The sequence below is a fragment of the Phyllostomus discolor genome, chromosome 7 (genome assembly GCF_004126475.2).
Source record: "Phyllostomus discolor isolate MPI-MPIP mPhyDis1 chromosome 7, mPhyDis1.pri.v3, whole genome shotgun sequence".
Lineage (NCBI taxonomy): Eukaryota > Metazoa > Chordata > Mammalia > Chiroptera > Phyllostomidae > Phyllostomus > Phyllostomus discolor.
Genome location: NC_040909.2, coordinates 95090462 through 95162550, shown reverse-complemented (window position 1 = coordinate 95162550; position 72089 = coordinate 95090462).

The window sequence follows — 72089 nt, the reverse complement described above, 5'->3', positions numbered from 1 at the left end:
TCAATGCTTAACCTTCAACCATATCCTGGAAAGAACAGAATATGGTTGAAGGTTATATATGTCAAATTTTTAATTACAAAATACATTAAGATAGAGATGTGATAGAAGTAAGGCATTTCTATGTAAGTTGAATTTTTAAATACAAAAATTAAAGATACAAATGGGATAGAAGTAAGGCATTGTACCATGAACTGAATGATAATTCTTTTCTTCTTTATTATATTTTCTGCATTATGACCAGTGTAAAATGACAGGATTAGTGGTAGCTCTTGCTTTGGTGGGGGTAGGGAGGATACCAACCTTGGAAGATCAAATTAGGAGTCTGTGCAGACCTCAGAGCTGGGCTAGAGGATACTGTATTCCTTGATGAACCAGAAGCAAAATAAAAATGCTTTCAAAATATCATAGATGTTGAAGTCATGTCTCTACTTTTTAGCTCTTCAGCTAGCCCTCAGATACGAATCTTCAAAAGTGAAAAATAAAAGCAATGCAGCATGGCTGTGTGTCTGAGAAAAATCATTCTTTCCTGGTAGTCAGAATAAAAACCTTGTAAGGTATCAAGTGGTGACAAGAGTAGATAATTCTGTGGCAAATACTTAATTAGAAACAAAAATGACCCTCAAGCATGTAAGTCCTTCAATTCTCAACCAGTCTTAGTCACATTGATAAAGAAGGGCTGGCTACTTTTTCACAAGCTAAAATTCTTACAATTAATATTATAAATTTGACAATTGTGTTTCCTCAGTGTTCAAGTACAAAATCTAAGACTGCTTTGTAGAGATGCACATGTCTAAACTGATTATGTCATCCAAATATTGATCTGAGACCAAAACAGCAATCCCACAGCTTAAGAGTGCTGACAGCTTTGTTGCCAGATCAACAATAAAATGGCAGAACTGGTTAATTATGCTCCTCCTTCATTTCAATTTGAGCAAGTATCTAAATTTAGCAAATCAGCTGAATACAGGAATATCCAAGCTTGTCAAAATATAATGGCAATTAAATTGACATCTTTTCTGCACCTCGTTTTTAAAGGAATACATTTTTCAAGGCCTTGACAGTCAAAAACTATTTAGATTATTTATGGCATTTCCAATGAGTTAGTAACATTTTTTATGGCATTACATTTTGCATAATATAATTTGTCACTATTTCTTTATTAAGCTTGTTTTATATTCATAGTTGTCCCACAACACTATATTTTCCTCTTTGTCAACCCAGAACTTCATTATGAAAGATGAGGTTTTATCATTTCCCAGTGATGCAAATGTCTACAGTGAGTAAGTGTCATTATGCAGGAACAGGAATTTAGTTTTCCTCCATTAACCAGGCAGGCTAATGACTCAACAAGTTTATAGCTTGCCACAAAATTTGATAGCTCAATGTGAGTTAGAACAAATGAGAGTTGTGTGGATGTAAAGACTAGAGAGTTGCACTCTTCTTTGGCAAGTTTTCTATCTTTCCTATAATATGGTCCAGGTTTTATGAGTAGGAACACCTCTTGATCTTTGCTCCTGAGAAAGGGTAACTTTGGTTCCCTGCTGCCAGCAGTTCAGCAGGTCACATATTTATTTCTCCTGATCCAATTCAGCCTGAGAGCACATTCAAATAGGGAGCCTCTGCCCATACCTCCAAATCACAACCTTGTCGATACTTCAACTCCTACAGAAGAAAACAAGAACATTTAATTCTGGAGGGTGTCAGAAAGTTCCCCATAGTGAATTTCCAAAATCTCTTATTTCTAAGTCCAGGGAACCCAGGAGACGTTTAAGCAGAGAAAGTGCTTAGACCAAATAGGCACTACCTCCTGAATGCACACTCGTCCAGTTGTCTATCCTTTCTCCCTTGAATGCTTTGCTCCTTCATTAAAGGCCAGTTAACTAATTTATGTGGATCAGTCCTGGGCTTTCTATTTTGTTCCGTTCATCTGTGTCTGTATTCATTTTATGCTGTCTTGTTCACCACAGCTTTATTGTAAGACTTGAATTTGAGAGCTGGCCCCCACTTTATTCTTCTTCTTAATTATCATGGTTTCTATTCTGAATCTTTTTCCTTTCCATATAAACTTTAAATTTAGTTTGTCACTATCCAAAAACACCTTGCTGAGATATTGATTGAGATTGTATTAAACCTATAGACTAAGGTGGGAGGAATTTACATCTTGACAATAGCAAGGCTTTTAAAGCACTAACATGGACCTATTCTTCATTTTTAATCTTCTTTCATTTCTTTCATCAGAGTTGTGTTATTTCTGCATATAAATCCTGTGCATATTTTGTGAGATAACCTAAATATACAATGTTTTTGTCATTACTGAAAGTGGGATTTTGTTTTTAATTTCAATTTTGATTCATTAATTGCTGAAAGAAAGGAAAACAATTAACATTGGTACGTTAACATGTTATCCTGCAACCTTGCTATAATTGCTTCTTAGTTCCAGGAGTTTCAGTTGACTATTTATGATTTTCTACACAGATAAGCATATCATTTGTGAACAAAAAGAGTTTTATTTCTTCCTTCCAAAACTGTGTGCCTTTTATTTTATTTTCTAGTCTTCTTGTACTAGCTAGGACTTTTAGTATGATGTTTAAGAGTAGTAGTGAGAGACAACATCTTTGCCTTCTTCCTGCTCTTTGGAGAAAAGCATTCGGTATCTCACTATTAAGTATGATGTTAGGTGAAGGATTGTTGTAAATGTTCTTAGTCAAGTTGAGGAAGTTCCCCTCCATGCCTAATTTGCTGAGGATTTTTATCATGAATGGGTGTTTGGTTTTATCCCTTGCTATTTCTTCATCAACTGATGTGATCATATGTCTTTTTTCTTATGTAGCTAATTGACATGTCAGATTATTTTCAAATGTTGATCTAGCCTTACATGCATGGAATAAATCCCTCTTTTATGGTATATATAATTTTATACAGTGTTTTATTTTATTTGCTAGTATTTTGTTGAGGAATTTTGCACCTGTTTTCCTAAAACATGTTTATGTACAGTTTCCTTTTCCTATAACATCTTTATTTGGTTTATTATTAGGGTAATTCTGGCTTCACAGAATGTATTCCTCTTGTTTGAACTTTATGGAAGACCTTGTAGATAATTGGTATCATTCTTTTTTTTTAAAGCATTAATCTGTTGAATCTAAACATTTCAAATATGCCTCAGTTTTTCATTTTTTAAAGATTTTTAAAAAATATTTTATTTATTTATTTTTTTAGAGAGGGAAGGGAGGAAGAAAGAGAGAAAGAGAGAGAAACATCAATGTGCGGTTGCTGGGGGCCATAGCCTGCAACCCAGGCATGTGCCTTGACTGGGAATCAAACCTGCGATGCTTTGGTTCGCAGCCCACGCTCAATCCACTGAGCTATGCCAGCCAGGGTCAGAATTGGTATCATTCTTAAATATTTCGTAGAATTTACCAGAGAACTCATTTAACCCAATAATTCTTTTTTGGGCAATATTATTGATTTTAATTTACTTTTAAAATGTTACAGTACAGTTTAAATATCAAGTTCTTCCATAAATTTTTGTAGTTAATCTCTTTTAAGGAATTGGTCCATTTCATCTCAATTATCAAATTTAGGGCCATAGAGTTGTTCATAATGTTTCTTTATTATCAATTTAACATCCATGGAGTCAGTAATGATCAAACCTCTCTTATTTTTGATATTAGTAATTTGTGCTTTCTTTTTTGGTTGGTATGTATGGCTAGAAATATATCATTTTGTTGATTTTTCAAAGAAACAACTTATGGTTTCATTGATTCTTCTCTATTGATTCCCTATTTTTAATTTGATTGATGTCTGCTCTAATTATTATCATTTATTTCATCCATTTACTTTAGACTTAATTTGCTCTTCTTTCCCGAGATCCCTGAGTTACAAGCTTAGATTATTAAGGTCTTATTTTTTTAATATAGGCATTCAGTTATAGACAAAATATCCGTGTCTATATTTAAATTCTATCCCTTGAGGCAACATAGTTGTTTTTTATCTAAATTTTAAAAAACCTTGCCCTGGCAGGTGTAGCTCAGTGGATTGAGCATGGGCTGCGAACCAGGCATTGCAGGTTCGATTCCCAGTCAGGGCACATGCCTAGGTTGCAGGCCATAGCCCCTAGCAACCGCACATTGATGTCTGTCTGTCTCTCTCTCTCTCTCTCTCTCTCTCTCTCTCTCTCCCTCCTTTCCCTTCCCTCTCTAAAAATAAATAAATAAAATCTTTAAAAAAAAACTCTGTCTTTTTTATTGAGGCAATTAACATTTAAAGTAGTTATTGATGTATTTGGATAAATATCTAATTTGAGTAACTATTTTATATTTGCTGTGCTTGTTCTTTTTTTTCTCCTGCTCTTTTTCTGTCTTCTTTAGTTTCAATTAAACATTTAATATGACTCCACTTTTTTTCTCCTTTCTTAGGATATCAATTATACTTCTTTTGGAAAAAATTTACTGGTTTCCTAGAGGTTGTAATACACAGTTACCATTAACTTAAGTCCACTTTCAAATAACACTATACCATTTCATGGGTAATGCAGGTGACATTATAACATTACAATGTTATAATGTGAATCTTATAACATTATATTCACAATTTTTTCTCTTCATCCCTTAGACATTCCTGTCATTCATTTCCCTTAGCTATATACTATAATATCCAATGCATTTTTATCATTGTTTACTTGGCACAAAACAATTATCTATTAGATCAATTAAGAATAAGAAAAATACAAGATTTATTACCTGATTTTACCTTCATTCATTCCTCATTCGATACTTTCTTTTATAGCTGTAAGATTCTGACATATGTATTTTCTTTTTTGCAAAATAGATAAATTTTTGGCAATGAATTCCCTCAGCTTTTGTTTGTCTGAGAAAGTTCTTATTTCTCCTACACATTTGAAGGATAACTTCACTTTATATAGAATTCTAGATTTTTTCTTTTTTATGAAAAAATAGAGATGATTATTGAAGAAGATATAAGAAACAAGAAACATATGTAGGAAAATGACTCCTCAGTCCCCTTCAAAGTAGGCACCTGGGGACCTCACACATTCTCTCAATTGCCATCAGCTACTCTGTCATATATTCCTGAATGGCATTGATGGTCTGAAATCTTCCCTTTCAAAGGTGATTTTAGTTTTGGGAAAAGCCAGAAGTCACAGGGCAACAAATCTGGACTGTAGTTGGACTGAGTTCCCTGGGTGATTAGATGTTTCACCAAAAATCTCTGCATGAGGCTTGATGCATGAGCGTGCACATTGTTGTGATGAAGCTGCTCATCAACAGTTGCCCATAGCTGCAGCCTTCTGAATCATCCAAATAGTTTCTGCAGAGGGATGTTCAAGTTTAACAAAAGATTTGATGCAGATCTGTTTCTCTACTGACTCAGTCTTACATAAGAAAATAAAAAGAATATATATACATATCTTTGTATATGCCTAGATTTTTTTCAAGTCCTTAAAATTTTTACTTAACTTGTTTATATGGTTTCTGAAGGGAAATCCAATGTAATTCTTATTCTATTACTTTATAGGTAAAATGTTTGGTTTTTTCTCTGCTTCTTTTCATGTTTTCCCTTTGTCTTGGTTTTCTGCAGTTTGATTATGATAGACCAGCTGTATTTGGGTATTTATTATATTTATCCTGCTTGGTGTTCTTTGAATTCCTGCATCTACAGTTTCATGTCTGTTATTAATATGGAAAACTTCAATATATTATTTCAATGACATCTTTTCTCCTTTCTCTCTTTCTTCACCTCTGACATTCTAATTACATGTATAGTAAATCTTTTGTAATTATTCCTTTTAGCCTTTGCCTTTTAATTTGGCAGTTTTCTATTGTCATAGCCTCAAGTTTACTGATTCTTTCCACAGCTGGGTCCAATCTATTAATGAGCCCATCAAAGGCAATCTTTATTTATTTTACAGTGCTTTTGTTTTCTAGCATTTCTTTTTGATTATTTCTTAGCATTTCCATCTTGCTTACATTAGCCATCTGTTCTTGCATGTGGCTAACTTTTTCCATTAGAATTCTTAATGTTTTAATCATGTTTAATATGATTAATACATTTTCTATCTGATAATTTCAAAATCTATGGCATATCTGAGTCTAATTTTAATGCATACTTTATGTATTTAGACCATGTTTTCCCTTCCCTTTTAGTATGCTTTGTAACTTTTTGTTTAAAGAGGATCATGATATGATATATTAATTATTTTTTTTCTAATTCACTTTGAGATTTTTTCTGTAATCCATGGATTATATAGTAATGTGTTGCTTAACTTTCAACTCTTGACTATTTTATAATATTCTGTTGGTTTCTTCACTAATTCTTTTATGGTCAAAATTCTTATTTCTATTATTTCAATCCTCTCAAATTTATTAAGACTCTTCTTATAGTTCAGAATATGGTCTTTGCTGCTGAATGGATGTAATCTGTGATCATTATAAAAATTCTTTATTATCTATAAATATGTTTATTTGAAATCCATTTTGTATGACATTACTAGAGGTACTGCAGCTCTCATAAAGTTATTACTTATATGGTACATATTTTTTCATTCTTTTACTTCACCTTATTTATATTTTTGAACCTAAATCATGCTTTATATAGAGATAATGTAGTTAGATATTGTTTTTATCCAGTCTGACAAACTCTGCCTTTTCATGGAATCCATTCATATTTTGTGTTATTAGTGATATTGCTGAATTTGCATTGCTCATTTGACATTTTCCTATGTCTCTTATGATAGCTTAGCTACTCTAGTCCTCTTTTACTGCATTCTTTTGTAGTAAGTGAACGTTGTCTATTTTACAATTTTAATTCCTTCAATTATTGTTTTACTAAGTTGAAAAGAAACTGTTTCCTTAGTGGTTGCTCTAGAACTTACCATGTACATATTAAGTTATCAGAATCTGCTTCAGATTTATACTAATTTCAGTGTGATCTATAAATGTTACTTTTGTATAACTCTATCCCTCTTTCTCCTTTCTGTGGTACTGCTATTATACATGTTATCTCTTATGATGTTACAAACCCCCAAATTGCATTGTTATAATTACTTTACATTAAAGAGGTTTAGGAACAACAGATGTTGTTTTTAAATATTTTGAAACCTAACAGCTCATTATTTCCCAAGTTCTGTCCTCTGTTATCTATACTCTTGTTGGTGGCATCACTGACAGCAGGAAAAGGCCAGACATCACCTCTGACTCTTCCTTTTTCATTTCTTTCTGTAATTCATCAGCCAGGAAACCCAGGTGATGCTGTCACTGCTACATTTCCACTGCTGAGAGCTGAGTTCAAATGCAGCCTTAGCTAAACAATTCCTTCAGCCTTATTACACTCATCACTAGTTTCTCCTTCCCATTGCCTCATCAATTATTTATTTAATGCACAAATCTCATTAAATCAGTTTCTGCTTATAAACCTAAACACTACAGCATGGCACATAAGATCCTACGTAATACATAACTACCCACTTATCCATGGTCATACCCTGCATCTCACTCTCTAGGCTTCTGCCCTGGTCGTTACCTTCCCCTTGTCCCCCATAACTAAAACATGACATAGTTTGTGAAGAATCTTAGCTCACACAGCACTGTTCTCAGGCCCATGATGATCTGACCCCAGTTCTCTACTAGTGAACTCTTCCCAGCGTGTCTGCTCTCTTTGGAAAGCTTTGTTTATAATGGACTCAGACATTCATTCTACTCTACTTATTTTGATAGTCATGTGTAAGTGTATTCATTACAGTATTTATTATTTTGAATTACAATTATATATTTGTAAATTTCTCTTCTCTCTTCCCAATCCCACCTAATGCTCTGAGCTCACCTAGGTCTGAAACAATATTATTTATATTGAAATCCCAAGAAGTTGTTGTTCAATAAAGATTCCTTTAAGCCCTGGCTGGTGTGGCTCAGTGGATTGAGCACTGGACTGTGAACCAAAGAGTCACGGGTTTGATTCCCAGTCAGAGTACATGCCTGGTTGCAGACCAGGTCCTCAGTGTGGGGTGCATGAGAAACAACTACATATTGATGTTTCTCTCTCTCTTTCTCCTCTTCCCCTCTCTCTAAAAAATGTAAATAAATAAATAAAATCTTAAGAAAGATTTCTTTAAATGGATAAGTTAATTAGTTAATTTAAAGATAATATAAATAAATGTTGTTTTCCTAATATTACCATGTCATGGTGGTACACTAAGGATATTTGTACTTCTTTGAGAAAGATTATATCCTGTCTGGATATTTATTAAAAGTCTTCTTTACAAATGCTTCTCAGGTCTTATGGTTCCATCTTTATAGTCTGTCTGTGTGCTAAGTTAATCACTGATTCACCTAAGATTGTAATAACTTCAATCAGCAACCTTAAATAAAATGGCATTACAGAAAGCAACACATGGGTTTAGATTTTCTATAATCGTGTATAACCATTTCATAATTGGGCTGTGCTAATAAAAACTAGATTGAGATTGGTTTCTAGCACAATTTGCAACAAAAGAAATAAGGTTCTCAATGAGGATATAAGATGCTAAATTCTACAAAATCAAGAAAAAGCATTTACTAGCCATGAATTGGAGGCAGAAAGTTGTACATATTAACATAAGCAAAATGAGGTTTCTGGCCTTAGGCATCAAATTCAATCATTTCATCTCTCCAAGTAGCTCTTTCTCTATTTTAATATCCCCACAGGCACACACTCACAAGGATAGAAATGATGGAAGTGATTTTGAATTTTAAATCCAAATCAAAGTCCAAATGGAGTACAGAATGCAATATTTAGCATAACAGGTTTAGCATCCTAGCTCTTAAGTCTCAGAAAATGAAAGGATCTATTCCAAACTTATGATAGAGTAATGTTTGCTTATCGAAGTTCCAAATATAATTTGCCTTTGAATTTTAGGCAACAGCTGGAAAATATTCAATGTACATTCAAACATAATTATTATTACAGTGCTTCAATTATTACAATACTGTTAGTCTAGCCCTTTGTGCAAGCTAACTGCTTAAATATACAAAGTAATCTGCATAGCAATATTAATTTAGTAACAAAAAAATAAAGACACTAACAGAACTAAAAAATGTACAGACACAGTCTGGCAGCAGTAAGGCCTGCTTGAGTGTGGTTGGTAGAGTAATAATATGGGTCTAATAGTTTATAGTTTAAATTTGAAAATTTCACCTAAAATGTCATATGGAGTGCTTGAATGTGATATTATTGTGTTATAGAATTACATGATTATGATTTTGTAATAAAAGATTTTATAATAAAAAGAAGTGTTATTTGTGCCAGAGCCCGTATGTTATGTACAAAAATATATAAAAATTATGTACAACCGAAGGAACATTTAGCTAAATACTTACAGTATATTTAAATTGAGCATGACATTAGATTATATATTATGTACATTTACATCAGAAACTGAAACTAGAAGGCTTATCCCTTATGTCAAATTAGGTGATGTCTGAACTTGTAATGTTATTAAATCAACTCACCTTCAACATCTAACCTAATTAAATGTGGCTATTAAAAAGTTACTTCATTTCTGAAAAGCAGTTGGTAGTTTACCATTACATAGAGGTAAATTTCACATTCCTGAGGCTGGTATTTAAAGTTACTCAGTCATTCTAGTGGCTAGAATCTTTTTCCTTATCTACCTTCCATAACTTCATCTTCAGGGCTTTTATGTATGAGTCTAAAAATCCATATAAAGTAAAAAAGTTGAGAACTGTGCAAGCAAGAAAGTGACATCTATTTCCAAATAAAATATAAAAGACAACGGTGAAATAAAGAATCAAACCTAAACACATTTTTATCACTGGAAGCTGGGGACATATCATAAAACTATCTTTCAGGGTCAAAACAGTAAAACAGGGTCACCAAAACAGGGTCAGGCCTCTCCTCCAGCATGCCAAAACACTTTCCTACACTGCCCACATCACCATATTTTGGTGTCAGAGTCTGAAAAGCTTCCATGCTGGTAGTATATTTAGGAAGTGATCCCAAGGAGCAAGAATAAGGAAACAGGGGTGGGGTAAAACGTGGAGGAAAGGGAAGACAGTTTAAAAAGGATGTGTTATCCTGTTGGACATTGCTGAGGACCACTGGTGTTCAAGTCTTTCAGGACCTTTTGATGGACTTGTGAAATTATGTCATTAAAGTTTTCTTTAGGGGACCCAAGCCAGAAGCATTTATTCATCAGTAGGGTAGAAGTTCAGGGGTTAAGTACCCCTGCTTTTGCATTATTGATGATTGAGTGTCTAGGGAGATCCCATAAATGCCCTGTACCTTGGTTTCAGAGGAGCCCCAGTTGATCAACACTTGTGCAGGAATCGGCTGCCACAAGCAGTGACTAAAGTAAAAGGTGGGACTGAGAGGCACCAGTGCACACGCTAGAGTGAGATACAGTAGTTAACCATCACCTGTCATTATGGTACAGATGTGCCACTGAAAAGTTGGAACTATCCACACAGTCTACATTTGGGCACATAGATCCCTCCCTAGCCACTAAGAAAATGTGGCCCCAGCACCTGCTCTGATAGGCATCCTGGGAAAATTACAAACACCAACAAAAAACACTATGTTAATGAATATAAATTTTGACATTTGGGTTTGGGCCTAGCCTACCTGGTGAAAAGTTCTAAATCTATGTTTTATGTTGTGACACTGTGTAACTGTGGGTGGAGGGAGGGAGGCATTGGGCAAACTCTATTGCTATGGAGTCAATGTTTGTTGCTCCTCAAAAATTCTCCTGTTGAAGATTAATTCCTAATGTGATGGTAGTAGGAGGTGGGGACCTTGGGAGGTAATTAAGTTATGAGAGTGGAGTCTTCATGATTGGGATTCATATCCTTAAAAAAAGATATGAGTGCTAGCCTTCTCTCAGCCATGTGAGGATACAACACACAGAAAACAGCAGCTATCTACAAGCCAGGGAGAAGCTCTTCACCAGGCACAGCATCTGCTGGTGCTTTGATTCTGATTTCTAGCTCCAGGAACTGTGAGAAATAAATGTAATGTTTAAGCAGCCCAATTCATGGTATCTAGTTTTATCATCCCAAACTGATTAAGACCTCCATTTCTATTATTGTTAGCTGAAGAGGTGATTTCATCTGTAAAAGAGAGGAAATACCTTCTAGTAGTTAAAGGTTGTGTGAGGACAGCAGTATCTTGGCTTTTTTTCCTTCAGGTTTTAACAAAATAGCACCAAAACCAGACCTTGTTACTCAATACATCGCATTTTGTATAGTAGGATTATAGTTGGTTATATAATGATAAAAATACAAAGAAAATAATCTAAACAAAATATTTACTTAATCTCATTTTTTTTAATGTGCCAGAAATGCCATCTTAATGAAAGAAATCTCCTAAGAGATTGAAATTCTTTGATGGAGAAGTGACAACAAAATGAATGCAAATATTAAATTTAGTTATCTGCATGTATCTATCAGTATTCATTCTTCATTTCTTCATTCACTTATTCATTCAGCCTATGTTCATATTCACCATATTCCCCACACTGGGTAGATATTGAGAAGTAAAGAGCAAAGTGTAGATTCTGACATCCTGAGGCTTGTAGGTCAGTGGGGAAGATAGGTGCTGAACAAATAACCATATCCAAAAATATCTTATTTATGATGAAAAACAACATTAAAGGAAAGGTGTAATGCACTGTTGAGAATTGTCCAGGATATAGAGGGAGTCTCTTTGAGGAAGTGACTTAATAGCTGAGAGTAGACTGTTAACTGCATGTCACTACTAGAAATTATGTTTTTTTCACTTTGGCTAAAACTAAACATAATTTGTTTCATTTGGAATTTTCCTGTTTAATAGTGCAGTGGAGGATCTTCTTCTATACTTACGAGATAATGTCTTCTTCTAATTGCTACTTTGTTAAATTTTTTCTCATCTATTTGCCCTTTTCCCTATTATATAATATAGTTTTTACAGATATGTAAGTAATCTTTATATAGTCTTTATAATTTATATGGTTGAAATTTTTATCTTATTTTCTTCACTTTGCTTCTAAGATTATTTATGGCAAGTTTTGTCACACAAAAGTTTAATGTGTATGCAATTAACTATATTATTATTTTTTTATTTTGAATTTGTTTTGTTATTGAAGGCTTTTACTTTCCCTGATATTGTAGAATTATTTTTACAGTTTTTTTCCAATATGTTTATAATTTGAGGTCTTTATATTTATTCTTCTTTGTATTTAGACTTTATTTTATATTCAATATACAACAAGGTTCTTATTCTTTTGTTTGTTTGTTTTATATGGATAATGTTTTCCCAACCTAATTTAGGAAATTTTTGAATCTTTGCCCAGTAATTTGAATTTCATCTTCAGCATCTATATTGAGATGCATTGTCCTATCTATTCCTTCACTAATTCACATTGGTTAAATGATGTAGCTTTTGATATGTTTTTCTATATTATGAGATTTTAAAAAACCCTCCATCAATTGTTCTTCTTCTTCACAGCTTTTGGGCTATTCTCACAAAATTTTGTAATGATAAATTTTGGAACCAGCTTATGATGATCCATGAAAATCATATTGTGATGTGAAAGAGATTGCAGTTTGATTTTGGAAAAACTGATATGTTTAGCAATACTGAACATTATAATTTAAGAGTATACTATATGTTTGGATAACCTTTTGTCAAACTTCTTTTTATATGTCTGAAATTCTCAGGCACTTATCTTACTTAATGTTTATTGTTATGTATTCCATGATAAAATGAGTAACAATTTGTCACTTAAAATTTTTTTGAGTAAACCACACAGATATTTGCCCCTTTTCAAGAGATAAATTTATCATCATTGAAAGAATAGAAACATGTAATGCTTACAACTTTCTATGCAAAACCTCTAATCATGATTGTACCAGTTTGCTATTTGTTTTTGTTTTTGCTCTTGCTGCTTGTTGGTTTGGTTTTATTTTTTTGTTTGTTTTTGTTATTTAAAAATAGAGACAGATTGTGATTTTTGAAATAGCAATATGAAGATCTTAGTGACAAAAATTATTTAACTGATAAAAATTACTTAAATAGAAACAGCCCTTTAAAGTCACTGGAAATTGTCCTAAGGGCATACAGTAAATGGGAAACAGGTACAACCTGTGGCATTCAAGACCTGCTCCTGTCTTCAACCCCTCCCAGGGCAGCGAAGTGCAGACCTACTCCAAACAGGAGGGACTAAGTTGTGTTTCCCACTGCCAATCTAGGGCTACCTAGGCAGCAGACATCTTTCATTCTCCACAGCTCCATGTTGTGGAAGCTCTATTCCAAGCAGACATGGTGGAGAGGACTGATATTCCCTTTTACTTCCCAGGACCCACATGTACAGTGGATCCTCTATCTCAGGCATAGAAGGCTGAAAATACTGGGTCTTCATAGACCTTCACCCCAGCTGGATTATAGAATGTAAGGTCCACTTTAAGAAGGGCAAGCCAAGAAGATCAAGGGCTACCATTCCCACCCAGTGATCCATGCATAGACCAGGGGCTTCACTCCAGGACAAGTGGGCCACTATCTCTACCACCAGCTTTCTTGCAGTGCTGTGTAAAGATCCTACCCAGGGGAAGGCCAAGACTGTAAGTATAAAGAATTTTGTAGCTTTCTGTAAGCAGTCTAAATTTATTTGGAACAGAGAATGGGGAAGTCCATGCCAAAAGACATTGTCAATATAATAATAGAGATGTTAATGTGAGTAATTAAGAGTAGGCTGGTAGCCATGATAGTTCTGGCAACATGAGAAACAGTAGACCAACTAGAAGTCCAGCAAGAGAGAAGCAGAAAAAGGGACAGGAAGAAGAGCCCTCCTTGGACTAGAGGTGAATCAAATACTGGCACCAGCCTGCCCATGTTAAAGCCTGTGTGATATTGTGATTTATAATAAGAAATATATATTTTGTTTTCATCTCAGGTCCTGGAAGAGAGCTACCAAAACCCTTAAAATTTCATAAGTAAAAGAAGTCATAGAGGTATCTTTGTTATATTAATGAGGTGACCTTTGGAAAGCCCTAGGTCACTTAAGGACTCAGCTGGCTGCTGGGGGAAGCAACCCAGTGATTAGAAATTTAAAACTTCCAGTTCAGCACCCTTGTTCCCTCCTGGGAAGGGAGGAGATCTGGAAATTAAGTTTAATTATCAATGGCCAATGACTACATCAACTGTGTCTGTGTAATGAAGTCTCTATTAAAAATATATTTACAAAGCTTCCAGGTTGGAGAGCACATGGGATTTAGGAAGAGCAGCACATTCAGAGAACATGGCACCTCATGCCTTCTCTTCCATACCTGGCCCAATGCACTTTTCCATCAGGCTGTTTTTGAGTTGTGTCTCTTTATAATAAGCCAGTGACCTAGGAAGTAAAATGTTTCTCTGAGTTTTCAAGATTCATCCATGTTGCATCATGAATCACGATTCTATTACTATGGATATTATATGGACATACCACACTTTGTTTATTCACAAACAGCATTTGTGTATTTTTCATTAAACTCTTGTTTTCAGTTCTCTTGAATATACCTATGAGCAGAATTTCTAGGTGTTGGGGTAAATTCTATGTTTAATGTTTCCAGGAATTGTCAAACTTTTTTCCAATTTCTCAATATTTTTGTGAATTTTGTGAATTTTTAAAATTAAGAATTATTTGGATGTCTTCTAGTCTCAAACAACTGTTTCATATATACTAGTTTCTCTGTAGCCCCCTGTTTTCCGTCTGTCTTTCCATTCACCAAATTTCACCACCCAACATCTGTCTCCAGAATAGTTTCTCTGATATTCACATTAAGTGGAATGGCATATGCTCTTTCTTGTACCATTCAAGTAAGGTCAGTTTTTACTCAACTTTGTTGCTGTTTATCTAGTTGTAGCTGTCCACTTACAACTACAAAGGCCTGTTAAACAAAAAGCTAGTGGCTAAAACATTGTACATATTTTCACCTTAATTAAACTGAAGGACAGAGTCTAGATGTGTGTTTCTTAACACCTACATTAGGAATGTTGAAAAATATTTGGCAAATATACTTATTTTAATCATGTGATATTTTCACCCCTACTTAAGGTTTCTATTAATTGTGACTCACAAAATAGTTTAGGAACCTTAGTTCACCCAAAGTTACAAGTAGCCAGGAAAAACTGTTGGCTAAGATAATTAATAGCCATTAAATAAAATGTGCATCAAATAAAAATAAACATGTAATTCCTTTCCAATTTCACAATGACAATGTTATCAAACAAGTTAAACCTGAATTATAGAGAGATCAGTTTCTGCTCTGCCAAGTGGCAAAATCAGACTTTTTTAATTTCAAATACTGCATTTATTTTTAGGGAAAAATGCATATTTTAAGCCTTGTCAGTATTTTCCCTTCTTGTTTCATTTTATGAAGCTCTTGCCTACTTATGTGAGTCTATATAACTATTTCATTTGTCTTGGACTCAAAGCTTTAATGGTGATTTGACATTAAAATAAGGAATAAGAGTCAATAAATGTGATCTTCTCTCATGATTCTAACAAGTGAGATAGCCCACAGGGAATAATTTCAAAGGCATACTTGGTGGATTGAATCGCACTAGGCATACTATAAAAGAAGTCAATTCAGTCCAAGTGTGATTGAGATTGACTTTCTCTAAATACCAGAATTACCAGATGAGATACTCACTGCAGTTCAATCCCCAGACTTTGCGGGGGCAGGACATTGCTACTCTTTGACGTGTTCCACTTCCTCTGGGCAGAGCCTGTGTGTCACAGAGAGGAGTTGGGGCAGGGGGACAGGAATGAATGCCACAACCCATTAGAAATCTGCAGCCAACAGCTGGGCTACTTGACATATAGATGTTCACAGCCTGCAAACCCACCAGGGACAGTGACACACAGCTCCAGGATCTTGAGTGTTCTTCAAGAAGAACACTCTATTTAACACCTGTCCTGTCCAGACTGTCCCCATGGAGCAGGATCTGAAGGTGGAGGAGTATTTAGATGTTGCCTACAATGTCTGCAGAAGCCCCTGGGGTGACTGCTCTGTGAAACACGGCTGGGGTGCAGGCCCTACTGAATGCTGAGCTTCACTGTTCTCCCAGAGGTCCTTCAATTTTGATGAATCAATGCCTCCTATTTTGCTATAAGCCCTTAGATCAATTCCTAGAGACAACAAATGGTTCTTTTACTAAATTTAACATCTGTTTAACATCTGTTTCTCAGGGGGAGAGTTTTCACTGAGCTCCTAACCCACCTTTTCAAAAAGTCCAATCTGCCTGGGTTTTAAACCCAGTTTTGCAACACTCCAAACTTTCAAACCTTGGATAAATCACTTTGACTTAATTTCTTCACCTGTAAAGTAAAAATACCATTAGTATATACCTCATTGGGGTATTGTGAGAATAAAATGATTTTATTTTTGTAACACATTTGGAACACTGCCTAGAAGAGAGTATATGCTGCTTTGAATCTGGTGACTTTCCTGTCCCAGTATCTGTCTAAGTTTTAGACACTTGGCACCACATACCTACACATACACAAAAGCTTGTGACTTGCCAATGAATACTAGGATAAAAATTACATCAGTAAGAACCAGGGAGACACCCACCTTGGTTCATTTCCTTTTGAAGGAATGACATACCCACTATCAAACAAATTTTTAAAAAGCATTGCTCAGTGAATATCAAGTGCCAACCAATCAGAGTAATCACCGCTCTATCCTCAAGAGGAAGAAGTAAGTAAAATGGAGCAGATGCTTGAATTCTTGAATTATTCTCTTAAACTTCCTACCTTGTGGGAGAGTATGATTAGTACACATTCTATGGAAAATATGTAGAAGCTGGACTAATAATTCTTTTTCCCACCAACAGTTAATGCTCACATTAGGTACATTTTTATTTCATTCGCTTATTTTTGCCTGCATTTATTTGCAGCTCTTTCAAATGAATATGCAAAAATTCTTTGATGAATACAGTAACAGAAAATTTCAACTACTGATATACTTGTTATTTCTTTGTGCCAATCTTAAACTTGTATTATTATAGTTAAACTTGGATTCTCTTCAATAAGCCACTGACAAGGTGATTTAAAAGGTAGAGACTAACCTACATATACTGAATCATATAAACCTAGCAGGAAGGGGGAGGGAAACCTATTATAAAGAAAATAACAAATCAGAAAAGTTGAATGAAAGATTTAATGTACAGCCAAAGAAATTGTGATGACAAACTATTTAAAAATTAGAAATAGATTCTGGTTAAAAATATTTACAGAAATATTTTGAAATTGCAAATTAAAAAATGCTTATTTAGAGAATATTCCCATTATAAATGTTTTACTTTGGCTTTAAAATCACTTTCTATCCTAATTTTGTTTTGGTATAATTGCAGAATAACACTGATTTATAGTAGTTTTACATTCATTTGTTAATAATATTTTTACAGAAATGTTTTAAGATCTAGGATTCTTTATAAATTTAACATGTAGTTCAACATTCTGTGGCATATTCTGGGTCTGCTAGATTATTCTTTATGCTTTCCTAGTGTCATAAACCAAGAGTACATTTATTTATAGCATTTGTTTGAGAGTATATATATCCTGGCATTTTTTATTTTTAGCTTTGTAAGGGGTAGAACAACAGTTGAATAGAAGAGTCTACTAACCACATATCAGAGTTCCAATCTGCTAGTCCTTCGACAATTAGTTACATTGACTCTGCTAACATGGATACCAAATAGCTATCCGAAAAGCAAATTGGTGTCTAGAAAAAGCACTCCCAACAAAGAGATGCTAGTGCTACTCAGGTTCTTCCACAAATTAACTGTGTAGCTGGAGCCTGACATTTGAAGATACATGACTCAGTCTTCTCATCTGACAATATCAGGACCCAAACCTGACTGATGGTAAACATCAGAATTACCTGGGGGCTGTCTAAAGAAGACAGTCCTGGGAACCACCCAGGAGATGCTAAATCTTGTGAGATATGTTCTAGAAAACCTGTCTTATAATTTATTGATTGATTCTTGGAAAGCCAGGCTTATGGATCTAAGTTCTGAAAATTCTAGGTCAGATAATGTCTCAGCTTCCTTTACACAGAACTGCATGCAGTTCCATATCAAGTGAAAATGGTCAACTGTATTCTCTTTCACCATTCTGCCTTAATCTTTATGGTGTATCTTTGCTGCTAGTAATTCCTCCAAGAATTTTTAGAAATCTCTTTAATTTTTTTTAAATCAAAGGATAGTACGGAGTCACAAGGAAGTTAGGGCAGAAGAAATTTTAGACTTAAAGTGGTTCTTTAAATCTAGTGGATCCCTCGATTTAGACCATTAAGTTGCTCCCTACACTCTGTCCATCCACGATTCTTTCTTTTGGCTTGCACCTGGCTGACTCACTATTTTTCAGCAGGAATATCAGAAAGATGGATCCTGATTGATTCCTCTTAATATTTATACAAGGCCACATGATGGAGTGCCTTCCCTTGAGTTGGGCACACCCTGTTGGTAATCCATTGTTACTCATGTAAATGATGACCCAGTGCTGTCTGAGGATGAAACAAGTTCAACTGGCAGTTTCTTTCATTTATGGTTAATAATCTAATTACATTTTTAATAGGAAAATATTATTCATGTTATATAGATCATCTTAAAGGTCCATTATTATATGTACTATTTATCATGTATTAACCAAATTTCCATAAATATTCAGAGATACTGTGGAATAAATCCATACTAGCCAAATACTAAACTGTATAATGGCCTCGACATTTTCAGGGAACTCAAGGGATAAAGATTAACTTGTGCTACCTTGGGTCCAATTTAAATTTTATGATTCTTTGTGTAATGAGGGTGTAAATTGTCCTCAGGCTCAGATATGCTGCCGTTACAGGGTGCGGCACCCCATTCAGATATCAGATAAGCACAAGTTTACTTCCCTCTGCTCCACAGAGCTAAGAAAAAAAAGGGGCCAATTTATAAGTTTACAAGAGACTTGATAAAAGTTACTGCAGTACCTTCATGCCTACCAGCTGTTCACAGCTAAATCAGAACAATCTGCCTCCTTTTAGCCTCTGTTTTAAGTACACGTAGAAGATCACGAACACTAACTTTTTCCTTTAGACTTGGCATTCAACTATGTGACTACTTATCAAAATCACAGGCCATTCTCCATCCAGAATTAAAATTAAATTGGATATTTTAAATTCTTTCCACTGCCAACACACTTCTGGGTACCGTTTGCTATCAAGACATTATACAAGCTGTTCCCAGTTTAATGACTATTTGTGCCAGAACATAAATTTCAAGGTCAGCTCAAAGTCATGCAGCATTTCTCCTGGGGACGCGGGAGTCTGAGTGAAATTCCTTGGCAGTTCTCACCAAGTGATAGTCCCACCTTCTACGGGCTTCTGAAGAAGAGCTAAAGGGGTGCTTACTTAGATGTGTCAGTGACAAGAGCTCAGCTTCAAAGAGATCATATTATTTTTTGTAATTACACACTACTTTTTTAATTTATATAAATAATGTATGAATTTAAAGTCAAGATACTTGTTAAAATATTCATGGATAGTATCTGTGATCTGAAAATGCAGCAGAGGTTTTTTGAGCTTTCTGAAGTTGAGGTTCAGGCTATATCTATACTTAACAAAAAATGATTGAAACCCTGTCCTTTAAAATCTTTCACTGGTCCCCTTTCAGATCAATACAATTTACTGCATGATCAGTTTGCTGAAGTGATCAGTATCGACCATGATGGCACACTAAATTAATGTATCAGCAATTTCATTTCTAACTGTATGCACAACAACCGCCATCAACCAGATGCTGCCAGGGCAGAAACAGGATATTTCAGAAGGTGCAGTCACCATTTCAGGCCACAGGGGCATCATTTAGTGAAATGGAATGGCTATATTACTTTCTAGGAGAAACTTGTGTGCTGAGATAATCTGACTACTACTATATATTGGGAACAAAGTCAAGCAATCCATTATATGATAGGAGTGGATATACATCTTAGAGAATGAAAGAAAACAAGACACCATTTTAAAAAAAAAGTCAAGGTCCTTAAATGCTCAGTAACTTAAGTCAGTAACTTAAATGCTCAGTGCCTTGTATTGCGATAGTCAATAATTTGAATGCGGTTTACTCTTGAAGCAGCCCCACACTCATGAACACACATACACACGCACACCCATGCCCTGAGTCTGGACCTCCCAGAGATGGAAGACCAGCACTCACCCAGGAAAGGGGAAATACTCACCTTCCCCTTCTCTCTTTCATTGTGGACAGAGGCTATCTCTCCTTTCCTCTCTCCTCCATTCCTTGGTCCATGGAGGGAGGAAAGAGTGCAGGGAGGGAGATGAAATAGTGTCACAGGCCAGATCTAACTTGAAAGTTAAGGGACAGCTCTACCCGTATCAAGAGCTGCAGTCTTGACATTTTACCAGGTTCTTCAACATCCCTCCATGTCTGCAGACAGGATCTCTTACCTGCAGTTCTCCAGGTGCAGTTACTCATCTTCTTACATCTCCTGCCTAAGCCATCCTCACTCCCCAGGAATCCTGTAAATACCTCTAGCTTTTCTGGTGAGGTCAGTTTTGCCTCCAGTAGACCTCTTCACCTCCCAGGAACTCAGTCACTTTGCCCAGACTCTAGGAGTGCACCGAGCTGCTTCTCCTTGTCTCCCTCTGCACCTGCCGCCCCACCTGACTCTTGCCCTTCAGGTTGTTTAGGCAATTGATTTGACTGCAGCTATGCAATTCTGATTTTACACAGCATTTCATTTTAAACTAAAAACTCTCTTCAGGGACAAAAATAGGATGCCATGAGCTACTCAAGATAACTTTGCATTACATTTCCTATAACATGGAAAACCACAAACTCATTGACACATGTAGGTAATGATAGAAAAGCTCTAAGATCATACCATTTGCAGAGTAAGGGATGGTATCTTTTATCTGATTATATCCATATCCATTCTTACTTATTTATCGTCTATCTTTCCAACTGAGGGTCCCACTGCAGCTCCAGTGCCTGCCATCTCCTTGGTGAATGAATGATTGAATGAATAAATGCTATTTTGGAAAGCCTGGGGTTATACATCTTCCTTTCCAGTAGGTTGTAGGCTTCACAGAGTCAGAGAATTCTGTGGGTTTCATTCACTGAATAGTCCCTATAACAAAGAAGATGTCTTTCAATGAACATTTGTTGACTAGAGTGAGTGAATGCTTGATATAACCTGGGCAGAAGGAAATGACTGAGGCACATTGTTGCTTTTAGGTAGAGGGAGAGTGGTTATAGTTTGGAGGAAGAGGTTCAGTCCTTTTCCAAGTGACTTCGAACATTGTAAGTGAAAACAAGTACACTGATCTTTCACATTTGTGGGGAGTTGGAGGGTTTTATTATATTCAAATGAGTAGCCTCTTCAAACTAACTCCCAAGGGATAACCCACTATGTTGTAAAATATAAATATTGTTTTTTTTAATATATTTCCACAGTCATGAGTCACCTACTGATGGGGATATTTTCTGAGAAATGCATTATTACCTGATTTTGTTGTGTAAACATCATAAAGTGTACTTACACAAACCTAGAAGGTGTAGCCTACTGCACACTCAGGCTATGTGTTACAGCCTATTGATCGTAGGCTGCAATTCCAGTGTTACTGTACTGAATACTGTCCAGGGGTGTCCAAACTTTTGTTCTTCTTGGCCACACTGGAAGAAGAAGAGTTGTCTTGGGCCACACATTAAATACACAAACACTAATGAAAACTGATGAGCAAAAAAAAGTTTTTAAGTAAATTTATGATTTTGTGTTGGACCACATTCATAGCCATCTCGGCCATATGCGGCCTGTGGGCCACAGGTTGGACACCCTTGCAGTGTAGACAGTTGTAACACAATGATACACGTTTGTGTGTGTGAACATAGAAAAGGTGCAGTAAAAATACTTATGAGATAAAAATGGTACACTGTATATAGGGTGCTCAGTGTGAATGGAGCTGGCTAGCATGAGTAAACATTGCTCTGGGTGAGTCAGTGAGTAGTGACTGAAGGTGACAGCCTAGGACATTACTGTGCATCATTGCAGACTTTATAACCACTGTACACTTAAGCTACACTAAGTTCATAAAAATATCTTTCTTTCTACAATAATATATTGCCCTTAGTGTACTGTAACTATTTCACTTTATTAACTTTTAATTTTTAACTTTTTAATTCTTTTGTAATAACATTGAGCTTAGAATACAAATACAGAGTACAGCTGTAAAAATATCTTCTTTCTTTATATCCTTATTCTATAAGCGTTTTTATATTTTTAAAATTTTTATTTATTTATTTATTTATTTACTTTTAAAATTTTTTGTTAAAAACTAAGATACAAACACATTAGCCCAAGGCTACCCAATGTCAAGATCATCAGTATTATTGTTTTCCACCTCCATATCTTTTCAAATCATATATTTGCTTATAAGCAGATTATGCACCATGCGCCTTTTCCTCTATTAATGAAAAACTTTCAGTGTTAGGGTCCATGTTTTCAAATTTCAAAGAGTTTGTTAAGATCTGCAAAAATTTCTGCTGACACTTCACTGTGAGTTTTTTGGAGGTGCTTTTTCTTCTACTGCAATTTTCTTTTCTCTTGCCTCTTCTGCTATGTGTTCTTATTCCAGTTCCTACAACCCCTCATGAGTCAGTTCCTCGGGAATGACATTTGGGAGCTCCTCAACGTCATCCTCACCCACACCCAGGGTAAAGTTGTTTGCCATCTCAACCACAGCCTTGTTGAGTTTTGCAGCCTCCTTATTCTTGGCAAAATTTTTAAAGGACAAACCTCATGAGCATCTTCTTCTAGGTACTATTCACATACTCCTTGATGACATTGCCCCAAGCCTAAGCAAGGTTTGGGATGCAGTTACAGATGTTGTAATCCTAGAATTGTATTAGTGTCTCCTCAGTTGCAGCTGCCATCTGAGCAAAGGCTCTCCTCAGGTCATAGGCCTTAAAAGCTACTATGACTCCTTAATTCATTGGTTGAATTAAAGAGATGGTGTTTAGACAGAGAAACAGAACTTTGACATTGGGATGAAGATCACATAAAAAAGATGATGCCCTGGAGCACAATCAAATAATAAGCAAAATCTGGAAAGGTATATTATTGTCCAAATAGTACTCTATTTTGCTGGCATAGAAATTCAGGAGGGCATCTTGGAAGAAGGGCAGGAGCATGATGATTTCTTATTGCTCCCATAGTACAGCGGCAGGGTGTGCTTACTGAAATTCTGAAAAGTCCTGGAATTCTCATTGTACCAGATCACAAAGAGTTTCATTGTGTACCCTGTAACATTGCCCCAGGCAAGACTATTAGCCTGTCCTTCAGATCTTGAAAACCTGGCATTGCATTGTCCTTTTTAGGGATAAAGATCCTTTCAGGCCTCCATTTTCAGATTAGAGAGATTTCATCCATATTGAATATTTATTCTGGCAAGTAATTTCCTTCCATAATCAGTATGTTTATACTTTCTACACTCTCAGGCTTGTTACTTACTTTCTCATTGTATGATAAATAATGATTCTTTAATTGTTGAAACCACCCAGAGCTAGTGAGCTAGTAGTAAATTCAGTATCATAATCAGGTCTAACCTTTTCTTTCATGATCACAAACTTTTGTGTTGGCTGTGATCATAATGGTGCTGAGAGGGATGGGCTTCTGTGTCTGGTTTTAATCTGGGCCAGTAGGTGCTTCAAGATCTGACATAGGCCCTTCTCAAATGCTCGTTACTCTCATTGCCTTCAATGAAGAAGATCTGTTAAGAGCGTCCACCACTTTGTTCTTGTTCTTCAAGATCATAGGTTTGGTGGAAAGGGACATGCCTGACTGGCAAGCAATAACCATCACTGATTTCCCACCTTCATCATCTGTAAATTACTTTGACTTTTGTTTCCAGATGAATCACTCAATGTGGCCTTTTAATGGTGACATCAACAGTGGATTTTGTACCCTTAGCTTCCATAGTGAGCAAACAACATGAGATCAAATCAAGCACAGGAAAGAATGATGCTATCAAGAGACTCAATAAATACAAGATGTATGAGGCTGCTGCCTGCGTAACACAGTGTACTGTTTTACAGCAAATGTTTTTATGTATAAGGAGAAAGAGTGCACTATAAAAGAATAAAAGTGTAGTACAATAAATACAAACACTAGTAATGTAGTTGTTTGTTATCATTATCAAGTATTATGCACTCTGCATATAATTGTATGTGCTACACTTGTATAGGACCCGCAGCACAGCAGGTCTGTGCACACCCACATCACCACACACACATGCAGGTGCTATGCTATGACCTAAGAGTACCTACAGTGTCACTACATAGGAAATTTTAAGCTCCATTATAATCTTATGGGACCACCATATCGTATGCAGTCCATCATTGACCAAAATGGCATCATGCAGTGCATGACTACATATTTTTTAACATATAATCAAATAGTCACAGAACTCAGATGTTGTCTTTTGTCTCATGTATCATTGTACAAGCTTTGGGGATATCCCACTGATACCACAGTTTTCTTGACTGCATGTGTATGTGTTTGTGTTTTCTTTGTCAGATGATTTCTGGAAAGAGTTTGATTATTTTGCCTGCCAAGTCTTTCTTTGCAAACTTTAATCCCATGCAATTACTGTGAATGAAATTGCTGATATTGGCCAGTGTTACCATATTTTCCAGCTAATGTTGTTAAAATTCTACTACTTGCTATTTTACTTGTTAGGTTGTCCCAGGAAAAGCAGATTTTATTTCTATTTAGTTTCAAAAATATCTTCACAACTTTTTTGAAGAAGTTTAAAGTGCTTTGGTATATATTTTTAGTTGTGTTGTAAATCAAGTCTCACATTTGGATTTAATTTTAAGAATATATGACAGCTACAGTATAAATACAGTGATTTATTTTTGCTTCAGACTTTTTAGTTCAGCAGCTCCTAAATAAGAACACACTTTCTAATTAGTTTTCAAATTTCAATTAGAATGCTCTAATAATTCTTAGCTCCCTGACATTTCACTTGGCAAGAGGAATAAATGTAGTAAAATTCCTAAGTGGAAGGCTAGTAAGAGCAAAGTATTAAAGTCACTGAGTTAACTAATGCAAGTAAATGTAAATTTATATCCTTTGAGACTCTAATTATTTGTTAATTAGGTGCCAATTGACTGCTGAAGAATATTTACTGAAGTTGAACAACAAAGATATGTCTATTACCATATATACTTGTTTGTCAAGAACTCTGCCCTCCATAATTGTGCCATTGATTAAACATGAATAAGTTTCTCTAGAAATCAGATTTGCATATTCATCCTACCACAAAGAGGCCTTCATTCTAAGTGATATTATGTATGCTTTCTCTCTGAGTAACCAGATTCCTGTTTGTTATGAAACAGATAATAGTCCCAATGTATTGGCATGAGAAAAAGATGAAACCACATTTCCCCATTCTTATGCGGCTTTTATATGTATGACTTTACAGATTAATAATTTCTTTTATATTTTATATTAAAAATTTCAAAAGAAACATTTCCCCCCAAATCTGTACTACACTATGTACAATGTTGCAAATTACTCATTTAAAATCCTTCTTTCTCTTTAGCATTGGAATGTATAAAGGGAAAATTCAAAATAGATCAGGCACATGAGATTTCTAAGATTTTGTTGCCAGAACAATCTGTACCTCTTGAAAGCAACCTTGAGTCTGAGGGAAAAAAATAAGTTAGCCACTAAACATTCACCCTTCTTGCTTTCAAAATACCAGCATTCATGTTCATGCGAACTGAAGAATGTGTAGACCAAAGTCTTTCCAGCTTAAAGAACACAGTCAGAAATGGTGCTTCCTGAGGGAATAGAGCCTTTCTGGTAAAGAACACTTTCCAAGTTGCTGGAAGAAATGCCAATATCATAAAGACTGTAAGGTTGATACTGGAAAGGACCCAACAGTGCCACAGATGTCTTTATTTAGATGGGATAGAAATCATGGAGTTGCATTACACTACAGTAAAGTTGTAGAGAAACGTTGTTGTTTTCTACATGGCTTTTTAAAAATAGTTCGTACATACAGAGTATAACACCATGTCTTAGAAAGGTAGCCCTGGCTGGTGTAGCTTAATGGATTGAGCTTGGGTCTGTGAACCAAAGGGTTGCTGGTTCAATTACCAGTCAGAGCACATTCCTGAGTTGTGGGCCAGGTCCCCAGTAGGGGGCATGCAAGAGGTAACCACGCATTGATGTTTTTCTCCTTCTCTTTCTCCTTCTCTCCCCCCTCTCTAAAAATAAATAAATAAAATCTTTAAAAAAAGAGAAAGTGGCGGTATAAAATTTTTAAAATAGATTCTTACTTTCCATTTATTTTCTTTTCTCTTTTTTTTAGCACATATATACAAATTTATAATATATATATTTTTTAATATATTTTATTGATTATGCTATTACAGTTGTCCCATTTCCCCCCTTCTCTCCCCTCCACCCTGTACCCCCCTCCCACCCACATTTCCCCCTTTAGTTCATGTCCATGTGTCATACTTATGAGTTCTTTAGTTTCTACATTTCCTGTACTATTCTTGCCCTCCCCCTATCTATTTTCAACCTACATTCTATGCTACTTATTCTCTATACCTTTTCCCCCCTCTCCTCCTCCCACCCCCCTGCTGCTAACCCTCCATGTGCCCTCCATTTCTGTGGTTCTGTTCCTGTTCTAATTGTTTACTTAGTTTCTTTTGCTTTTGCTTTAGGTGTGATTGTTAATATTTGTGAGTTTGCTGTCCTTTTACTATACATGTCTTTTCTTTATCTTCTTTTCTTAGATAAGTCCCTTTAGCATTTCATAAAATAAGGGCTTGGTGATGATGAACTCCTTTAACTTGACCTTATCTGAGAAGCACTTTATCTGCCCTTCCATTCTAAATGAGAGTTTTGCTGGATAGAGCAATCTGGGATGTAGGTCCTTGTCTTTCATGACTTGGAATATTTCTTTCCAGCCCCTTCTTGCCTGTAAGGTCTCTTTGGAGAAATCAGCTGACAGTCTGATGGGAACTCCTTTGTAGGTGACTGTCCCCTTATCTCTTGCTGCTTCTAGGATTCTCTCCTTTGTTTTTACCTTGGCTAATGTAATTATGATTACATTAATCATAATTACATGCCTTGGTGTGCCTTGGTGTGTTCCTTCTTGGGTCCAACTTCCTTGGGGCTCTCTGAGCTTCTTGGATTTCTTGGAAGACTGTTCCCTTTGCCAGATTGGGGAAGTTCTCCTTTATTATTTGTTCAAATACGTGCTCAATCTGTTGCTTTTCCCCTTCCGATTCTGGTACCCCTATAATTCAGATATTGGAACGTTTAAAGGTGTCTTGGATGCTCTTAATCTTTTCCTCAATTTTTTGAATTCTTATTTCATCATGCTTTCCTGCTTGGTTGATTCTATCTTCCTTCTGGTCCACTGTAGTGTTTTGAGACTTATATTCCTTCCTTTCACTATTGGCTCTCCTCTGCGTGTCTTCCTGCATCTGTTTGATGGTAATCTGCATTCTTTCATCTAAATTTCGTCCAAAATCCACCAGTTCCGTGAGCTTTCTGATCACCAGTGTTTTGAACTGCGCATCTGATAGATTGGCTAATTCTTGGTCGCTCAAAAGGATGAGTCCTGGGGGACTGATCTGCTCTGTTGAAAACATATTTTTTTTCCCCCCCGTCTCTCCTTTTTTTTTTTTCCGGTCTGGTTGCTCTTGTTACGGTGCGGGGCGGAGCCTTAGGTGCTCACCGGGGCTGGGCACCCCGGTCGCTAGATTGTGACGTTATATGTGGGGGTGGGGCGGGAGCGGGAGCGGGGCGGGAGAAAACAATGGCATTAGTTCCGTTCCCCTGGACTCAGACCCTTGTCTGGGCTTTTGGGCCGCGAGTTCTGCCCTGGTCTACAATCGCTACCCCTCTGGGTCTGCCAGCTGCAGCTTGCGTACTCAGGGATCACCGCTGCCTTCTTGCGCGCCCGATGGCTTTTGCGCCGATTTCGCGCCAAACCTTCCCCGGACCTCCGCACTCCGCCAGCCCTGCGTCCACCGGCTTGTCTTCTCCTACCAGTCCGGATGAATGCGTCTACTTCAACTTCTTGGCTGCCCGACTTCCATTCAGATAAATCCTCTGCCGGATCTGGGTGTTATTCTGATAGTAAATTATTGTTGTAAATTATTGGTTTTCTAATCTTGGTTGTATGAGGAGGTACGGTGCATCCACCTATTCCTCCATCTTGCCGGAAGTCCTATAATATATTTTTACATGGCTTTTTCCCCACATCTATACCCTTTGCTTTTTGGCTCTAAGCCTTTTTTTAATATATTTTATTGATTATGCTATTACAGTTGTTCCATTTCCTCCCTTCAATCCCCTCCACCCTGTACACCCTCTCCCACCCATATCCCTCCCCTTTAGTCATGTCCATGTGTCATATATATAAGTTCTTTAGCTTCTACATTTCCCATACTATTCTTACCCTCCCCCTATCTATTTTCAACCTACATTCTATGCTACTTATTCTCTGTACTTTTCCCCCCCTCTCCTCCTCCCATTCCCCTGTTGCTAACCCTCCATGTGATTTCCATTTCTGTGGTTCTGTTCCTGTTCTAGTTATTTGCTTAGTTTCTTTTGGCTTTGCTTTAGGTGTGGTTGTTAATAATTGTGAGTTTGCTGTCCTTTTACTGTACATGTTTTTTTCTTTATCTTCTTTTCTTAGATAAGTCCCTTTAGCGTTTCATAAAATAAGGACTTGGTGATGATGAACTCCTTTAACTTGACCTTATCTGAGAAGCACTTTATCTGCCCTTCCATTCTAAATGAGAGTTTTGCTGGATAGAGCAATCTGGGATGTAGGTCCTTGTCTTTCATGACTTGGAATATTTCTTTCCAGCCCCTTCTTGCCTGTAAGGTCTCTTTGGAGAAATCAGCTGACAGTCTGATGGGAACTCCTTTGTAGGTGACTGTCCCCTTATCTCTTGCTGCTTCTAGGATTCTCTCCTTTGTTTTTACCTTGGCTAATGTAATTATGATGTGCCTTGGTGTGTTCCTTCTTGGGTCCAACTTCTTTGGGGCTCTCTGAGCTTCTTGGATTTCTTGGAAGACTATTTCCTTTGCCAGAATGGGGAAATTTTCCTTTATTTTTTGTTCACATATGTGCTCAATCTGTTGCTCTACCTCTTCCCCTTCTGGTATCCCTATAATTCGGATGTTGGAACGTTTAAAGATGTCCTGGAGGCTCCTAAGCTTCTCTTCATTTTTTTTGAATTCTTATTTCTTCATGCTTTCCCACTTGGTTGTTTCTTTTGTCCTTCTGGTCCACTCTATTGTTTTGAGACCCAGTTTCCTTCCTTTCACTATTGGCTCTCCTCCGTGTATCTTCCTTTATCTCTTTTATGGTAACCTGCATTTTTTCATGTAATTTGCGCCCAAAATCAATCAATTCCGTGAGCTTTCTGATCACCAGTGTTTTGAACTGTGCATCTGATAGATTGGCTATTTCTTGTTTGCTCAAAAGGATGAGTCCTGGGGGACTGATCTGTTCTTCTGTTGAAGACATATCTCTCCCAGTTTCTCCTATTTTTTTTTTTCCAGTCCGGTCGATCTTGTTACCGTGAGGGCGGAGCCTCAGGTGTTCACCGGCTGGGCACCCCAGTTGCTAGATTGTGATGTTATATGTGGGGGCGGTGGGGGGGGACAATGGCGGTTGTTCCATTCTCCTGGGATCTCAGTCCCTTCTCTGGGTTCCTGGGTTGCGACCTCTGCCCTGGTCCACAATTGCCACCTCACTGGGTCCGCCAGCCGCTGCTTGCATACTCAGGGTCCACCGCTTCGTTCTTTCGCGCCCCGGATGGCTTACGCGCTGAGTTCGTGCTGAGTTCTCCCCAACCTCTGCATGCCACCAACCCGCGCCACCCCTCCTATTGGTCTGGATGAATGGGTCTACTTCAAGTTCTTGGCTGTCTGACTTCCATTCAGATAGATTCTCTATCAGTTCTGGGTGTTATTCTAGCTCTAAATTGTTGTTGTTCTAATCTTGGTTGTGCGTGGAGGTACGGTGCGTCCACTTATGCCTCCATCTTGCTGGAAGTCCCATTTATTTTCTTCTTTGAAAATAAAACAACCTATGCGTCTCAGTCTCACTATAGATGATTCTGATTCCCTTCCTTCAGTCCAACTTTTTACAGTTAACCTTCAGATATAGATATGCTGGGGTAAAATATACAAATAAACAAAATACCACGTACACACTCTATGACAACACGTCTTTGATTTGCTTGTTGGATGCGTAATTTACCAATGTTTTTTGTAATGTCTGTTGTATATTTCTCACCCAACTCTACACCCATACTCAAACGTAAATTTATACTTAAATTTAAAGCTTCTTATTTAAGAAAGAATATCCTAATTAATGTCAAATAACAGAATTGCTCCCTGAATTTGAAAGAAAATCCAATATGTATCTTTGGCAAGCATATATATAAAGAAATGAGAAGTTAAATGTTTTGAGAGAATAAATGAAGACACTTTTGGAAGAAATGACAAAATTGTAATAAAGGGTTTGGGATTTGAAGGGGATCAGACCTATCAATTCATACTATATTCTTAAATAATATTATGCAAACAGATCTATCGTTTTAGAATTTCAGAATATGAATTAAATATATACTGTATTAGCTAATCACTGTGTAATATGTTGCCCCCAAAATAACAGCTTAAAACACATACATTGTTTATCTCACGGTTTCTGAGGGTCAGGAATCTGGGAATGGTTTGCATGTGTCCTCTTTCTTAGGGCTTCTCACATAGCTGCAGCCAAGGTGTTAGCTGTGACCATAGCCTCACCTGAAGGTTCAACTAGAGAAGGATCCATTTCCAAGCTTACTCACACAGCTGTTGGCAGAATTTAGCCCTTCATGGACTGCTGGCCTAAGGGTCTCTGTTCTTTACTAACTTTTGGCCAGAAGTTATTGTAAACTCCTTGCCACATGGACCTTTTCAATATGGCAGCTTCCTTCCCTGAAGAATGCTTAGGTATCTGAATCAGATCAGTTTTAGTTGCCTTTCCAGATTGATTGTATATTGGCAATTACTAGATAGAGGAACTCTAATAAATATAGAATTCAATTATACTCTTACTAAGAACAGCTTAGTTTAGCTGCTGTATTTTGTAGCTTCTCAAGGGTCTAATGACATTTGCCTGAAAACATAATCTACCTTGATCTGTGTTATAAAGATTAGAGGAGAGCAATATGTCAAGTGCCTATCGCCACTCAGTGACATCGACGCCCAGTGTATAGGTATTGAAAAAAGTTAGTTCCAATTTTCTTTCCTTTTTCTAAACATTTATGTATTTTGAGATAATACTGATAGTAGCCAATCTTTTCCAGTTGACATTTTTTTCTAATCCGTGAGCATTATCATAATTCAGAATTCTCTATTTCTGTCTGAACAACCTAGTATCCGCATCCCAAGACACTTCTTCAATTGATTCTAAAATCTAAACCATCATTTTAAACTTTTGAAAATGCAAATCTGACTATGTCACCTGTGTTGCTTCTCTGCTCACCTCTTCAGTGGCTCCCCTTTACCTACAGAATGAATGCACACTTCTTGAATATCTTGCCCTCAATAAGCTAATCCCAGCTTTCATTCTGGATTTGTCTCGTAAAGTATCCTAAAAATACCCTATGTTCCACTAAAACTCTATTTCTCATTATTGTCTGATGTGCGATATACTTTTTCATATCTCTGCTATTTTTTCCTAACTGGAATATACAACTTTTAACCTGACCTGTCAAAACCCTATCTGCTTTTCAAGCTTAGCTTGCACTATACCCCACAGAGTTCTCCATAGTCTTCAAGACAAAAAAGTCCCCTCGCACCTTAGGAACCTCAAAGCATGTTATAATACACATGTATAGTGTTCACCATAGTTATTTATAAATATGCCAGAACTTATGCATTATACTATAAGCCATTTAGAGGTAAAAGTCACATCCCATTAATTTTCTACTTCTCCTAGCACCCACTATAGTACCTTGTATAAGGTAGAAACCCAATCATTGTGTTTTGAATGAAAAAATGAACACATAGGTAAAGCTTCACACATGCCTTCATAATTTGTTTCAATATCTAGCTAACCTTTTAAATTACCTACATTTGCTATTTAAAGAATTTCTTTGATTTGACTTGGATAAAACAAGTAGTTATTTATTTATTGAGTGGTTATTTTTTAAAATACCCTTTTTTAAAAAAAGCATATTATCTCCTTTGCCTGCACTATAAGTTGATATGATATTGTTGGAATTTTTTTTTGAAATTTGGGAAAACTGAGGTGCTTAAATAATATTGTATATAATAACTTAGAAGTTGCAGAACTAAGGAAATTCAGGTCTTTTTGAGCCAAAAATACATGTTCATTACACAACGTTGTACTCTTCTACTTTCATGGCATACTTAGTATCTACTAGCATTATGTATTTTGAAACCAAAGGGTGTGTACTCTGCCTCCCTCTGGTTCTACCACTCTATTTTGCGTATGACAAGTACTCAATAAATATTGCATAGATGACTAAATAAGTATAGACAAATTGAATGATTTTAACTCTTGGCAGGTCATAGACAACAACATACATCAAGGAAAATTCAAACCCAAAGAATTCTTATCTGAATTTAGGACTCATATATTTATTCAGCAAGTATTACTTGAGTTCATATTGTTTATATACAAAAATAAATAATTTATAACCTTTGACTCTGGGAGCTCAACCATAATATTTAAGAAAACCATAAGATAATAAATAGTAAACACATAACACTGAATTATGGGTGAGGTACAGTTGTATGTGTTTTAGACTATCAAATCTTTTAAAACTGGAATGGTGAATATCTCATTTTTAGAGACAGGGAAACTAAACTTAGAGTTTTCAAATAACTTGTCCAAATTTATACAACTAAAAGTTTTTGGTTACTATTTGAGCCCTGGAAAATTGAAACAGGGTGCAAAGCAAGGGTCCACCAAAATGAGTCACAGCAGAGGTTTGGAGGTCAGAGGATAAAGGAAGTGGGTGATATGGATTAAGATCTTATGCATAACAAAAAGGCAAGCTAATAGCTGTACTACTGTCCCAAGCAGAAGGTGTATTTGTCTTTCAGCATGTGTTGGACTCCTAATATAGCCTGGGGTTCTACAGCACCTGCACAAGAGGCAGGGAGGTGGAGCCCCAGTGTTTGGGAACTCTTGCCCTGACTAAAGATGGCAGCCTAGAGCATGTAAAAGATCCAGGGAGACTGACAAACGTGGCACATTGAGAGAGGAGCTGAGTATAACGTCATGCAGGAGGTTCAGTATTTAAACTAAAGATAGGCAAAGAGAAGCAAGAGGCTGGTCTGCCGTGAGGGCTGAGAAAATAAGTAGCAGCTGTGCTGATCTGTAGTGAAGAGGGCAGCCATGAGGGATTCGGCTATGAGGTCTGAGGGAGAAAGCAGAAAGTAGCAATGCAGTTTGTAGTCAGCATTCCACCATGTAGCCTGGGATATTAAGAAAGTGGAGCAGCCATGAGGAAGGAGCCATGAGCCAGGAGAGATTCAGCAATAGCAGCCAAGAGGGAGAGAATGGTATGCTGCTGCTGTGATTGTGCCTTCTCTGGCTGACTCTGAAGCCACCAATGACTCTGCCTTTCAAGATGCTGACCTGTTGCCTCCCAGACCTGGACTCTGTCTGGACTCTTGGGACTTGGGACATACAGAGAAATCACTTTCTTGGGACTTGTGCCTTTTCTGGACTCTACCATGATCCAGTGCAGCACAGCACATATTTTCCTGAACATGGAGGCTGAGGACAACATACCCCAGATCCTGAAGGGGGGAGCTGCTGTGAGAGAATGGCAACTTTGTAGTCCTTAAGTGTCCTTTCCAGAGGAGATAGAGAAGTGTGTGCAGCTGGCTTAAGAACAGATAAGCAGACTTTGGGGCTTGGTTTTGGTTTATAGTCTAGTGGGGAGCAAGGGAAATGCTGGGTCTTATGGGAGAGCAGGCCTCTTAGCAAAAGTGCTCTCAGCTCCCCACCCCCAAGTTTTCACCCCTGTAAATAAAAACCAGTTTCTTCCAACACTAATTGTTGGGTCATACATCAAGGCACCACATGCACAGGCCCCTGTTTGCTCAGTTACACCTTGAGTCCATGCTCATATCTATGATGATAAAATGCTTCAAGTCCACACAATAACTTCAAGTGCACAAATGGTTATTACAAAAGTAGATATGAGATAGGGGATAGGAAGGAGGAAATTCTGGAGGTGCCCCAAGGCTAAGATAAAGGACATTGATACAGGACAGAGACCCTATTCTAAGACCTGTTGTTCCTACTTTCTGGAAAAGTGCTGAATCATGGTGACTCATGAATGCACCTGTGCAGAAAATGCTACATGACCCCTGCTTCATTATAATAGCATTATAACAAATTAGCATTGTGCAAACCCCTTCTCTGGTGGCTAGTTGAGAAAAATCATGGGAGACCACATTCACAGCAGCTTTAAAGTAATATAACTACTTGTACATGCACAATAAAAGCCTGCCAAAACTAGTCGGGAAATGTCTGCCCTGTAAGAATAGAATCCCTCCAGCCCCTGAGGTCAATCTCTGCTCGGAGTTGGCCTGCTCCCATGTTCTGTGGAGTGTACTATCACTTAATAAATTCGATCTCTCTCTTTCTGCTATAAACTCTGTGTGTTCAGTTCAATTCTTTGTCTGCAATCACCAAGAACCTGGTTACCTATGCCCACCTGTGACAGATATAAATATGTTGTATTGATTTACATAACTTGAGAAAAACACATATCATTTTAAGAATTCAGAAAAGAAAGTGATTATTACTTACAGGAAAGTTATGAAAAACTTAACCAGATAGAATTTCCACAGAAAGATAGCAGAGAAGGATTGGGAGAGTGACATGAGTAAAGTGAAACATGGAGAAACTGTTTTGCTTTTGTCTTTGAGCCTGGAGAACAAATCAGACTGGCTGGAGTAATAATTCTAACTATAAAATTAGTGGCAAATAGGGGCAAATGGACAGATTTCAAAGGATATAGTTTGACAAGATAATGTGGGCAACATGGAACAATTGAACATTCCATATCAGAGGAACCTTATTAATGAATGATAATTTATATAAATGTTAATGTCAGAGATAAGAAGATATCCGAATGGAGCGAGCCCTGGCAAAAAACAAATTAACTTTGACTTGAGGATATGTTTATTGATTTTAGAGAGAGAGGGAAAGAGAGAAGTATCAGTGGGTTGCCTCCAGTATGCTCCCCAAGCAGGGACTGAACCCACAACTGAGGTGTGTGCCCTGATCTGTAATCAAACCCATAAACTTTCAGTGTATGGGACGACAGTCCCATCAACTGAGCTGCCCTGCCAGGGCCCTGGAAAAATTTAACATAAGCAAAAGAAACATTTCATATTTTCAAAAGTTTAACTTAAAGCGTTTTATTCTTTATAGTCTTGGGAAAATGTTACATCTAATACCTAATATCCTCAGATAGGCACAGGAAGAGATATCCCAACCCAAACAAAATGACAGAAGAGAAGAAATGTGGTCCAGGTTAAGTTTCTAAATGGAAATGATTGGGTGAGGAGTAACATTTATACAATTTTTCAAATATTTCAACAACCATAAAATTTTAGCAGTAAGCTTAACATCTTGTGAAGTGCATTAAAATGATGCCTTAGTAGGCTATGCAGCCTCCTGCATTAGGGATTTGTCTGTTCTGTACATATTCTACAGTTGCAGATTTGGTAAATAGTGTACAGTTGGAACAAGCAGTTAATGATATCAAATGAGTCAGTGCTGTTTCCAGAACAGGTGAAATATTACATGTATAACTTTGCAGACTACTTTCTAAAATAAAGTGGTAATGAGATTAGAACCATTACTACTTCTACTGTATAAATCCAGTTGCTTGAAATGGTATTTTCTTGTTGTTATAATCCTTTTGGGAAATGGTATCTTTAACTGCAGTGATAAAGTGTATTTTTATTTTACTTATGACTTAAATCCTATGATATTTCAAAGTTGTTTTGGGGGATGGTAATATTTTAAAAGAGAACTTATCAAAGGACCACAAGATTATGAAAACTGGATACATTTACAAAATGCCTTTATTTGTCATTGTTTATATTGTTTGCATATTTTCCTTGTGGATAAATGTATACAGTGGGTTCATTTTATTTTTACATTAGGTCACTTTTATTTTATACTACCAGAGAAAATTTTTATTTCACAAAGAAGCAGAATAATTACTTTCCCCTTGACTTGCCCTTATTTCTCTTCATCTTTTCCTCTCTCTTTTTAATCCAACCTTCCTACCCAAAAGAAATCACTCCAATTGAAATTTCTAAGAAAGTTCTTTTACAAGAAAACTCCCTCTCCTTAAAATTGCTACAAAAGAAATTCACCTTATTACTCACTCTCTTCTTGGCACTTCATTAACATCAGTATTAAATCAGTCCCCATTTGGAATCTTGTATTGTGCATGAATTATTCTGCATGAATGGCCTATTGTAATTCATGTCTTTTTTTCAGTTTCATTAAAGCTGTATAGTTATATTGTTATTTAATAAGGCAGTTTTGCATTTATTTCCAAGTCTAGATAAGGCACCCAAAGACATTTTGAGTATGTCCTAAATGATTAGGCTAAAGATATTAATTTTTTGGTACAGTCCTTTCAAAACTAAAATAAAAATTTGTTTACCAGTAACTCACCAATTGTCTTCAATTTGTTCTGCATGCATATTCCCTTTATAATTGATGACACGGGTGTGTTCTTTTTCCTAAAATACATCATGGTATGCAAAATAAATTGAATAAAATTAAACTTTATGATGACCATTCAAGTGCATTAGCAATTAAAATGTTGACTTCATAATTTAGGTTTACGAATCACTGTGTATGTTGCTTAATGCAAAAAAAATGTGCAGTTCTGAGGATGTAAGTTTTGTCAGTTCAGGTATATTGGGGGAAATGCTAACTATGGTCAATGTTTAATTAGTTATATAATGGTTTGAAATCCTTCTGACTTGGTATCTGGACATGCATAAGCCAGTTGCATCAGGCTAGAGCAATGAACTGCTAATTTGGAGCATTTAACTGGAAGATTGGATTGTGAGGAGGTCTCTTAGCCATGATGCTCACAGGAAACAGATTTTGCATGTAATCTGGCTCAACAAAACAGTTCATGAAACAGTTTCCCAGCAAGACTGTATCAGAAGGCAATGAGCTCTTGTGAAAATGATTGTTAGGAAAAAAAAAATTTGGTCTAGTCTAAGCCAACTTTAAAACAATTGCCAAGTTAACTAGATTCTTTTATTTTTGCCTCAAGAAGCACCATCTTAATCCAGAGAAACAAAGTTCAAAAGCAGATTGCGGGATACTTAAAAGCTTTACCTATTAACAAGTTATAACCTAACATCTTTTTAGTAACTTGTAACTCTAAATACACTTCCCAGACTCTTGTTCTTGCTTTTCTTTCTTGCTTCAACATGCTGAACTTTGTTATGGTCTGTCTTCATTCTGAATTTATGATTCTTTTTCCCAACATTAAAGCAGCAAATTATTTTAGTTGGTTTACTCCAACTATTATCAATGCCTAAGAGATTTATTATTTAGGCAAATTTATTTGAAGAATATGTACTTTGTATTTGCTGGGGTAAAGCCTTAAAAGTTTAAATTCAGGACTGATTCTGAAAAACTGATAGGTAGCCTTATTCAAATTCATAAGAGCTTTAGTAGTAGAAATTTACATTCAAGGGCAAATCAGCTGCCCCCTGTGGTGGCTGGTCAGGAATTAACCTCACCCCTCCTAGGGCAGGGTCCCTTTTATAGGGGGTTAATAGTAAAACCATATGGTGGGTAGTCACATAGACCACCAGAAAGAACAATGCATTCCTAAGTTAACAGATAATATCAGGCACTTATCACACTCTATACATTAGTTAACTTCCTTCCTGGGGCATGACTTGTTTTTGGACAGCCTTCTGGCTTTCTGGGTAGTCAGCCAAGCCTGAGGCTACAGAGAGTTAAACAGTTACAGAGGGTTAAACAGAGAGTCCAACATTTCCAGAATCCTTTGCTGAAGGATCTGTATTGAATCTGAGTTCTCTTACAGCCTCCATTTCTAGAAACTCTAAATCCTGTCATTTAGGAAAATCAAACCAATGGAAAGTCAAATTTTGGATAAGTTAGTTGGGGAGTGCCATAAAGTAGCAAAAGTAATGATTACTGCACCAACTAGGGAAGCCCATTAATGGATAGAAAATATCCAAGTAAGAAAATGTGGCAGAACTAGAACTCTAGCACCCACAGGACAAGAAACAAAGTAGAGCAAAAGAACCCAAAATCGAAGAGCCTAAAAACAGATAATCTCCATCCTCCAAAGGAAACTTTTTTTGCCCCTTCTGAGGAATTCCATAATTCCAGGTAATTATGGATAAATGGCTCTACTATAAGAAAGAGTATAGCCAAGGAGAAGTGAAAGAAAAGGGATTTTAGTGTTAGAACAGTAGCCGACAAGTTGAGAAAGTACTTGCATGGAAGCAAAAGTAGTTGAACTGAGTATAATAAAAAACGTGTTCAGTTTCCTTGATATTGTTGAACAATTAAATCATGTTCTTATTCCACAATTATATAACTTTGGCAGTCATAAGGAGTCCTATATAAACTATCATACTATTGTTAAATAACAATAATTCAATCTAGGTAATTTTAAAGATCTAATTGGTGCTCTAAGGAGCTATACAAAATCAAAAGCTTTTATAGGCAGAAGGAGAGAAAAGTGGGGATCATTTCACAGGTTTATACCACCTCTCTATGGGGGACAAAAGGAATTGTCAGGTGGACTACCTCACTAGTGCTGACTAGGAAGGTCCAGATTGGTTGAGATTATATTCCTGGGAGAGATTAAAACTGCTATTTCATTAGGTATTAAGTCTTGGGTTGGTGACATGGGTTTAGCACAAGTGACTCCACTTTGGATTTATTGTCTCTTTTTTAGCACTATAATCCTCTTCAGATTTGAAAATAATTAATATGTATTTGAATACTATATGTTTTCTGTTTATAATATAAAAATAGTCAAATGAAATCCATTATTATACTCTGTAAAGATGTCGTTGAGGACATTGTCTACTGCAAAAAACAAACTTGAAGTCCAACATAAGATATTTAGTTTATATAATTAGTGTCAGGAAAAGCTGTGTTTAAGAACACGCATGCTTTTTCTACTCTGACAATAAGTTAATAATTGATTTACTTCATATCTGTTTAAAAATACAAACCATTTATTTTACTTAGGTACAAAATTTAAAATTCAAACCACAACTAAAGCCTGGAATTCAGAAATGAATAGGGTTTTATTTGAACAATTCCAATTTCCTTATTTATAAAATGTAAACAACTACTAGCAAACTGCCAGCATCTGAAAAATACAACTAAAGAATGTATTTGTAATAATTAAAGTAATGCCAGCAAACATTTGATGAATGCTTAGCACATCACAGTTAATGTCCTAAGCTCTTCACCTCCTTTACCTTATTTAATACCTACAATGACCCTAGGAGAAAGATGCTATAATTATGCTATTTGACATCTTAGATTATTGAGGTTTGAAGAGGCTAAGTACTTGCCCAAAGTTAAAGAGTTAAAACCACTATATTTACCTTGGGCTGATACCAATGCTTCTGCTTTTAATCTCATAAATACAATAAGCTACTTCTGCTTTAACTATGCATTAGATCAGGGAAACAGAATGATTATATTTAAGACATAGAATTGATAAAATGTTATGATTGATTGAGGAGATAAGGAATAAAGATTTACTTCAGAATCTCCGATTTAGGCAACTAATGGATGATGACATTAGAGCAAGAACAAGTTTTGATGAAGTATATGATGGGCATGTTGAATTACAAGAGCCTGTAGGACAGATGTATAGTATAGATGTCTATCAGGCAGCAGGAAAAAAAGGGCATGAACCACAGGACAGAGGTATGTATTTAGAAATCATTAGCCAATAGCTACAAGTTGAATTCATAAGCATTAGTGAGATTACCTGGTATAATGTACAGAGGAGAAAATAAGAGACCCAGAGACAGGTATGTGGAAGAGGAAACACCATACAGAACCTAAAAAGGGGCATCAGAAAGATAGGAGGACCAGGAAACATAAAACAATGAAAGAGAGAGTCTTATAAGAAAGCAGCACTGTCAAGGGCTAGAAAATTTATATGAATTTGATTGTCTAATCAAAAGACCAAAATGATTATTTGATTGTCTAATGTCCAAAGGCTTAAAGAAAATTTCTAGAATTCTATGGTGAAAGAATAATTTTTATACATATAAATGAAAAAAAATTACCTATCTTTATTCTCAAGAAGCTATTGCAAAATAGTCACCAAAACCAGGTAATAATCCAAGAAAGAGAAGAATATGGGGTCTAAGAAACTGAGTTTTAGGAAATACACTATATATATTTCAGAACAAAAACATTACCTGTTGGGAACTGTCCTGCCTGGTTTCAGAAGCTGTAACCCCCCCACCCCTGCCATGGCTAAGGCTGAGTGAGCCACCTTCAGACCATAAGCGACTAAGGAGATAAGGCTTATCTCCCTGGCAGGGGGGCCACTTCTGCTCCTTTTTCTTCATCCATAACTGGCTCCCAATGCTTGGTCGATTAGCCAATGACAGGTAAGATTCCCCAAGGGGGGAACAACCTAAGACAGGCACAATCATGTGGAGGCCCCAAGGAAGGACTTGGGGGGGGGCTGCAGGAAAAGGGGGTGATGGACCCTAGCCCCTTGGCTTTGACAAAGCCTGAGTCCTCATTCTGTCTTCAAGAAGTCTCCTAATCTCTTGGCTGCCTTACTTCCACTGCCTGACTTAAGCCTGAAACAATGACAGAGGGAGGTGCAGCTCTTTGCTGGAAAGGGCAGGTTCCCTAGGTCAATCAGGCCTAAGAAAGAATATGTAAAATCCTGTGAAACCTGCTTTGTTTAGAATGCTCTCAATGAAATAAGGGTCCAAGCAAGAAGTGAGTTTGTTCCTCAAAGTTTTATAGCTCTTTAGCTATCTGACCTTGACTCAAAATAGGCCCTCAGAATTCTTTATTCTCTGTTGTTTGGTCCTTACTGCCTGACAATGATTAATGAGTTTTAACTGTATTTCTGTGCAAAATGAACCTAATAAAAGCCCATTGAGGAAAAGGCTCTTGGTCCTTCTCCTTTGAGAGATCTGCCATCTTTCCTCCCCAAGCAGATCATGTCTTGTTAGACTTATTCTCATCCATGGCAGCTGGGGGGTGGGGCCTGTAGGTGGAGCACCCCCACAATTACTAAAGATAAAAAAGAATATTACATAATTATAGAGCAGTCTATTTATCAAGAAAACAAAATAACCTTAAACATATATGTAGCTAACAAAAACCTTTACAAATACATGAAACAGAAACTAAGAGATATAGAAGAAATGACAAAATCTCTGTTCAAGTTTAGGATTTTGACACTCTCTGTCAGTAATAAATTCAACAATTATAGAGAAAACAGTCATAAGAGACCTGAACAACAAAAAACAACAAATTATGGAAAAATTGGCATTTATAGAACACTTTACCTGATAACAGAATGCATCTTATTTTCAATTGCATATGAAATATCCAGTTTCTTGACCTAAAAGCAAGTCTTAATATTTTAAAGGTAATTGAAATCATACAAAATATGTTCTTTGGCCACAATGAAATTATATTAGAAATCGATGGTAGAAAGAAATTATAAAAATGTTTAAAAAGTAGACAAAGATGCACCAAAAAATTACTGAACAATTTCACTGTTGAACAAAGATGCCTAATTCCTAAACAAAATATTAACAAATTTAATCTGCAATATTTGAAAAGTAAAATATATCATGAGCAATTGTTTTTTTCCCCAGGACTAAAGGTTGATTCAACAGTTGAAAATAAAATATTTTAATTAACCGTATCAATAGATTGACAGAGAAAAAAATCATATGATTAACAGATGCAGAAAAGGCATCTTTAAGAAGACAATTGAAATTAAAAAAAAACTTTGCAATTTGAAAATACAAGTAAAACTCCTCACCTAATAAAAGACAGCCATGAATGACCTATTGTTGATATCACAAAAAATGGTGAAATACTAAATGTTTATCTTTTTAAAATTAGAAAAAATGCAAGCAATTCCACTCCTACCACTCCTACCCACCATTGTACTGGAGGTATTACCCCAGTGCAATAAGATAAAAAAGTCATAGATGGAACAGAAGAAATAAAATGGCCTAATTTTCAGACTACATGACTACCTAGGTAGTAGCTAATTAAAGAATTTATCTCAGTGCTACTAGATCTAATATATCAGTTTAGCAAAGTTGCAAGAAAACAGGTAGATAAATCCAAGTCAGTTGTATTTCTATACATTAGCAATAAACAGCTTCAAAATGAAATTTTAAAGGTACTAATTACAGGAACACCAAATTTAAAATACAGATCAATCTAATAAAATATGTACATGATTAGTTTGATAAATATTACAAAACTTCAATGAGAGAAATTTGAAAAGACCTATATAAGTGTTGAAATACACAATGTTCAGTGATTGATATCAGTCTCAAGGCAGTAGTAGCTAGCTGCTAGATTTGCTTTGACTTTCTGTCATAGGTTCAACTAGCAGAAGACAAAGAACTCAAATAGATTGAGACAATCTAGGGTCAAGGTAGGTGCTCTGTTGCTGAGAAACCAATTCTAGGCTGTAGTTAAATAATATTATGGCCTGCAGCTGTACCTAGGTGTGGGGTGGTAGACAGTCCATGCCTCGCCTGAACCAGGGAGGGAGATGAAAAACTGCCTTATAGCAGCCACTCTCAGGGTAGCAAATTCAAGTGAAAAATAGTCTTATAACAGCTCTTCATGAGACTGCCAATTTTGCTCTATTCATATAAGAGAGAATCCCAGGGAGTCCCAACCAATACTTAGGCCATCCTGAACTTGAGTTTTGTGTACCTGGTCAATATAGATGTGATGTTGCCTGGGTGCCCTGCCAGAGCAGTTCTCTTATCATCAGAAGACTTATATTTCTTATAAGAGGAATCTGATGAACAACATAAACTAATGAGCAAAATAGAACCAGAGACATAGAATCATGGAATAGACTGACGGTTGTAAGAGGGGAGAAGGGAGACAGGGATTGACTGAAAAAAGGTGAAGGGATTACTCAGAGAACATGTATGAAGGACCTGTGAACACATACATGTTATGGGGATTGACTATGGAAGTGAGCTGGGTGGAGTGGGCCAAGGGGGAAAACTGGGACAAGTATAATAGCATAAACAATAAAATAATATTTTTTAAGATTTTATTTATTTATTTTTAGAGGGGGAAGGGAGGGAAAAAGAGAGAGAGAAACATCAATGTGCGGTTGCTGGGGGCCATGGCCTACAACCTAGGCATGTGCCCTGATTGGGAATCAAGCCTGCGATGCCTGGTTCGAAGCCCATGCTCAATCCACTGAGCTATGTCAGGCAGGGCAAACAATAAAATATTTTTAAAATAAATTAAAAAGACATATTACTAAGAACATTTTTTCAAATATTGTCTATAGATTCAATATAATCTCAGATGGAGACAACGGTACTTGAACAACAATAAAAAAAGAGAAAAAACAAAAACAAAACAAATTTCAAAAGCAATTTTAAAAAGAGAAAACAAAGAGGATTCACATAATATGATTAATTAAAGTTCTATTATTTATAACAGTGTGGTGCTAAGGTAAGGGTAGGTACAAAGATTCATTGAACAGAACAGAAAGTCTAAAAGTAAAATGTCTGTATGTTGATTTTCAAATAAATTGCCAAAGCAAGTCAGTGGTGCAAGAAGAGTCTTTTCAACAAATGGTAGAAAACTGATCATTCATATGTAGAAAAAAGGAAAAGGGAAAATGAACTTCAACTTTGCACTAGATCCAAAAATCACACTGAATATAAAAATCAACCTGAAGTGAATCATTGGGCACTTGTAAAGTTTTCATAAGAGAACATATGAGAAAAGCTTCATGATCTTTGATTAAGCAAAGATTTCCTAAAGACACACACATAGAAGCACAAACCATAGAAGATAAAATTAATAAACTAAAACTAAATTGTATGACTTTCACTCTGCAAAAGACACTTAAATAAATGAAAAGACTAGCTGCAATCCTGGAGAAAAAAATTGTCAAAACACCCGATTAAAAAAATGGTATTCAGAGTATAATTAAATAATGTACAATTCAATAAGAAAACTAAAATCCCAATAAAAAGTCAATAAAATATTGAACAGACACTTCACTAAAAAAGAGTCACGTTTGGCAAGTAGCATATAAAAAGTCTCACCATCATTAATCTTTGGGGAAATACAAATTAAAATTACAATGAAATACTATTAAAACTTAAAACTTACCAATACCAAGTTCTGGTGAAAATGTAGAGCAAGTAGCATCCTAAAACAAAGCTGATGAAAATGTAAAATGGAAACCAATTTAGCCATTTCTCATTAAGGTAAACATATGTCTATTACATAACCCAGCAATCCTCCTCCTTAGTATTTATTGCCTCAAAATACATGTCAATGTAGGAAATGTCCAACCCTGTAGAGAATTTTTATGAGTTCATTTGAGCCAAATTGATGGCAGTGTCTGGGAAGAAAAATCTCAACAAATTCAGAAAATGCTCCAGAGAATAGCAGTTTTACCATTTATTTTATTTATTATAATCAGAGGAAGAAGCATAAGGAGGTTATGCGAAATCCACTGGTGATAGATTAAGGAGGCAGGTGAAAGCAAAGGGGAGGAATCTCTGAGACTGGATAAAAAGTAAACTGGATAGATACATACTTCTTTTAGATTTGTGGGTATAGGAGACTTAACATTTAACAATTGACATGATAATAACAATGAGGGGTTCTGTGGTCTGTGCTCTGGTGCAGAGATTATGCCCTGAAATTGTCTGCAAAAGGGAAAGTACCCTGATGTGCCAAAGGTATGTAATCCTAGATGCAAAAAGACAGCAGACAGGCTCAATTAAGGTAAAGACTGACCTTTGTCATGGAAGATACCTGTGTAGGACATAACTACCTGCCACAACTCACTTTTATTTAGGACATTTTAATGTCAGACCATCCTATGTGGTTGCTTTGGGTCTCTGAGTTTGTAAAGTCATTACGCATACCTCCCCTGAGTTTGTCAGGTTTAGTATGCGGCCAATTTTTCATCCACATGTCTAGAAATAATTATATGAAATGTATGAGGTCTGTCCATAAAAAGTCCAACTATTGTTAACATAATGAGAACTATTCGCATGACATTGGCGTAACCTGGCAGCCAAGGAGAGTGGGCTGGAATGCACATGCATGAACAATGATGACTTCACTGTACTAGTCAGTGGGAGCAGAAGACACTGTTGAGTGAGCATGTGTATTGTGTGTCTGTAGCATTCAAAAATGACTACGTACAGCAATGAATCTGCATCAAATTTTGCGTTAAGCTTGAACATTTCTCTGTGGAAACTATTCAGATGATTCAGAAGGTTACAGCTATGGGCAACTGGCAATTGGCAGCTTCATCAGAACAATGCACTTGCTCATGCATCACGTCTCATGCAGAATTTTTTGCAAAACTTCAAATCACCCAGGTGACTCAGCCCCACTGCAGCCCAAATTTGGTGCCCTGAGAGTTCTGGCTTTTTCAAAAACTAAAACCACCTTTAAGAGGGGAGAGATTTCAGACCATCAATGAGATTCAGGAAAATACATTAGGGTAGCTGATGGTGATTAGGAGAACTGTGTGAGGTCCCAACATGCCTACTTTGAAGGGGACTGAGGCATCATTGTTCTATGTACCATGTCTCTTGTATCTTGTATCTTCTTCAATAATTGTCTCTATTTCTCATATTATATGGCATGGTACTTTCTGGACAGACCTTGTATATATAGATTTATTCATAATCATTAAAATAAAATATAATACACTCATCATTTGGTGAATGAATAAGCAAATTGCAGCACATTCATACAGTGGACTGTTTTTTTTTTTCCAGCAACAAATATGAATGAATTGCTGACAGATTCAACAACATGGGTGATTCTCAAGAGCATTTTATTAAATAAAAAAAAAAAACTAAGACACAAGAAGCTACATATATATGTAATTCCATTAAGATATTTTGGAAAAGGCAGGACTACAAGGAGAGTGAATAAATTAGTGATTGCCAAGGGAGATGGGAGAAACCAACCCCAAAAGAGCATGATGGAGCCTTTGGGCTGATGGAAATATTTTATGACTTGATTTTTGGTTAATGTTATTTGACTTTGTATGTGTGTCAAAACCATCAAACTGAACACCTAAATGAAGTAAATTTATGTATGTGTATTATAGCTCAATAAAAGTTATTTTTAAAATTAGGAATAACCATGAAATAGAAGGAAAATCAACAAAATGTGGTGTCACGAAAGCCAAGCAAAGAAAGCTTTCCAAAAAAGAGGGCTTCATCAACTGCATCACATGCTGCTGAAGTGTCAAGTAAGAGAAAATGAGGAAAGTGACCTTGGGATTTGGCAGCAGAGGGTAAGAGGGCCCTTGACAAGAGCTGTCTGAGAAGGGCAGTGGGGATAGACCCTCTGTTGGAGTGTGGCAGGAAAAGAAACTTCTCTCTGTAACACTTGCAAGTTTTGTCAGGACAAAAGCTGAGTAAAAGTTATTTTTAGGTAAGGAACCAGCTAGCAGAAGTTGCTAAGTAACGATATCTCAAGGTCACTAATCTTGCCCCTGCTTCTGAATGCTTGCTTTCAGCAGCTGGTCCCCCTCCCTTTCTGCCTGTGTAACTGGTATATAAAAAGGACCCCTAACCCAGCCTTTTCAGCTCAGGATTTGGGAATTGACTCCCTTGAGCCCCAGGCGCGTAATAAAGTTTGTGCTTCGTTATCTCCCCGTGTGTGGGTGGATTTTCCACAACAGGAGCAGATTGAGAAGAGAATGTGAGATGAAGGAACTCTTCCATGGAGACTGAAAAATGAGACATGAATTAGAGGAGGGAGTGAGTTGATAAATAAGCTTGTTTTTTTAAAATATAAGATATGCAGCCCCGGCTGGCGTAGCTCAGTGGGTTGAGCAGGGGCTGTGAACCAAAGTGTCGCAGGTTCAATTCCCAGCCAGGGTACATGCCTGGGTTGCAGGCCATAACCCCCAGCAACTGCACATTGATGTTTCTCTCTCCCTTTCTATCTCCCTCCCTTCCCTCTCTAAAAATAAATAAAATAAATAAAATCTTTAAAAAAAAAGATATGCTAGAGCATAAACACATACTGATGCAAAAATTTACAATGAAAAAAACCCAATGCTGGAAAAAAAAGAAAAAAGAAACAGAATAGTTACATCTCAAATGCTGATAAATGTAATAAGTGTGGGATTCCCAGTACAAGAGAGGAACTTGTTTTCAGGAACTCTCTATCCTTGATAGCAAAATGGATTCACACTTGAACTTGACTATATAGAATTACATAATGGTTGGTACCTTACTTATTTATGAACATGTGTTTTAAGGATGAGGTAGAACACATCATTTAAAGGAAGTAAAAAAAATAGGTGTTTTTTCAGACAACTGAACTGAGCAGATTGTTAACACCTGGGCAAGTCATTAAGCACTATGATTTTTGTCAAGAGGAATAGAAAATAAAATGCTTTCTGTTACAAACTTCTTTTTTCACAATAAGTAGCAAGCAAGTTGATCTGTGGAGACAGAGTTTTTCTTCACATTAAATTCATGTAGGAATCAACTTACTATGTGTTGAACAGCCCCTGAATGAGTTCTACCACTGAAGTTTTTTATGAAAGCTATGAAGTTCTTTCCTCAGCCACATAGGAAGACAGAGAGGGAACATGAATGCATAACCCAGCAAGAGGTTTTTGCTCTGTTATGAAGAACTGAGAGGAATGCATAGTTAACATTTGTCTAGGTGGAGAATTATTAAAAAATACTTTCTTAGAATGAAGGACACTAAAGTATGGAATTCTTTCCCACATAACCCAGAAAACCTACGCCAAATATCATATTTTTATTGTTTCTTTCTTTACTCTAAGTTTTTTTACTAGTCTGCAATCTTCATAATGGATCAATCTTAGTTATAACTCTACCTCAATTTACACATATGTCTCTTGGTTATATTGACCCTCAACTATCTACAGAAGAATTATTTCCAAGTACTGGGAAAAGAAAGAGATAAACCTGCATTTCACATTAGGCTGCATTTATCTAGCTACCAAGCACCAAGGTTGTAAAGTGTGTCCCACAGAATACATGGGTAAATCAAAAATTAAATTACTTAAAATGGATTGGTTAATTGAAAGATTGTGAAAAGGAGAAAAAGTAGCTCTGGATGTATGAATTATATAGGGACAAGTCAGGTGTAACCACCAGAAAGAAGGGAAAATAATCTTTATTCCTTTTTATACTTTCATTAATTTTATCCCAAAACCATGTATTTTCCAAGTTGAGAAACAGTTTATTTTATAACACAGTGTATATCATTATTCAGAATATATATATTTTTTACATCTCTCTGATTTTCTGACATTCAGTGTTAGAGAGTCTGAAAGATGTGTTCCTCTTCAAGAGATGATTGTTAGCAATTATGAGTTTTAGGCCTGTGTGGTAGCTACCCTTGGGTACACAGACAATTACATTTCACCTTCTCTTATCACAGTAGTTCACTTTTTTCCTCCTCTGTGACCTTATATCCTTCTTCAATATAGCATCCTTTGTGGCTTTTGTACTCCTAACATTTTTATGATTGAACACAATGCCGGTTTATTCTGTCATGTCTCTTTGCTCCAAGCTTCATGTGCCTGAATTTTTGTAGTAGATGGTAAATGTGGAGTTCTTTTCATTAAAAGTAATCTTTTGTTTTTTCAAAGCAGTCTTTGAAAGCTGCTGATTTGTTATGAATGTTCAAGAAAGAATTAAACTTCTGAAAGTTCCTGCATGTTGCTCTAGCAGGAGCCCATGCACTTGTGCAGCACAAGGTATACAACACAGGAGGGCACAGTTCTTAGTTGTTACAGAAATAACAAAAGAGTAGCAGGTGTGAGAACTGACATAGATTCAAAAAGGTGTGCAATCTAGCAAATCATATGAAAACAAAGCCAATCTGAAATGCTTTAATATTACACAATTCCAAATCAGTCATGTCACTTCTTCATGAGATGAGCTTTGAGGAGCAGAGCCAAAGCAGCAAGAGCTGAAATATGTATTCTACAAGTAATTCCATTGTCACAAAAGGAAACATTGTCCGGGAAGAATAGAAACATAGAAATATGGAAAGCACCAATTCAGGAAACTATATTTGGTTTAATCTAGGACCAAGAGCTGCTGGCTACAATTAGTTTTCTTCAGAGAAATACAGGTATTTCCACAGAAGATTTTCTTTGACACAACAAATTTTTGCTACATTTTGATTATAATTTCATCACAATTGAAAGGTCATGGTACCTCTCTTGTCAATGGGAGAAAACATTTATTAACCTCTATCACAATCACTGGAGACTCGGTTACATTCTGCTTGCCTTAGCTTCACCAAGTTCCTCTCCTTGGATTCCTGTTGCACTCAACCAAATCAATTACCATCTCCAGCAAAGCCCACCAGACCTCTGGTTTTACCACTTACAAACAAGCAAAAAGCCCTTCGGTGAGACCATAAAATATTTCACTTATGAAAGTCTGATTTGCAGCCAGAACCTACTTAGTAGTTCTGTGCTATTGTATCCTGCCATTTTTTCAACTCTCAGAGACTGTTTTGTTTGAAGAAAGCTAGAATGGTTGGTAGAGCTCCACAGAAGAGCCCTGTTCTTAGATTGTTGTTGGAAGTGTCAGTTTCTAGTTCTCATTTGGCAACTTACAGAACTACTTTGGGCATATCATTTAATCTTTCTGGGTCTTGTTTTTCCGCAAGGGGATGTGCAAAATTATTTCTAAGTATCCTTCCAATTCCTGGATTTAATTATTTTGTTCTGACAGTGTTGAATACTCTGTAGAGTTTTCCTTTTATCAGAATTTTCAGAATGAATGACTTGTTGATAAAAGCTTGTTGAGAGTTTTGGCTTTCTGAGCGTTCCACATAACATTAGTCTACTTTTCTCATAAATCTCCTAAATCCCCGAAAAGACCTAACCATTGAAGAAGTCTTGATGACAGTTGGTTAGCTCAATGAAAGATAAAAAGTAATGCCCCTTTAAAAGGGTATTTTTACTTCAATAGAAAAAACTGGCAAATTCTAACCTCTAGCAGTAAACTAGTGGCAGAAGTTTTTGAAATATTCTGAAGACCACAGTCTATAACGCCCACAAAAGACACATGGATTTTATAGCCAAAATCATCAAGCTGGAATGGTGATATGATCCAAGAATCGATTAACCACAAGCATGAGGTTTAACACTTGGGGAAATGTCATCAACACTATGGAGAGAAAGTGAATCATCTATGTGCTGAGGCAAAGTTTCAAAAACAGAGTCTGAAAGTGAAGAACAGATGGTGAGATGACAAGCCAAAGTTATCTGACTTTTTCCCAACATCTCAGAGACAGTAGCTTTTGTAATGTTGTGAGTGATAAGACAAACTATTAAGTATTATTGGGGATTTTTTTATATACTCAACATGGTAGTGAATACCAGACAATGTAAAAATAAATAAAGACACGTAAATACATTTTCTTGTCTAGCAGGAGCCTGAGATTTAACTGGGGAAACAAAGAGTAAGGCCCTTCATTTTCTGTTCAGAACAGGAAAAAACTGGGATTGTTAGGTAAGAATAACAGAAGAGAATTACTCAACAGCCTACTTTACTTCTATATTCTGTTTCAAGGAGAAAAATGTTCAACCTAGGGAAGAATGCTTCAGAGTGGACTAAAACCTGAATGTTTCTATAAAGATGCTATAAGAAGTTAACTATGTGCTATAAATCAGTGGTCCCCAACCATTTTGGTACAAGGGACCAGTTTGTAGGAGACAATTTTTCCAAGGAATGTGGTGGGGGATGGTTTCAGGATGATTCAAGTGCATTACATTCAAGCTCACCTACTTCTGTGCGGCCCAGTTCCTAACAAGCCTGGACTGGTACTGGTCTGCAGCTTGGAGGTATACCTCAATACACTTCCCCAAACTCAGATGAGATTATAAGAATCACTGGCAATAATTTTAGGGATACATAGAGAATAAAAGGAGAATATTAAAGGTAGAACATTTTTCCTTAAATTTGAACAAAAAGATAAAATGGTATATCCAGGTATCAAGATTAAGTAGAGATATCTTAAAAATTAGAACAAGCAATTAGCCAGATGATTTGAGATCACTTAGGACAGCAAGAGACACTTCACTAAAGCCAGCCCAAGCAGGGTCTGTTTGCTTAAGAGACACTAAGACTTCATTGAGTGTAATATAGAAAACTCTAAGCCAGGAACTCACCTTAGTAAAAAAAAATCTGTGAAATATTTTTATCTCCTTTTTTACAATCTTGAGTACCAGAATCCTGGTTGTAATGAATAGGTAGTACTACCAGCAAAAAATATGGTTTTAAAATCATGCTCTAAATAAGAACTGCATATATTTTGCCACACAGTATAGAACAGTGACATTCTGTTGAGCCACATTTGTGTGTCTCAAAGACATCTTCCAAATGGATCTCAGAGAGATGTCATGTATTAGTTTTAGTACCATGACCACTTGATTTTAATATTTCACAAATATATTTCTCATCCCCAGTTTAGAACTGTGTCTTTATCAGTGGATTCCTGTCAGAGGCTTTGCTTATCTACAATGTGCTGTGTGAAATGCTAACTGCTGTCTTTAGCATATAATGAGAATCACTGTCAGGGTTTGGTGACCTGTCTCTCTCTCTAACCTGAGTTTGGTGTCCCTGTCCTTGATATCCTCTGTATTATCTTTGTCACTATCTACTGTTACAGGATGTGGTGGTAATGAAAGAGGTGGTTCTAAAAAGCTTTTGGCAGAAAGGATTACTTTATATTTGGAGTTAAAGATGAAAAGTGGCTCTCCATTGCAGAACATCAATGCTATTCTTCTGTTACTCTATTAAACATTGCCTAGAGAATGTGGCTTATCATGTTGCAAAAGATACACCAAGGGCAACCATGATATGGGATGACAGAATCAAGGCCCACAATTATCTTTAGATTTAGAAATGGAGCTCAGTTAAAGAGATTATTTGACTCCACAGAAGCTTAACTACTAATAAATAGCTTACTGTTTCTTTAAAAAATTCATGACATTATTTTTAAGTAATGAATGAAAACATCTTATTCTCTGGTTTGATTAAACTGATTGTACAGTAGCCCTGGCTGGTGTGTCTCAATGGCTTGAACACCAGCCTGTGAACAAAGGGGTCACTGGTTCAATTTCCAATCAGGGCACATGCCTAGGTTGTAAGCCAGGCCCCTAGTAGGGGGCATGTGAGAGGCAACCACACATTGATATTTCTCTCCCTATCTTTCTTCCTCCCTTCCCCTCTCTCTAAAAATAAATAAATAAAATATTGTTAAAAATTGATTGTACAGTAACACGTAATCATAGATTATCTAGCTTAGCTAAAGCCTGAGTGATAAAGATAGAGGGGTTTCAGTTGATCCTAAGTTCAACATGAATACAAATGACTACTAAGTATTGAATGGATAACTACAGTTTCCTTTGAGGAACAATACATCCCATCTTATACCATACTTTTCAGATATCACTTGGTGTACTGTATTTCACTTTACATGTCATATTTTAAGGAAAATTCTGTCAGTTTTGATATCTTGCAAATTATCTAATTTGTTCCTGGTTACAAGTAAAACCTTACTAAGAGGTGGGAGGAGCATATGGGGTGGAGAGATGATGATAACACCTATGAGTTATCAAATCTTGCAGCTTCTTTCAATTTCTGAAATCTTTTACATCAACCTGTGTCTCTTCTTGAAGTGATCACAACACACTTTATTTATGTCAAAAATCACTTTTTGAGGGGTCTCCATTCCTTCATGCCTGCTGTAATACAGGAGGTCAAGCCTGAGATTTTAATTGCTCATTCAGATAAACTGAAAAAAACACAAGCAGGACTACAGGGAGCAGGCACAGCCTGATTACCCACATTATAAGGAGCACCCACAGTGCTAGATCGGTGAAGCAGGACCTCACTTCCCTGAGCCCAAGGTTTGTTTTAAGAGGTCCCAGACAAAGAGGGTACATGTGCAGGACTAAAAGCTACTTTACCTCAGTGAGTACAGGCAGAGAGAAACAGTCAAGAAGCAGTCACACAACTAGATCCCACTCCCAAAGGGAGATAAGGTGGGAATTACAATCCATTTACAAAGCAGTACGCATTCCTTCTGGCCAGAAGTCCTCTGGCCAGACTTCCATTATGGGGATTGGAGAAGCCATATCCAGCACAACCTCACGCCTGTGTTTTAGTGTTAGGAAAAGAAACTATGCATTTGTGCCCTGGTCAGCATGGCTCAGTTGGTTGGGCTTCATCCTACAAAGCAAAAGGTATCTGGTTTGATTGGTGGTCAGAACATGTGCCTGGGTTGTGGGTTCAGTTCCACTTAGGAGTGCATGAGAGAGGCAAATGATCGATGTTTCTCTTTCATGTTGATGTTTCTCTCCCTCTCTTTCTCCCTCCTTTCCATTCTCTCTAAAAAATAAATAAATATATATTTAAAAGAGTGTGGATTTGTCATTCTAGGCAATGAGAAATCTTTTACCCTCATGTATCATAGTACTACATATCCATGACATTCATGATCACATTGGACTACTGCTAATAAATTCAGTTCCTAGTCACAGTTGTGAATAAGAGTTTAGAATGACACTGTGGAAATATACTTCTTTTTTTAAAATTTTATTTTAATCATTGTTCAAATACAGTTTTCACCCTTGAAATATATTTCTTTTTAAAAAATTTTATTAGATTTATTGAGGTGACAAGATATGAAAGATTTCATGGGAGTCACCAGTCAAGATGTAAGAAAAGTCACCTGTGTTACCAAATGAGGTCACCTGTATTTGTAAAGGAGGGCAACCAATATTATAAAAGCTAGCAATCAACATCAAAAAACAGTGGAGTAGCCTGAATAAAAGTGAAGGATGTATATAACTATCTTTATATACAAATTGACCCTTGAACAACATGTGTTTGAACTGTGTGGATACATACACATGTGGATTTTTCAACAAAATATTGGAAAAGTTTTTCTCTTACTACCATGAAGCAATTATATCTATTACACTAGTTTACCATAATCATATTGCTGCTTCTTTGTTTTCAATGCATACACTGTCATACCTTTAAATAAATATGAATTTTCTTTTCACATTATTTTCTTATTTTTGATATCTAGTGTTCATAATGTATATATCATCTATAATGTTTTATGTAATAAAAATTAGTATAAGTACTGACAGGAGATTTATCTTATAAATAATGATGTAAACTCAATTATTCATAAATACAAGGCAGTACTGTAAATATATTTTTTCTTCCTTATGTTTTTAATAACATTTTCTTTAGCTTACCTTATTGTAAGAATGCCATGTGTAATACATATAATCTATAAAATATGGATTAAATTACTGTTTATGTTAATAAAAAGTCTTCTGGTCATTAATAGTTATGGCTATTAATAGTGAAGTTTGGGGGAACTCCAAAGTTGCAAGTGGAATTTCATTGCTCAGAGGTTAGTGTCCTTAACTCCCACCATTGTTCAAGAATCAACTGTATTTGATATCTTGTCAAGAAGAAGGAATATAGTTCCAGAGGCATTCCTGGGGTCAATGATGGAAAGTTATTCGCATTTAGTCTGGAATAGAGAAATATAACAAGATCTATCCAAAAATGGTACAGATAGCCTTCTTATGTCAGAGTTCCCCAACATAAGTGACATGATCACTGACCGGCAGTGACCGCGGAATGCTGCAATGGCTCGTCGACACACAAAAAAAACATACACAGAGACAACCAGGTCCTGTGGGGAAGCAGGAACGGAATGGCCACTCTCTCTAGTGGGGAGCGCCCGGTTTCCTTGCTGCAGAGGCTTTTTATTGGTTTCTTTTGCATAAGAATTCAGGTAAAGCTCATTTACTCATTTTTAGGAAGTAAGAATCAAATAATAGATAACAAGGAAGTCTGAGGGCCTATTTTGAGTCAGGGTCAAAGAGCTGTAAAACTTTGAGGAACAAACTTACTTCTTCCCTGGACCCTTATCATTCAACTGAGAGCACCCTAAAGAAAGCAGGTTTCACAGGATTTTACATATTCTTTCTTAGGCCTGATCACCTGGGGAACCCACCCTTTCTAGCACAGGGCGGCACCACCCTGTCATTGTTTCAGGCTTAGGTGGAGCAAGGGAAGTAAGACAGCCAAGAGATTAGGATATTTCTCGCAGACAATGAGGACTCAGGCTATGTCAAAACTGAGGGGTGAGGGTCCATCACCCCCTTTTGCTATAGCCCCCAAAGTCCTTCCTTGGGGGCCTCCCATGTGATCCTGCCTGTCTTAGATCTTTCCCCCCTTGGGGAATCTTACCCATCATTGGCTAACTGACCAAGCATTGGTGGCCAGGCAGAGTGAAGTAAAAGGAGCAGAACCGGTGTTCCTACCAGGGAGATAAGCTTTTGTCTCCTTGCTGGCTTATGGTCCAAGGTCATTCCCTCAGCCTTAGCCTTGGTGGGAGTTACAGCTTCTGATACCAGACAGGGTGGTTCCCAACACATAAGAAATGTTCTAACTTTATAACAAAATAGGTTCAGCCAAGAGGAATTTTTATAACACTATGAAAATGTTTTGTTAAAGACTTGCTTATCTTTTTGGCTGTTTTAACATCTGCTGAACACATGAAAACATTTTTTCAATTTTTCCTGAATTATTCTAAAATCACAAGAAATTGTATATAATAGTTCTATTTTTTTTTAATTTAAGACATGGAATTAGGGTGGAAATCCCAAATGTTTTAAAGTTGTCATATTTAGAGAAATTTAAGAAAGGAATACATCCAATGATAAGTTTGGATATATCACCTTCTTTCCACTATAAAAAAATAGAAGCCCTGGGGCTCAGTGAATTGAGCATGGGCCTGTGAACTGAAGATTCACTGGTTCAATTCCCAGTCAGGGCACATACCTAGGTTGTGGGCCAGGTCCCCAGTAGGGGGCATGTGAGAGGCAACCACACATTGATGTTTCTCTCCCTCTCTTTCTCCTTTGCTTCCCCTCTATCTAAAAATAAAGAAATAAATTTTTTTTAAAAATTAGTTTTTACAAGATGATGGAAAATTTTTAATTCAATTGATCAACCCAGTTAACCACCTAACTGGTAGATTTTTTACAGTGGTAAAAAGTGGCTGAGTTGTACTTTGGAAAAAAGTATAAAGGTTCCTCAAAAAAATTGAAAATGGAACTAACTGCCTTAAAAGCCAGATATTCCACCTCTGGGTATATATCAGAAAAAAACCCAAAACACTAATTTGAAAGAATATATGCACCCCTATATTTATTGCAGTGTTATTTACAGTAGCAAAGATATGGAAGTAACCCAAGTGCCTTTCAATAAATGAGTGGATAAAAAAGGTTTGGTACATATATACAATAGAATATTATTTGGCCATAAAAAATGAAATCTTACCATTTTTGACTGTGTGGGTGAGTCTAGAGTATATTATGCTAAATGAAATCAGTCAGACAGAGAAAGACAAATACCATGTGATTTCACTTTTTCACTTGTATGTGAAATATAAAGAATAAAATAAATGAACAAACAAAATAGAAACAGACTCATTGAAACAGAAAATAGACTGATGGTTGTCAGAGGGGATGGGGGTTGGGAGGCTGTGTAAAAAAGGTGAGAAATTAATAAGTACAAAGTACTAGTTACAGAATAGTCATGAGAATGTGAAGTAAAACATAGAAAATATAGTCAATAGTATTCAAATAACTATGCATGGTGTCAGGTGGGTACTGGAAATACCAGGGGGAACACTGTAAAGTATATGCCTTTCTAACCACTATATTGTACACCCAAAACTAATACAAAATAATAGTAAATCCAAACTATAATTGAAAAATAAAATTTAAATTAAAAATGGCTGAGTTGATTGAAAACTTTTTCATTAAAGCATTTTAGTGCTATTAATACTTAGCATTGATCACTTTGTGTTAATGTTTCACCTCATTTTAAAAACATAGACATTTAAAAATATGAGGCTATTGTATTAAATTTGAGTGTGAAAGTTTTAACTCTGGAATATGTCAAATATAATGTAATAGATTAAACTGAGCAGGCACTATAAAGGCTTATTTTCTGTGCAATCACAAGAGAAGATAAAAAGAGATACATCATCCAAAGTGTGTTACACGGAAAGCACTCACAACCTGCAGGAACTTGTAATCACAATGCAAAGTTAAAATTTTCTGGATTCCTAATAAGCACAAGTAATAAGAGATTGTTAACACTCTTTAAAATTATTAAGTAAATATTTCCAAGTATTGCAATGGATTAGTAAAAGCAGGTAATCAACCAGAATTGTCTACTATTTATCCTTAACCAAGTAAGGGACAATTCTGTGGCAATATCTTATTTCCTAGGTGGACTGACTTTTCTCTAACATAACTCGTTACATTGTCAATGTATGAAAAATCAGCAATAAACCATATTTTGTTTTTCACTAAAATATGTTGTTGAACTAAGACATACATATATTAAAGCATGCATATAGAAATGGGCACAAACCACTTGTACTCAGTGCAATGAATTATTACATAGTTAACTCACCCATGTAGCTACTCCCAAAGTCAAGAAACAGAACATCATTGGTGTTCCAGAAGCTTCCTCATGACACTTAACTGCTTCATTGCTAGAAACCTACCCTGATTTCTAACACCACATATTGGTTTTACCTGTGTTCAAATATTTAATAAAGGGAATCTTACAGTTTAAATTCTTTTATGTCTGTTTTTTATCCATCATTGTTTTTGCTATTCATCCACACTGATTTATGTAATAGGTGTTTAATTTTTACTGCCATATAGTATCATCTTGGGTGAATAAACAACACATTTTTTTTCAATTCTCCTGTTGATGGTATCTGAGATGTTTGCAATTTGGGACTATTATGAGTATTCTTATACATTTTTGTGTGTATATATGTATGAATTTCTGATAGGTATAAAAGTAAGAGTAAAACTGATAGGTTATAGAATATGTGTATCTTCAAATTTAGTAACCAGTTCTCCGAAGAGATTATGTAATTTTTATTCCATCTAGAGTAATAGAGTGTCCCAACTGCCTCTATATCTTTAACCAACACTGGATATTATCAGTCTTTATAATTTTATTCATATTAATGGATGTGCAGTGATATCTCATCATGTTTTAATTTGCATTTCCCAGATAACTAGTAAGGTTAAACACCTTTTTATATCCTTAATGCCCTTTGGATATCTTCATTTCATAAGTGCCTTTACAAGTTTCTGATCTACTTTAAAATGGTGTTGTATTGTATTGATTTATTTTTTTGTCTGTTTGAGTTGAAAAAGCTTTGCATATATTTTGGAAACAAATCTCCTGATGGTTTATATGTTGTTAATATCTTTGAGCATCTAGCTTGCCTTTTTCTCTTAACCATATATTTGATAAATAATAGTATCTTAATAGTAAAGCCATATTTTTATCAATGTTTTTCTTCAGGATGAGTTGATTTCTGTGTCCTGTGAGAGACACACTTAACAACCTTCCAATTTTGAAGTATTCTCCTATATTATCTCCTAGAAATTTTATTGCTATAATTTCAATATTTGTAATTTCAAATTCACCTGAAATGAGTGTTTTTTCTGCTGTGATCTCAGGCCAAGTTTTGTTTTTCTCTATGTATGCCTCATTGACCTGGTACCACCTAATCATAGACTGTCCATTTCGCACTTCTCTGTGGTGTTCCATCATCATAAATCGAATGACCTCATATGTGTGTGTATTACCAGATTCTTGTTCCACTGGTCTCTTTGCCTTTCATTGTTTCATTGTTACATCATTTTAATTAAAAAATAGCTTCAGAATTCTTACAAAGTATAGCATTCTAGCAGAGTAAGTATTTTTATTTAGTTCCCCTTCTTTGAGATTTTCTCATGCATTGGTGGCCCTGGAGTTCCTGTATGAATTCCAGAAAAGGCTTACCAATTTTCATTAAGTATCTTCTGAAACTTACTGATATTGCAGTGAATCTAATTAGGATGAAATCTTTTGCAGAATTCCCTGGTAAAGCCCTTGGCCTTATATTTTTATTTCCTTCCTTCAACTCTATTGAGATTTAATTGCTGTTCTATCTTCATTGGAGAGACACTCAAAAAATTATTTTCAACTTATGATGTATGAATTTAAGACTGTGTATTTTTCTCTAAGAATGGCTTTAACTGTATCTACAAAGTTTAGATATGCCATACTACATATGTTTTAATTCTTCAAAATTTTTTGAAAACTGCTTTATTGCCTACTGGTCAATTTTTCAAATGTTTCACATGTACTGAAAAGAATATATATTCTGCAGTTATTATATGCAATGTTTTACATACATAATTTATATCAATGTTGGCAGTTTTATTGTTCAAATATTCTTTTTTAAAATTTTATTTTAATTGTTGTAGCAGTACAATTTTCTATCTTTTACTCCCATCCTAACCCACCCACCCAACCCTCCTCTCCTCCCTCCCATTTCCACCTGCCCCTAGTTTTTATCCATGTGTCCTTTATACTTGTTCCTGTAAACCCTCCCCCTTTCCCCTGAAATTCCCCTGAAATTCCCTCTCCTCTCCCCTTTGAACTCTGTCAGTCTGTTCTCTATTTCAGTATCTTTGGTTATTTTGCTTGTTTCTTTGTTTTGTTGTTTAGGTTCCTGTTAAAAGTGATATCATATGTTATTTGTCTTTCACCGCCTGGCTTATTTTGCTTAGCATAATGCTTTCCAGTTGCATCCATGCTGTTGCAAAGGGTAGGAGCTCCTTCTTTCTTTCTCCTGAATAGAATTCCATTGTGCAAATATTCTTAATATTTCCCTAACTGACTTTTCACAAGCCAATTCCCAGTTCCTGAAAAATGTGTTATAATCTACTACTCTTGTAAATTTATTTCTTATTTTAGTTCTGCCAATTTTTATTCTATATATTTGCTAAAATTATGTGTACATTTATAATTATAGTGGAATGAACCTTTTGATAGTTATAAAAAGGCCCCTTTATCTTTAATTTTCTGGATACTATTTATACTCATTTGTTGTTTTAATATCAACCTTTCTGAAATCTTATATTCAAGATAGGATTTTTATAAACAGCAAATGTAAAGTTTTTAAATTTTCTTCTAGTCTAAAAATCTTTGTCTTTTTGATAATGTATTTAGTTAATTTATATTTAATAAAATTACTGATATTTAAGGTATAAATTTACTACCTTGCTATTTGCTTTCACTTTTTATTTACCCCTACATTACTTTGTTTCTTCTTTTTCATTGCATTTAATAAAATAAGCAGTATTAATGACCAAACATTAATAATTTTATGATAAAAGATTAATAATGTTTAACCAAACAAGCAGCATTATTATTTTATTTGCTCACTAAAGCTTTTTAGTTATACATTATTTTACTGTTCTTCTAGTGGTTATTCTACAGATAACAATATGAATTTTTGATTTGTGAATATCTAATATATACTGTTACTTTTACCATATCCTGGACAATTAAAATATATTAGAATACTTTAACACTATTTAGTTCACTTATGCCATATGTGCTATTGATACTATATTATCTTAATATCAATATATTATTATTGTTGTTTATATATTGATATTCATTCACATTTACCTATATAGTTACAATTTCTGCTGCTCTGCATTTTTTTCCTGTATCTGAAGTGTCATAAGGGATCATCACTTCTTCCTAAAGACAAGTTTCATTATTTATTTTAGTTTGGGTTTGCTGCTGATAAATTCTCTTTGTTTTTATGTGTCTGTACTGAATATTTATGCCTATGTTGTTAAAGGATATTTTCACTGGATATTCACATCTCAAGTGTTTTTTGAAGGTCACTGTTTCATTGTGTTTTTAGCTTTATTTTTAATATTTAGAGATAAGTTGTATATAATGTGTCTATCACACATTAGACTTATAATACTGTACTATGCATTGCTGATGGAAACATATACATGTAATACCTTTACCAATAATAATATATCACTGCCGATTATACCCAATATTATGACTTAGTGGACCGAGTAACACCCATTTTATTCTAGTTAACTTTCATTGGTTGCTTGATGTCCCGAAGTTATGTGATTAGTTTTTATTTGGTTCTTATAGCAAGTTAGCTGTTTCTCAAAAAGAAATTGAGTTCATGGAGAAAAGAACACAACCTTATTCTAAAACCCTTTGGTTCAGTGCCCTGATTATCTAATAGGAAATTGTCACAAGAGCCAATCAAGTTTCTACTTGTTACCACTTCAGTTGGATCCTCTCTGTAGCCTGGACCTGCTTTAGAGCTTCCTTAGGCAAGATACTTGTTAAATGGGTCACGAGCTTTTTTATATTTCTCAATTCATTTTATTTTATTTCCCAAGGCTGATAGTTTTATAATATACAAAATATTACACTTGGATGCTGCACCAATGTCAAATTGATTTTAAAAGTTTCAGAATGCATATTCTCATATAATGTATTTACCATGCCATAAACTGATAACACAAAATTTATGGACTGACACCTGAATTATCTACTGTGTGCCAGATTCTCTCCTAGACACTATGGATTAAGGGAACAAAACAGACAAGTTCTCTGCTCCCAAGGAGTCTGTATTTTGATGAAGGAGGAATAATAAAAAAATAGAAATATAAGGAATTTAATGTCTGATGGGGATGAGAATTATAGTTAAATAGTCATGCACAATATCAGGGCATAAAGGATGATAGGTGGTTGCTATTCTAAATAAACTGATCAGGGAAGGCTTCTCTGATCATCTGGCATTGAGATAGGACTAAATAAATAAATTGAGAGGACAAACCAAAGAATGTACAAACAAATAGTCCTGTATAAATGAATATTTAGCAGGCAAATTATTTCATGACATATAATATACTTGAAAAGGCATGCTAAGATTTGGAAGCAATCTCAGCATGTTCTAGGAGTGGGAAGAGAGACCATTTGGCTATTGTAAAGGTAGTAAGGGAAAATGTGGTAGGAATTAGTGGTTGGTCATATAGGACTGGAAGCTATGTTAGGACTTTCGATTGTTTTGTGTTTTTGTAAGTGTGATATAAAAACAGTGGAGAACTAAGTATGTTTTATAAACACAACAGACTACAGTGTGACAAATAAAGTTGAGGGCCCCATCCTGGGATATGATTCCTAAAAACCTTATATAAAGCAAATTAATTTCAACACATTATGGTAATATCAGTGAGCAGAAATTAGAAATTGATAGACATATAATCTAGAGCTTTAAAAAGCTTTCTCTATAGCCACACATATAGGAAGCAACAGAATTTACATTTATTAAATGGTTTCAGTCATCTCTTCTTTCCAGGATTCACATTAATGAGTTGCCATACGGAGCCACCTTCCAGTGACAGAACAACTTCCTAAAGCAGTCAAGGGTAGAGCCATCCATCTCAGAAACTCCTTGGGATGTGGGAAGAGGGGCCCACTGGTCCCTTCTCATTCCTGCTGCCACTGTAAGCAGCCTATCTGGTTTAGGTCTCCTGTTGCTGCTCCAATTGTTTCAAACTCTTCTTCTTTGATTTCTATTACTTAGAGTTCTGTGAGGTTTTTTAAAACTATAACATCCAAAATTTATTAAAACATGTAAAGGGGATGAGGGATATGTGTGTGTGTGTACATTTTTCAGTGAAACTCTAATATTTGGGTAGACTACATATATCCACAGTATGTACTTTAAGATGCTGTTAATTGTATTTAAATCATGCTTATTCCCCTAGAGTGCATTATAACCATTCAGCAAAGCAATACTTGTCACTAACAGTCGTATTGAAGTTTACAGGGGATCTTTTCCTACACTAAACCAATTTTCTGAGGAATATTTAGCAGGCAAATTATTTCATGACATTCAAAAAATATTTTGTTGTATTTAGTTTGCTCTTATCCTAAAAAAAGTAAAAAAGCTATACACCCGAACTTAAAGTCAACTACAAATTTAAAAAATAAAAAACGTCCTTCTCTTTCTAAAAGAGTAGATGGTAACTACTAGCATTTCTAGGGAGAGTACAGAGAAGTCTAGGGGCACGGTTACATGGTTTAGATATCTTAAAATCTTACTGGTTTCCATGTTATAACCTTGTTCACATTACCTTTTAGAAAAACATGTGCCCACAATCTGCCAAAGGACAGCAGGTCATACAATTCTGAGTCCCAGTCCACAAGAGACGAGAGCTGGGATGTCTTTTGTTTCATCTGGGGAAGTGGGAAGGAGGAGGTGGGCACTGGGAATCTTGATGAGACTTCAGACTTGGAACAGAGAGCCTATGGTTGTGGTTTGTTGATTGCCAAACTTGAAGGGGCCATAATACCTGGGCCTGTGTAGCTACATTTAGGTACAATACCTAGACTACATAAGAATACATAGATTATATAAGAATACATAGAATGCATAAGAAAATCTTCAAATGGAGAGAAAACCTGAAGCAAATACACATCAGAGACCTGGAGCCTGACTTAGCTGCATGTAAGGACCATTTGTACTTTCTACCTCTACCTATGTACATTCACTCTTTCATTTAAGCTGATGTGGGTCAGTTTCTATTTCTTGAAAACAATTAGGCTTGATCAAGGTCTGTAGATTGTAAATCAAATTAATATCAGCTAGTGGACATCAGTTCATTTTTCTGAGCTTCCTAAACAGGAGATTTTAATGTTTTCTCCACATATACCTCATTTACAGTTTGTCACAGAATCAGCTCAGGGAGTACATGTGAAAGAATACTGTAGACTAAGTCCTTTCAAAACCTGAGTCATTGTTACCTTCATTATCATCGCGATTCAAAAGAAGGAACCATAGAGAGCCTTGCCAGACCTAAGCTGACACTGTGCTGAGTTGGCCACCAACTGCATATTGTCAGAAAAACCCTAGTTTACTGGCCACCCCAAAATGAGTCAGGCTCTGTGTTATTGCTTCACATTTACCACTTCATTTAACAGCAAAGGTATGACAATAACTCAATGTTGATACCTTAAAAGTACTTGTAAATCAGTTTCTACATATTACAGTTAAATGCTTGTTTGATGTGGTGGGGCAGGAGAACTTAGCCATGTCAGGCATGATGGGAGGACATTAAAAGTATACAATGAATTGAGCATGGAACTGGGAACCTAAGGGTCACCAGTTCGATTCCCAGTCAGGGGGCATGCCTGGGTTGTGGGCCAGGTCCCCAGTGGCGGGGCGGGGGGCATGTGAGAAGCAACCACACATTGATGTTTCTCTCCCTCTCTCTCTCCTTCTCTTCCCCTCGCTCTAAAAATTAAAAAAAAAGTATTCAATGAAAGGCTTTAAGCAATAAATGAGAGGTGATAATGTGACAGGGTTCAGGGAGAGGCTGTTCAGCATTATCCCAAAGACTGTCAGCATTTTAAGAAAAGAAGAACAGCTCTATAATAGTTTTCACCAAAATCTCATGACATATGCACACAATAAAGTAATTTGTAAAAAAAATAATTGGAGGATTCTTGTTTGATAACAAATACTCTGATTGTGGCATATATTTTTATGGATACCAAAGAATCATTTTATCTTAATAATATACCTCAATTACTGGAGTAGAATGAGAATCATTAAATAATCAAATAAATTCTTACTTTTCAATTTAAGAACTAAAAAGAGTAAATGCATATAATTTATTTGCAGTAGTGGCTGTTTCTAATATAATATAATGAAGGAATAGAAAAAAAAACAGTACTGACAAAGATCTTTCTATATTGAAAAAAAAATGTTTTTCTCTCCAGTAATAATTAGAACCAACTTCATTAAGGCTCATCTCCTATCAATAACATAGACTATCTTGTTCATTATCTCAAATAGAGAGGTGCCAGAAAACAGATTGCAGAAAACAACAGTGGGAGGGACCCATTAATTATTATTTGTTAGCTCAATTTCCAAGTACATTTAATCTCCCACAATTACCTAATGTAGACTGGCAGAAAAGGAAACTTTAATTTAGGAATCAGAAATTGGCTCAATTCTCTCTGCTGATTTTCTGTTACTAATGGGGAAGACAAACGGCGTGTGTTAACGTGTGGCAATATTCTCTATTGTACTTTGTGGGCGTGGCGTTATTCGAGTTCTCTTTTTCGTTGATGAAGAGTCAAATCAACTTTTAGTTTTGTTGAACGAAAGAATAGAAAATGGCTATATTAATGTGCCATTCTAAAAGTACTGTTAATTAGGGGGAAATATAATATCATGTGTAACTTCAATTTCTTAAAAATTGTTAAATAATGTCTTAAGTAATTTTTAATAACATTAGACTCTAGGTCCCACTCAGAGCAGTGTCAGAACTTTTAAGTGATTTACTTTGATGTTTTCCCCCATAATCTGTGAGTATTTTCTGAACCCAAATCAGCCCCTTTTGTTTTGCCAGCAGAAAAAAGCAGCCAATTTATGTAAGTGGTTTGCTTCTTCAGTTCCTCCTATTGGCTAGGAAGTCAAAACTGGATTGGTCAGGGCAGAATCAGTGCTGCTTGAAGGAGGGGAGACCACAGTACCAAACGGACATCTGTTTATTTGATTAATTCTCCATGTGAAATTCTGAAATCGTCATCCTGATTGTAGTGTAGTGGTGGCATTATTTTATTAATTGATTTGAAATTAATTTTTCTTTATTTCTCCAAATTTCTACTTCTCTGCTATTTGGGCATATACCCTGTTGATTATATAGCATGAAAAGCGTGTCTTTTCCATTTTTAAAAGTGTTATTCTATAAGCTTGTAGAAGAAAAGGCACATTTCAGAAATACAAATGCAAACGCTTGAGCACATGCTCAGTGTGGATTTGCATTGCCAAGTCATTGGGGGTAAGTGCTTGTGGAGTGACCCAGGGAACACAGAGAGAGCTTTGCACCTTATCTGACTGATAGAACACTTATTAGAGATGATGATGTGAATGTCTTATTTTCATATGGCACAGAAATAAACTAAAAATATCTTAGAATTACATAGACTTGTGATCCTCCTGTGGGCTATGAAGGCCATTCCTTCATGAATACAGAAGTCTCCCACATTTGAACATCTACTTGCAAATCATCACATAACATAATGCTATATGTTTATACTTTATACATCTTAATGAAATATTAAAGAGGCTTATTTTGAGTTCATAATATTAATATTAATTACAGTAGAGGTCACGACAGTAAGATGAATGCAATTGTTTCCCTGGAACAGGTTTTTTTAAGTCCTATACTTATTTGATAACCTTGGAACAATCAAGATAATACTGTTTTAAAATTTTCTATCACCATGTCTTTCTTTCCTAATTTTTTCCCTTTTGCTCCTCACTTTTCTATCAAGAAATACAATTCCTTAAATACCTGAATGTTCTTCTAATCTTCTTTTTCATTCATAAGGTCACAAGGTCAGAAGCAAATTGGCTACAAAAGATTCTGCTAAAATTAAGAGATAAACTATGCAAGAAAATAATCTGGATGTCTTCCCCTCCCCCATTTCTTCATTAGAGAGTTCTGCTGCACAGTAGGCATAAAATTAATGGACAGTTTACATAACATTTGCAATAAATTGCCAGATAAAACAGCTTTCTCAGTTGTGTGATTCTGAGATTGAGAAACAAAACTATAAACTTTATTCTTTGCTTGCATTGCTGCCAGCATGTTGTCTAAAACATCTGCTCGGGTAATATGTCATATGCAATGGCCTGTGCAGGTTAGACCAGTACATAATAGAAGTAAATGTATTTTTAAATGCCAGGTTTTAAAAGAAGACAGGCCTGCTTGGTATCTCATTATAAGTGAAATGACTTTTCATGTCATCCCATCAGTAGTCATGCAGCTTTGGGGAGAGTTTCAAAGGTCAACATCCATAGCTCTTTATTCTTTACTCATTCACTATTTTCTCAGGAGAGAAATGAAGGAAAACTATTTTCTAAGTGGACTTGCATTTCATCTAACAAATGAAAAATTGTTGCTCCAAGTTTCTGTATATGCCAACAATCTCTTGAATTTGATATTGTTGCCAGAGGAACAAAACATCACAGGGCAAAAAACAAGTTTAAGCTATTTTTCCTTCCTTCAATCCAAAATGCATGATTACAGAAAATATGCCTAAAATAATCCAAGAAACACCTAGAGACAGTCCCTCAAGGTAAATTGGAAGGTGCATAATTTCCTCACACCTGCAAGCTATTGACTTTGGGGGAATGTTTCCCATCCTTTCAGTCAGTACATTGTGGACTGATAAATTAACAAGGAAAAGGGGTTACATACAACAAAGAAACAAAATTTCTAGCTTTGTCTCCAGGTGGTTCATTTATTCCTTCATTCAACAGCAATACTGTTTCCTGAAACTCTGCTCTGGGCTAGGACTTTTCTAGGTTCTGAAGGTGCAAGAATGACCAAGGTCCTCAAAGTCCTTGCCCTTGTCCAGGAAGTGGAGACAATAAGCAAAAATAGTTAAAGAACTTTGGGTAGTAAAAGTAAGAAGTATGAAAAGTGTATGAGGATTGTTAGTTCCTTCTATTGAGTATTCTTAACTCATGATTTTATTGGTAATATCAGAACGAAAGAGCTCTAAGGAGGACATGACATGGTAAATGCCAACCGTGCTGGTGAAGCCCAGACAGCCCTGTGTGGAAGGCTGGGCGTCACGGTGACACGTTCAAAGGCTGGGGTCACAATGTACTTGTGGAGTTGATAGGAAGCCTTCCAACTGTTTAAATATATATATATATATATTTTTTTTTTGCCCTCACTGCCCTACTCTTAAATGAACTACCCTGCCCACACTAACTGCCCAGTCCACTGCAAAATAATTGTTAAAAACCTCGGTAATATCTGCCAACTAGACTAATTTTCACTTTTGTGTACTCCTGCCTTCCATTAAGGCTCATGTTCTCTGCTGTTTTTCCTCAAGTACCCTGTTAAATCAATAGGCCTGTAAGTCAGTAACAAGGTTCAAGTCAGAGTGTAAATGGCAAAGAGTGGCTTTTGATGTCAGCCCTGTGAAGGGCTTCCATTTACCCTACACTCATCATCAACAAAAATAAAAATGTCAACATTCCAGAAATTATGGAGGAGACGATGGGAGAGTTACCTTTGGAAAAACAAGACTTTTAAGGCTTTCTGAGCACAAAGCGACCAGAGCACGCCTGTCTTTACAAGTAATGCCGACTCCACACTATTAGCGCTGATCCAATTATTTGGAGGACAACCAGACATTGTATACCTACTGTTATGCCACAGCTTGCCTGTAAAGATTCTCATTAAAAAGGTTTAACTTGAATTTTATCAAGTCTTTAGGTCTAACTCTCAGATTATGGGAAGTACAGAGGAAAGATGATCAAGTTAAACAAAACCATGAGGAAACTATTAGATAAATCAAAAGGTAAAACATTCTAATAATCAATTGGTCTGATCCTTCAAATAGTTCATGGATAATTTCTACACAAAAGAAAGTTAAGATAATAAGCTTATTCTAACACGTTATACTTGAATGATCCTGATTTTATCTTTTTAGGAAATTACTGTCAAAATATTCATAATGATTACTAATACTAACATGTGGGCTAAGAATTAGATTATATTGTACTTACCATTAATATTAATATTATTAGCTGTGATATTGGCATTGTTTTATGTATAGTAATGCCAATGTTTTTTAAAATATTGATGCTGAAGCAATTAGAGAGAAGTGTCATGATGAAATTATTCAGCAAGTTTCAATTATATTCTTTTTAAAACATTTTTAATAAAGACTTTTAAAATTAAATATAGGTTAAACTTTATTATTTGTTTTTTATAAACAGCATTTTTCCTACATGGCCAAGATAATTTTTCTATTTTATAGAATTTTATTATTTTTTATTTTTAAATTATTTTTTATTGTTGTTCAAATACAGTTGTCTCCATTTCCCTCCAAAGCTCTCCCCTACCCCACCCATCTTCACCTCCCACCCACGATTCTATCCCCTTTGGCTTTGTCCATGTGTTCTTTATACATGTTCCTTGATGACCCTTCCCCTTCTTTCCTCTGTTGTCCCCTCCCACCTCCCCTCTGATTACTGTCAGTTTGTTCTTTATTTCAATGTCTCTGGTTCTACTTTGCTTGCTTGTTTGTTTTGTTGATTAAGTTCCACTTATAGGTGAGATTATATGGTATTTGTCTTGCTGCCTGGCTTATTTCAGTTAGCATAATGCTCTCCAGTTCCATCCATGTGGTAGCAAAGGGTGTATAATAAGCTTTAGTTATCCAGAATTCCAAATAGTCTTTTTAGAAATCTGCATATACCAGATAACAAAGTTAATACCTAATACATTATAAACATAAAGTGTTGGTTTAAAATTGCTATGAAATTGTTCTGATAAGTATAATTTATAGAATATCATGGAATTGTTTCTTATGGAATTTAGGTTATTCTCATTAGTAATTAATATTCTGACATTGATAATAAAACATATGATTGAATTAGACTGATACTGACATATATTCTAAATTTATTTTTCTGAAAATCTCTGGTATCAACTTGATCTGAGTCTTTTTTCTTTTCATCCTTTCAGTGGTATTTGCTGAGCAGATACATCAGGGCTAGATGAACATGTTGGGGTGGGAAGAGGGAAGAGAAATGAAACCGTATTTGGAGATAGACGCAATGAACCTGAATCTTGTAGGGTTCGTGCAGGATCTTGAGGGTAATTGTGAAATAGCTGACATAAACACCAGCATTTTAGCATTTGGGATCCATGCAAAACAGACCTATGAGAAGACCAAAATATGAGGGAAACTCAGCTTCCCTGGGGAGAAGAAATTCATAGGAAGGGTAATTCTTTAGATAAATTTGAGAGATAAAAAAGAACTTGGCAGATAGACAAGAAGTGTGGAGCTTTAGATATTTTGAATATGTGTTACTACAAAGATAGTGGTGTCTTCAACTGAAATTGAAAAGAAACAGAAGTTAGGTTATTAAGATCAGTTTTAATAAAAAAGATGAGTTTCATGATTGACAGATCAATATGATTGTATGAGTAAACTCTTACTTATTTTATCATTGACAAGATGGCAATGATTGATGTCAGATAGCACTTCTGTCTTCTCTTTTACTAGCCTTTCAAAAAAAAAAAAAAAAGAAGAAGAAAGTCTAACAGAGGATCCAAGACTGGCTGGCTTCAAATAAACACCTTCTCCACACTCACCAGTTGAATAATCGGGGGCAACTCCAGTTTTATGTGCTAGAGTTTCCTAAAAACTACTTCATATGGTTGTTAAAAGGTTTAAATGAATTCACACAAATTAGGGGCTTAGAACAGTATCTGGGACAGTGTGTACACTCAATAAATATTAGTAATTATTAAATGTTCAAGGATAAAATTTCTTCAATTACTATTACATTGCTTGACCAAATATATCATCTTATGACTAATTTTTAGATCTTTTTAATAAGTGTTCTAAAACTACTATTAGCAAGAATATAGAGAATAATATACTAGAAATACCATTTCTGCTTTGTCAAAGAAAACTTAAACAGAGTGGCCAATGAAGCAAATAATGACTAAAGAAAAGCAAAGTTAAAGTCTTTTACATTTAATTGTTGCTCACATTTTGATGGTCATAAGTAATTCACTGAGCTCTGAAGTTTTCAGATTAAGAAAGCAAAATTCACTTGGTTACAGTCCAACATGCAGGCCCGGCTGCCTCCAGCTATGCCAAAAACGTCTAGAGAGCCCACCCCCAGACATGAACTACATGAACCACACAAACTGCATTTAGTCATCCCAATGACATATGATTTACTGCCTGGATGTCTATACACAGTCCTATTTTATTTTCCTGACTAAATTGCTACTCATAATTTTTTCTCTGTAATGTTCTAAACATATTGCATAATTTTCAAAATGTCCAGGGGAAATCACAGGAGGTAATGTTAATGTTGGGAGAAAGGGTTCTTCAGAACTAAGCCTTCCCTGAGAAATGGACGCGGAGTGAGTAGGCAGAGCTCATGTCACTTTGTGAACTCCCAGATGATGTTAGAGAGACTGTTAGAAACCCTGTCTGTTCTTGAGGGCATGTTAGCAATTACTCCAATCCATTTTTATCTTTCCTGGGTCCTTTCTTTTCTCCTTGGATTCAGGCAGTCTTTTTGAAAAGGCTTATAGACACAGGAAAAACAGAGAAGGGGAAATGCTACATAAATACCCATGGGACCTCTCCATCTCTCTTATGTTTGCTCTTTTTGTCTCCTCTTTAATTATTGTCCATTCTGAACCTGTTTGGAAAAGGTACATTGAAACCAAAAAGGTATTTTGGTTTCAAAATCCATGAGCAAAAATAAATATGCTCTAAATCATCTTTTTCTTTCTTCTAAAAATAATCCTAGTATCTCATTCCACAAATAGGACAGTCAGCTCTATGATGTTAATCAAATATAAAAATAATAATATAATGCAATGCCCTTCAGAACATTAATACAAGTGGCAAGAAATAATGATTTAATAGTACAGAGCACTTCATTTCATCAATGAAAGTACTGGTGCAGCCAGAAGGGCTAACAAATGTACACACTCAGTTCAAATCTCACCAACTTGACATGTTTTTCATTATTTTAATGTCAACTTCTCAAGAGCAGAATGGATGAAATAAAAGTTACCGCCGACTAGTGAACGTATGGGGGTAGCCATCTTTTTTTTCACTCTGCCCAGGTGAA